At 38.5% G+C, this 71005-nt stretch overlaps 6 protein-coding genes and 2 non-coding genes across 9 annotated transcripts in view; 3 read left to right on the top strand and 5 right to left on the bottom strand.

The window, feature by feature from the left end:
- Positions 1–11284: 11284 nt before the first annotated feature.
- On the bottom strand, positions 11285–17666 carry LOC124408256 (vitellogenin-like). The gene is made up of 7 exons (XM_046885081.1): positions 17584–17666; positions 16627–17372; positions 15630–16520; positions 14457–15540; positions 12678–14366; positions 12165–12598; positions 11285–12060 (listed from the first exon to the last, which is right to left on the bottom strand). The coding sequence occupies exons 1-7, from the start codon at positions 17612–17614 to the stop codon at positions 11452–11454; spliced, it is 5484 nt and encodes a 1827-aa protein (XP_046741037.1). The 5' UTR covers positions 17615–17666; the 3' UTR covers positions 11285–11451.
- Positions 17667–19885: 2219 nt separating this feature from the next.
- Positions 19886–28209, bottom strand: LOC124408278 (alanine--glyoxylate aminotransferase 2-like). Its single transcript, XM_046885119.1, has 9 exons — positions 27890–28209; positions 27669–27759; positions 26150–26268; positions 25216–25450; positions 23648–23741; positions 23107–23315; positions 22741–22966; positions 20499–20897; positions 19886–20361 (listed from the first exon to the last, which is right to left on the bottom strand). The coding sequence occupies exons 2-9, from the start codon at positions 27728–27730 to the stop codon at positions 20251–20253; spliced, it is 1455 nt and encodes a 484-aa protein (XP_046741075.1). The 5' UTR covers positions 27731–27759; positions 27890–28209; the 3' UTR covers positions 19886–20250.
- Positions 28210–32973: 4764 nt separating this feature from the next.
- On the bottom strand, positions 32974–33055 carry Trnas-aga. Its single transcript has one exon. It is a non-coding gene; the product is annotated as a tRNA-Ser (tRNA).
- A 164-nt stretch (positions 33056–33219) lies between these two features.
- Positions 33220–33434, top strand: LOC124410762. The gene has a single exon (XR_006929618.1). It is a non-coding gene; the product is annotated as a small nucleolar RNA U3 (small nucleolar RNA).
- A 220-nt stretch (positions 33435–33654) lies between these two features.
- On the bottom strand, positions 33655–37478 carry LOC124408261 (protein disulfide-isomerase A5). Its single transcript, XM_046885096.1, has 9 exons — positions 37334–37478; positions 36598–36824; positions 36268–36472; positions 35953–36173; positions 35592–35865; positions 35157–35457; positions 34831–35033; positions 34579–34750; positions 33655–34425 (listed from the first exon to the last, which is right to left on the bottom strand). The coding sequence occupies exons 1-9, from the start codon at positions 37361–37363 to the stop codon at positions 34160–34162; spliced, it is 1899 nt and encodes a 632-aa protein (XP_046741052.1). The 5' UTR covers positions 37364–37478; the 3' UTR covers positions 33655–34159.
- Positions 37479–37491: 13 nt separating this feature from the next.
- LOC124408284 (40S ribosomal protein S14a) lies at positions 37492–38694 on the top strand. Of its 2 annotated transcripts, none has more exons than XM_046885131.1 (4): positions 37492–37644; positions 37963–38113; positions 38213–38300; positions 38413–38694. In XM_046885131.1, the coding sequence occupies exons 2-4, from the start codon at positions 37965–37967 to the stop codon at positions 38629–38631; spliced, it is 456 nt and encodes a 151-aa protein (XP_046741087.1). In that variant the 5' UTR covers positions 37492–37644; positions 37963–37964; the 3' UTR covers positions 38632–38694. The 2 variants fall into 2 exon arrangements, with proteins under 2 accessions (XP_046741087.1, XP_046741096.1); XM_046885140.1 differs by having other exon boundaries at positions 37564–37640.
- A 266-nt stretch (positions 38695–38960) lies between these two features.
- Positions 38961–41604, bottom strand: LOC124408268 (dynactin subunit 4). Its single transcript, XM_046885107.1, has 9 exons — positions 41232–41604; positions 41082–41152; positions 40808–41010; positions 40559–40701; positions 40317–40476; positions 40057–40240; positions 39788–39983; positions 39510–39700; positions 38961–39439 (listed from the first exon to the last, which is right to left on the bottom strand). The coding sequence occupies exons 1-9, from the start codon at positions 41358–41360 to the stop codon at positions 39220–39222; spliced, it is 1497 nt and encodes a 498-aa protein (XP_046741063.1). The 5' UTR covers positions 41361–41604; the 3' UTR covers positions 38961–39219.
- Positions 41605–51158: 9554 nt separating this feature from the next.
- The window catches only part of LOC124413369 (protein GDAP2 homolog), a 34897-nt gene continuing 15050 nt past the window's right edge, over positions 51159–71005 (top strand). The window contains exons 1-7 of the mRNA XM_046893941.1: positions 51159–51418; positions 63408–63596; positions 63762–63904; positions 65006–65138; positions 65242–65351; positions 65524–65763; positions 67221–67389. Of these exons, the coding sequence (XP_046749897.1) occupies positions 63412–63596; positions 63762–63904; positions 65006–65138; positions 65242–65351; positions 65524–65763; positions 67221–67389 (980 nt within the window). The 5' untranslated portion in view covers positions 51159–51418; positions 63408–63411. The remainder of the gene's footprint in view (positions 51419–63407; positions 63597–63761; positions 63905–65005; positions 65139–65241; positions 65352–65523; positions 65764–67220; positions 67390–71005) is intronic.

Here is a 71005-nt window from a genome sequence, read left to right as displayed (position 1 = left end):
TCTCGAGGATTCGAACTGATGTTACTGCGTGAGTTTCCGCGTTGACGTTGTCCTGTGTTTTCACACTGCACCGGCATCGTTGTATTTTATTCACTGCTAAAGAACGAGGGTTTTAATTACAATGACGATGAAAACTGTTTGACATTTTTTTTTTTTCTCTTCGATTAACAAATTTTCAAAATACGTTTTTCTCCCGATGCGAATCGACTATACGGCAAAAAAATTGAAAAAAAACAAAAATAATATATGTTAAAAATACAGTAAATGACCTGAGAAAATTTCTGATCATTTGATTTTTATCGTACTATAGACAAACATTTTATTGGAACAACTTGTTGTTTGTTTCTTTTTCTAGCGATTTGGAAAATTATTGGCTTTTCACTCTTACTGATAACATATTCACAATCAGATACGCAGCCGTTCCCAAGATATTGTGGGTGGAAAGTTTTGCAGCCGGTTATATATCCTAAAGTTCGCTCATAAATGTTCGAAGCACGTAGCCGTGCGGCGCGTATCCTGACGTACCGTCCGTGCATCCTGTGTTCAAATCTCACTCTCTAGATACTATTTTTTTATTTTTTTATTCTTTTTTTTCGCAATTTACTTTAAAAGCACATACAATCGACATTTCTCCCACGAATGCTGCTTTTTTATGCTGGTGTCTTCTCGTTAGATAGTGTGAAAGATGTGTCATAAATATTGCTGAAGTTGCATTTTCGTATTTTCTCTGTATGTTGAATCACGCATTCAAACTAATGTGGATAAAATAAGAAGGGTGATTTATTCACCCTTCTTCGAGTCTCATTAAACCCCTGAAAATACTGAGAGCTACTCTTTCAAAGTTATCCCCGGTAATTATGGAATGGATTTGATCCGAGTAGTATTTGGAAGGATCGACGAAGAGATTGAACCCTTGACGGAATTGAACATTGAAGAGAATTGTGAAAAGATGTTCCTCGTGCTGTGTGAATAATAAAACACGGACATTTATTCATTCTCTTTTGAAGGGCCGGAAAGCTTTCTGGTAAGCTTGAATGCTTGCGGGGAAAATGAACCGTCTTGGAGTCTTGACGATGTTTCAAAAGACTGCAGGAGAAACGAAAGCTTCAAACGAGTGAAAATGGAGCAGCATTAGATATCGTAGAATATTACACGTGAACAGGTATTCTGAGAAACGACCTTTTGACCTCGCGAATTTCTCCGCACTTATCGCATATCAGCTAGGCTCGAATACTTTCTTCGTTTCGTGGAAGCAAAAACTCCCTTTAAGAGGAGTTTTCTCCATCAAATGTATTATATCTACTGTCAGTCTTCGCTGATAAATTAATCCGTAAAACTCCCGAGACATTTATATTTTGAAGGATAAATGACAAGCAGCTGTGCTGTAATCTCGACAAATCGAGATCAGCTTGTCAATCGAAGTATATGATAAATTTTTCCCCATTCCCATCACCATATTGCTTGTACATTTTCACCTCGCACGTACGATCAGAATCAGCTGAAACCCCTGTCACGTTTTTACGTCTCGATTCTCTGACCAGTTTACACAATCTGTTTGTTTATCATGCCCGACACTCGATTGAAAGAAAATACGATGGTTAACAGCGAGGGAAAATGTATCGCGCTTGCAAAAACTCAATTATATTCTGTTACGTTTATACGATTTGAAAAAATAATCAAAACAACGAATGATAATTGAATAAATGTACAGGGGTGCAGAAAAAATACTGTTCTTGTGGCTTATTGAACGTAAATTTTATCCACACCGACGTAATTTCAATTTTACATTTGCAAGCTCAAGCTCGATCACCTTGAACGAGCCGAAAAACACCTTATCGAAGATCGAGAAGGTAAAAAAAGGAGAAAGAAATACTGCTATCAGATCCAAAAATACCCATCCCGATAGGTACTGATAGATGAAGGTGGATAACACCGGGTTTTATAGGTAGATTCAAACTAACCCCCGACGAAGAAGATGGAGTCGATATATCACAGTGATTTATTTGAAGAGCGATCAGTTCTGCCAGTAGCCCGTGAAAAATTAAACCCATCTGCATCGCCCTGGAACTAAAGGCCAGGCGGAAAATTCGATGTGCAAAAGAAGTCGCAGCGTCTTCGGATTTTTTTTCCCCTCCTTCCACCTCCTTCGAGTTTTATTCACCAAACAACCGAGCCTTCGTGATATTTTTACGATTTCTGATTTTTTTACGATTTAAAGTTCGACGATCCAGGAGAACACGAGCTTCTCAAATGAATTCTTACTTTCCTGCGGTGAGTTAGTCGGTGTAAAAGTTGGACTTTTCCTCAACCATGTTGGGCATTCTGTTCCTCAAAAGAAGTGCTTTCACCGGCTATACAAGATGCGCGTTACCGTTTTATAAAGCACTTAATGTGAGACTGTGTTATAAGGTGAGCAAGAAATAAAACGAACAAGTTCTTTAACACTTTTCTGCAAGCTTTAAGAATGCGGCGTAAGTAGTGCTTTTCCTTCCTCTCCCCTTTTACTTCGGACTTCCCTTTTTCTCACAACCCCGAGGGCAGCGAAGGCTCATTACAAATTCACAACATGTTCTTCCTTTTATTGGGATTAGACGGAAACGGCGATGGATCGACGCCGTTGGGAGTCGATGCAGCTGAAAGCTCGACTGAAAAGCTCGAGCTACGTTCACCTCGTGAGATTAGGTTTTAAATCAGACTGCAGCTCAAGTTTCAGGTGGTACGGGGGAAAAAAAAGACACCGGAGAAAGAAATTCACATTATTCAACAATTATCTCTCTCCTGTGATCACAGAATGTCCCCGAAATGGCCTCACTAAATCACCCTGCAGCAGCGTTTCGCGTGACTAGCGATACACTGTTTCTCTCTAGTATACATCATTTAGCTCGTGGTTGGTGTTTATATAGTATATAAATATATATATTTAACCTGACGGAAAAGGTAGGAATTGAATTAATTGAAAAATAATAATATTAATAATAATGATGATGATGATAATAATAATATGCGTTGAGTAAATTGAATTGATCAAGATTGTTATGTATAATTAATAACGGGGAGGATCACGTGAGCTGTACCGAAGGCGGTGGCTGCGTCATCGGGAATTTAAATTCAAATCGAAGAGTGCTCGTATATACCTATATGTATATAGAGAAAAGTCGTATAATTAAAATGCGATTGTGGTCGGAGCGCCGCGACGCTCGCGTCGTCTACACCCAGCAGCCGGCCACTTGATTATTCCCTTCGCATATTTCAAATAATTCAAATAATTCCGTATAATTTGTCCCTCGGAGTCCCGAGAGAATCTGAATATTGGCTGGTGTAGGGGAGGGTGCTCGAGGTAAACCGGAAAGCAGAAAACTTTCACGCTAGAGGTGTTTTTCCTCTTTTCCTCCTCTACTTCCTAGTCTTTCCTTCTTCCGGTTTCATCGGTTATACTACATCCTTTTTGCGCGCATTTTATACGACGAAGTCTCCGGATACCTAGACGAGGATCTCCTATCGGGTTTTCCTGCTTGTTAAGGCTACAGACGACCACCTGCTCTCAGGCTACTAGCCGAGAAGGGACGCAAGACTACGACTTCCGGAAGGCTGTTTCCGATCTGTGGGGAACCTCGCCGCAGAAAAAGGGGGAGGAAAATACAGCAGGAACGGGAAGGGACGATAAATAGATCAGGGATTTTATTGGGTTCTGGTATGTATTTCTATAGTTATTGTCCGCGGAACACCGTCAATTTTTGCAGCTGGATTACTTTTGTCACTGAGATAGTTCCGACGACGAATTACCGAGACACGAATCAGCCCGAAACGAAAACGAAATTGGAAAAAAACTGCACGGCAGTCCCGATCACGAGAGCCCTTTATAATTGCAGGATTGGCGAAACAAGGATTAGGATCGATTCGGGGATGTGTATCCTTGTAAATCTCTCCAAGTGATTGCTTTCGATCCTCCCTCCATTTTCCAGTGAAAAAGAAAAAAAGAAAACACGAATCAAAATGAAGTGGTGTATTCGAATGTTCCAATCAAATTCTTCCGTCAGTTGAAAACTCGCGCGTAATAATTGGCAAAATATTTTTTATGTTTTCACATCGTGACCTCGATTCTCGATCAATTTATATTAACGAGTAACCTGCAGTAATCGTTTGACGAAGGATCGCAAAACTCAGTGAGTCACGATGATCGTGGAAAATTTTTTCAGCATTTACATTGGCGTGACGTGTAAACAAAATGGTGTTAAAATATAGATTCACGTGCAAAATGTGAGTGACAGCGTTGAAGTTTAATCCAATTGACGTTTATCTTAAGTTTAATGAAATTTGATTACTCTAATAATTTCACAGATCAATTTCTACTATCTGTTCTCATTCTGTTACTTTTATTCATCCAACACATCCACAAAACAAACAAAAATCATCTCGCATGCACCGTTTTACCCACGAGACATAATTTTCCTCGGTTATAACAAAGCGGAAACGATTTCCGGATATCAGGCCCTTGTCAACTCCGGCGAGCTTCCGCGTCCTTTCAATTACAAACTGACCCCAAAGGTAATCGAAGCTGACCGAGGTCGGTAATCCGCCGAAAGCATGCGGTCCTCTTGATTCACCCCCGACCCTCCGGTTAAGGGACAAACTGCAGGACGCAGCCTGACGTTGCGAATTTTGGAACAGTACCTCAGGGTTAATTAATTGCTGGATCGATTCAAGCGGCTGCGGTTTTATTCGGAACGATACACAGCCGAGCATGAATCCTTGATCGGTTCTCCGACCTGATTATCCAGGACGAGGCGGTTGTTATCAGCTTACAATAATGGTGTGAAGAACGAGTGGGGGTGACGCAGCTTGGAAGTTCAATATTTCAATGACCGATACGTCGAGATTTCAAACATGCGAAAATAAAGCAACGAAAGATTTCGGGAAATCGAAATTAACATTGAAAACATTCGAAGTTTTAACCTCCACCCTAAAGAACGAGACTCTGTGACTCGCAGACGCGGAGTTTATCTTCTCGGATAAAAGGACGGCCAGTATATTCACAGCTGCATCAATCCTGAGATAAAATAGTAACGATCAGACACTAGGGACTTCCGGTCTGAGAGAATTACTGGCTCGAGGAATGAAGGGAACTATAACGAGATTCGCTCTGCAGGTGTTATCACAATTGGAAACTCGGGCATTTAACTCGCTGCGAATATTATTTATCCTCGAGTAGAAGATCCGATATTTTAATTGCCGGATATTTGTGTGCGACGGGTTTGATCGATGTGTCTTGTTGCAGGCACTTCGCAATTATGTATCTCGACGTGCGTTTTTAACCCGCACGCCATCGGATTGAGGTTAAAAACGATTCGACCACCCTCCGCGCCGTTTGACTTTTAATTAACTCCGTTTTCCGTCGCACGGTTTAAATGAAAGACAGGGTTAACAGCGCCAGACGTTTCTAATAGCTCGATTACACCCGCTAATGGCAATTAAGCCCGGAGACTCTAATGAACGGACGATAACGTTTACTTCCAATGTTCACTTCTGTACCGATTTACAGGGGATGATTTCCACGAGCAAAGCCCCCAATTAAACGCTAAACATTTTCCTAAAATAATAAAACCTTAAAGGCCAAAGTGGTCAGCCCCTTCCTCAAAGAGAAGCAGAGTCGAGGCTTATCGAGCCTCTTCAACATCCATTCCTGGAGATGCCTCCAGGTAATCGCTTATCTCGCATCAAATCCCGCCCTGCAGGAATTTCCTCTTAGGTACCTCCTTTGATGCCGATCGTAAGGATCAACGAAGGGGCCAGTAAGTCCTTCGCTGCCGGTAGCCAGGCATGATATTGCGTGCAATCGCTCGAGTAATGAACTCACCCTTGCCTGCATGGCTGCGGATGTGTCTGTCTTATACTCGGAGGTCATTACGCAGTCTCAAAAAACCTCAAAGGACCCTGAAGAGGTCCTTGATTTTTCAATAAAACTCCCGCGTTTCGTACCCCGAGTTGCTTAAGGGGGTCATCCAGTACCCCCTTAACCAAAGTTCATAGTCCACCCAACATGGCTGTCGGTACGATATGGCTAACGAATGGATCGTTAAAATTTGATGTTTCGTTGCAGGTGGTGTCGGTGAGAACGATGACCTGCACTGGCCAAGGATGACCTGCCAAGGCAACGATGGCACTTTGCATTCCTTGCAGGAAGCCGAAGGCAGCCGGTGCACGATTCGTCGTTATGACCAGCCGTGGAGGTTCGATCCAGAAACTAGGTGACCGCATGTTCTTCCTGCTGTGTTCCATGCGTGAGTAACCACAATTTAAGCAGCACGTGTGTGCATGTGTGTATGTGTACTGATATTATTTTACCCACCTCACCGCAAAACGTAATTGTGACGCTAGATCAAAGAGCTTTTTTATCAGACGATTTTTATTCTTCTATACTATATAGTTTCGAATTTCAAAATCGTTTTTTTTTTCTTCTATCGTGTAAAAAGTCACAATACAGCTCGTTTGAATCAAAGGGTTGTTTGCTCGCTGGGCATTTGCACGCTTCGCATTTGGTTTCAACTATTTTCAATTTCATTCACGCATCAGCCTCATTCAGCCTGCTTTTTTACGCCAATTACTAACCAGTGCTTTTCACGGACGGGAAAATCATTGCAGGTTCGTTTGGAATCATTTTTTATTTCCTTGTTTCCATTCGTTTCATCTGTCTTTTGATTTACTGGTTTAATGATGCTGGTTTACTGAAATATTGGAGGAAATTTTTTACCACTAGAATCGTGAAAATGTGAGAAAAATATTTAGTCAGGAGTAAAGAAATTTATCTTGGCATTGTCCCGGAGTGTCTTTTCCTCGCTGTGGAATAAAGCTATATAGGTAAGAGATACGTATACCGCAACTGACGCGAAAGCGATCAAATTGACGTGAGTGCACAGCCCGATCTAGTCGGGAAGACGATTCACTTCTACTTTGTACAAATTGAAATACAGATAGTCAGGAAGTGGCATTGGACAAACTCTGATACATCTTCAGGAGGAATTCGGAAAGATGTCTTCTCGCCGAGAGAGAGAAATTGCTGTCTTCGATTCCATTCGACGCGCTTCCGCGTGGAAACACCGCAAAAGCAAACACGGTGTGAATAATTTCCACTTCAATGCATCCGCGGATAGTGCGAGGTCCTTCTCTTATCGAACATTTCGCCTTTCGCCTTTACCGATGGGTAAGTTGTGCATTAAGGTATGTGCACAAGTCGAGATGTATTCGAAATGCTTTGATATACATATACGGATAGAAATAATAACACAACAAGAAAGAATAAAAATAAGAGACGGACGAATAGCAAAGGGTAGTAAATAAAAAAAATTTGCTACACACACTCGTGAATAATTCAGGTTGAAAATAGCCGAAGGGAAGCGAAATGAAAAACGGAGAAACTGGAGTAGGAAATTTGTGTTTGATAGGATATGTAGGTGCATGTACATAGGTACCTACGTATGTGTAACCAATATTCGATCCCAGCATACAACGAAACTGTGTGAAACAGGAATCGAGCCCGCTGTAAAAGCTCGCGGAGTTGAACTTTTGGTGAATGGAAACGAACCTGCTGTTGCCATCCATGCGATGCGAAAGAGAACCGGTACGAAGTGGGCACGACGGCTTTGGATTAAAGCGGGATTGCTTCAAGTTGACTGTTTTTTCAAGCGATTGATATACTTTCATTTTGTTTATACGTATATCCTGTGAAACTCGCGTTTTGCGAAAACTCTGGCTAATTACGTCGTCCGCCTTTCATCGAGTGCAGAGACGTCCCTGAAGCACTTTGCGGATCAAAGGCTCTAAATCAGTGAAGCCATCCATATACACACATAACCACCCTGGGTTTTCGCTGCACACACGATATTCCAGCCATCCTCAAGAATCGAGAAAGACCAAGTCCGGCCTACGGTAAGCCGCGGTCCTGACGTAAAGTGGATCCTCGAAAAAGCTGCGGCTTGTAAGCAGCTACCTCTACTTACTTGCTTGCTCTCAACCTGCAGCGTGGATACGAGACGAGCTTGCGGATCTGCCGTACTCACGCTCCAGCATCCCTGCTGCAGCAACGGTGGGAAGGAAGCCCGACTAGAAAACTCACTCACCTGTGCTACGAGCCTCTCGACTTTGGACCACCTAATCCCGGTTCAGAAGAACCGATACCATGTATTCCTCTGCCTCACTTTTACCTTGTAGGTACACTGCTTACAGTCGGCTACAGATGTTATCCACATCAATATTGTATACCTACTCATGCAAACGTCGCGTCACAACTACTTATTTTGCCTTAAAGTCTCTCTGCAGCGATGCTAAAGCGATTCTGTCTCTGCTCACTTTGCACTTGCCGTGTGTGGATTCCGTATTACTCTCGAACAACTTTCCGATTCTTTTTTAGATATACGTTCGTGTATTCGTAAAAATTTTACTCATCTCTTGAGAATTAATTTTCTGAAATTTATTTAGGGAATTGCTTTGAAATTTTTTGTCAATCAACCGATGTTTTCGGTAATAGAAGAAAATTTCAGCCAAGGTGAGTGTATTTTTTACGCCCTTTGCTTTGCCGTTTGTTTGTTTTGTTTTTCTTTTTATTTTCTTTTTTCTTTCTTTCTCTTTTTCTGAAAGCTCGGTAAATGCGAAATTAGATGAAGAAATTAGTATATTCTGTGAATCAACGATCGTTTAAAAAAAATCATGCAAAACCATAAATGAAGAACGTTTGTATAATGCATGCTGGAAAATATCTGAAGTTTGATTTTTTTTTAAATTAGCTTTAAATTACAAATGTATAAACGTAAAATCACACCAAAAAAATTCTAAAAGCTCTCCGACAACGAGGTTGATCTTACACTCGATTCATTTACGCCCCTAGAATGGCGAACAGTTTATCCAGTAATGCTTTTGCGAACGAAGCTCGTAACGTTATCGTTCTCACGGATGATTGCGCGAAAAGCTTGCAATTGTCGGTCCGGTGATTTGCAGGTATAGCGGAGGGACTCCGGGACAGTGGGAAAAAGCTGCGGATTTCTGTAACGTGCAGAACCATGACGTGCGGAAAGCTGGAACTAGTTACCGGTAAGCTCTTCGATTTGATTTTCTTTTTTTCATTTATTTCTCAATTATCTTTCGGTGCAGACACATTTCAGTATTGTTAACTCTGAAAGGATCGCGTGTACGTTGGAAAGAAGAATTCCAGCTGTTGATTTTTTTTTTTTTTCTCTTTTTGGATGCTTGATTAAATCGAGATTAAACGTCACGGAGCTTTCGAATAATCGCATAATCCGCCGCTTATGATAAATGGAAAGTTTTTTTGGGAAAGGTACAGCGAAATGAAGCATCGTGATCAGGAAATTGGTTTCCACGACGTCTCTCTAACTTCGAGGCGCAAGTGCCTCAACTCATTGCGTTCAACGTAGTTTGTACGTCGGAGAAAGAGAGGAGGGAGAAGAAGAATGAGAGGAGACTTTGTAAAAGCATGAAGAAAACAAAACTATTGACTTGCGGAACGATTGAATTGGAAGTCAGGAAGAAAGACTTGCTATGTTCCAACTTCTGAGCAGCGAAATAGACGTTATGTGCAATTGCTTCCGTTCTCGACGACCCCCGTCTGTACAGACCGATATACCTATAGATGGAATGAATTCAACCGAACATCATGCTGCGAGGAAAAGTTTTTCGCTTTTATTAATCCTGTTTTAATGAGGCGTATAGAATCAAACAGCGAGTATAAAAACGTTCGATTACGAAAGTTTTCTACAGTTATAACAACTGTCACAAGTGCATTTTTTTATCTTGAGAATAGACGAAAGCATTATAAGAATCCGAATGATTTTATACTTTCAGCGATACAACGGAGTTCTTCCAAAGTTTTTGTTCCCTTTCGATTATTTCAAATATCGTTTTGCGTCATAAAGCATCGCAAGTTTTTCACGAAAAAAAAATATATATATATATATATCTATAAATATATTTGAATTGATTGACACATTAGCCGGGAATTTTTTTACTCAACAGCGAAAGTAAAAACGTTGAAGCCCTTTGAAGCCCGGTGTTCAAGTTCCCAACATCCCACGTAGATGAGAGCGTGACGTGCATAGATTTCTTGCGACCTACAGAAGGTTTTGCCGAAGCAACTCTCACCGCGTCTAAGCCGTGCGTCTGTTTTCCCCCTTGATTACGGTGTTTGCTGCCTATCCTCGCAACCCCGGCAAAAACGGTAATGATACCTGGGTAATTAATAGCCGGAATCCATTTATTCGCGGCTGTATCGATTCCTCCTCCAGGACATCGATCGGCGATGTTGTAAACCGATCATCGTCATCGACGCGATCAGCCCACTTACAGGGTTACAGGCAACAGACCCGTGACCCTTATATTATAGTCTTTGGTTTCAGGGACGATTTCATCCTGATTCGTTTCAATTTACACCGATTTTGGAGAAACACAATTTGCTGCTTGGACACGGTATGTTGTTGTAAATTAATTTTCACCGCAAGATAGTTAAGCGCATAGATTAGACTGAAGGTATCGTGGTATTTAACGGATGGCGGGACTTTCCATTTTCCTGGTAATACACTCGTTTTAGAACTTTACACGAGGCAGTGAATTTAGATTAGTTTTAATAACCTGGAGCCCGTTCCTTATAGGCAAGGCGATCCCGACACGGAGGGCAGAAATTTATAACCGGGTTGAAAATCGGGGGAAACCGAAAGTTTGGACAATATTTTCTCCCGCCGCGGTTTGCGAGTACGAGAGATACCCACTTCGCTTTTACGCCTCAATTAATTAAAATTGAAGTGCAAAATTCTGGTGAGTTTTTGACGCGCGAAGACACCAGGAATGCAAATTACCACCCCGTGATATTACGCTTCAAGTAATTTCATGTAATTGCTGATGAATAACTACTCTAACAAAAACACCAAATGTAAATTGGCTTAATTGTAAAATTTTTTTAATACAAAGACCAAGGATCTCCACAGACGGACAGCGAAAATTATTTTCCTGCGTTAATAACTAACGGAGTTCTGTTCCTATAAACGTACTCCTGATTCATTAACTTGTGCTTCGCTTAATAATGTTGAGGTTGGCCGTTCTAGTTAGCCACTTTCCATGATAAAATAGCTCAATATCCATTCCAGTAATTTTTATCAAAAAATGTTTCTCTCCGCTTGCGCTTCATTGTTGAATATTTCTAAAAACTATAATTAAAAGCCACACCGTTGTGTGTTCGAAGATAATTTAATAACCCAGGATCAAGGCTGGAAGAAAGACGGTGCGATAAGCAAGAAAGTTGTGATTTTATTTGAAAATATCTATTGAAATCGCACTAACAGTAATAATCCAGAATTTAAATAGAAAAAATTTCAGTTAAAATCACAGTATTTCACATCTAAATAAAGACTAACATATTACTATATATCGTCATAAAATTCATGAACGATCATCCTAGGCAGAGCAGGAAATAGGGATAGACATCCTGATGGTCTTGGATACGGATTTCCTACTGAAATCGTGGCTGTGACCGTTGCGAATTTGGTCAGCCATCTTGGACGCAGCTTGGTTATTGTCAACGCAGTGCATCTGGACCTCCTTCTCCCTCTGACCCTGGGGACGACATCCGGAGGCACAAGTTGGCACTGGTCTCAAGGAGAAGCAGGTCTTTCCATTCTCATGGATCAACTCCGTCTTATGGGTGTAACAGAACGCTGAACTTTTGCCTGGCTGCCGACCGCCGGAAGATCCGTGCTGATACTGACTTTGTTTCTTGTCATTTCTGCCTCCAAATTTGCTGTTGTAAGGCTTAGGTCGTCCAGCCTCCTGCTCGCTGACCACATTGCCGAAGAGATTCATCTTGCGTGGACAATAAGCGTTCTGGGCCTTCTGAGAGTTCTGCAATGCAGGACCGTTGCACTGTTGACCTGTCAGCGCGTAGCTGGCAGAGAATTCCTCGGGGTTCTTGAGGACGCAGTTTTGCGGCGTTGTGAAGTCGTCGGAACTTTCGCCATTGAAGTTACCGCACAGACCGCGAACGGATCCGCGGTACTTCTGACCAGCCTGGAAATAATTAGCGTGAGTTTGGCACAAGTTGGTTCCCACGTGTTTGCGTTGGGTACTGTACCTAGTGGAGTCCGATCAAGGACTCGAGGGGTGAAACTTACCGAAATCTTGACGCGGGATCCATCGTAGACTGCGTCGATACCGAACTCGTAAGAACTGAGCTTGGCGGAACCGTCGGGAAGTGCGAAGATTTCCCAGACGACTTCGTCTTCTTCATCATTCTTCTCGGCGTAGGAATCATCCTCGGAGATTTTGATCTGTTTTCCGTTTACCTGAACCTCGGCTCCTGATTTCGACGGGGAGAAAGTGATTTCGTCATCACCCAAGGTAATCTTGATCTCCTTTTCATCGTTGCTGACGTCACGAGCAATCACGGATACTTGCATGTCTTCTGGGATGTCCAAATCTTTGTTGTAGTTGTCAGGATCTTCCTCAGGTACAGTGCTCATCATTACGTGCCAGCATTTGCCAAGTTCGATTGGGTAGGTTCTGTTGTCGAAGGTGTTGGCGTGGTTGTTGTCCAAAACACAGACAGCTGCGAAACAGTGGAAAACATTTTCATAAGCTCCTAAGTTTCCCTGAAAATTCAATTCACATCCAGGTATAATACTCACGATTGTACTGTCCATACATAGCCCTTCTTCCCAATCGCTGGGCAGCGGATTGAACAGGGTGAACAGCAAACAGAGGTTGAGCCCAAGAGCTGATCTCAATATCGGTGAAGTTGGCGTCCATGGCGGGAGCGTTGATGGAGACGTTCATGAAGTCGAAGTCCTCGGAAAATTCAAGGTCGATGTCGATTCTACCCTTTTCCTGATCCTTCGGGTCAACCGTGTTCTCATAGGCGTTTTCATAGGCCATGAACTGGGCGGCCCTGTAGACACTGATAGTCGCGTTCTGCGCCGATCGAGGAACATTCTTGTACTCGATGGTGAAGTGAGCTTCGTCCATATGGTTGGCACGGGTTGTCATGTTGCGACATGCAGGCAGAGCGTAGTCGCCCTTTTCTATCTGCCCGGCGCACTGCTTAGCCAATGGATGCTGGCGGAGATAATTCCTCAGTTCGGCGCTCTGCTCCCACTTTCCTTTAACCTGAACACTGCCGCCAGACTGGCACTGTTCTCCAAAATTGACGGCAAGCTCGACCTTGCTTTTTGGGTCGGCCCTCAGGGCTTTTGTGAAGTCGAGTTCGGGCACATTCGGCATCTCAGACTCGGCGCGCAGACAAACTTCGTACCTTTTTTGATCGGCTGACTTCTTGTAGTAGTAGAAGAGGAAGCGAGAGTTGTCGTCGGTGTTGCTGCTCGCCACTGCGGCTGTCATTGCGTATTGTGCGTCGGTCTGGCCTTGGAAGTGCACTCCAACGTCGATGGAGGCGACGTCGGCGTCGTTGATACCCGAAGCTACCTGGCCCTGCAATTCGTCTTGGCGTTCTTGGCTGTCGGGCTTCTTGCTGGATGGCTGAGGGATGTCGGGTGATGAGTTTTTGGAATTGCTGCTTTCGTCGGATCTCTGGCTGTCCCAGGAAGCCGTTACGACAACAGACTTTGAACTGCTACTGCTGGAGTCCCAAATCAAATCGTATCTCGTTTGTTCGATGGTTTGCTGGGCGAATGGGAAAACGAAACCTGACAAGGCATCGTGAGGTGCCATTTGCTCCTGAAGCCAGGCGCACATTGGCTGCCGAGAACTTCGCTCCGATGATGCCTTTAGACGGAAAGCCATTCCGGTACTCTTCTTACCGAACTCGTACTCGTTCTGGATTCGTTCTCCGGTGCCGATGGGCTGCGTATTATCTTGGAGGACGACAGGGGCAATGTCACGAATATCATTCTTAGAGGTGTAAGGCTTGGTGCTGTAGTGGAACAAGTTGTAGTCACGGTCTTTCTGAATAGGCTGAAGTTCCACCCGGACATGCTGATTCTCCGCGTCAAGATCTGCGCGAATGCGAAGAGGAATGTTGACTTGGAAATTCTTGGTAATACCAGTTTCGTACGAATGATAATCAAACGGCGTGATGAATTGAATTCGGGAGTGGATGTGTGTGGAATAAACGAAATGGATGTCTGAGGTAACGTTGGCGGTCGATGGGATCTGCAGTTCGTCTGATGAACCATGAGCCAAGTCGGGATTACTGCGCGCCTGAACTTCACCACCGATTTTGAAGAGGGTTGGTCTCCTCAGGGAGTATACGAAGGGGAATCCCGTCGCAGTGGGGGTTGTCACGAATATTTCGTTGTCCGAGAATTGTGTCCTGTTGAAACTCTTGCCCTCTTTCGCGGCCTGAGCTGCATTCCTAATCACTGTGCAGAATTGAATGATGAAAAAATGATTAGATATTGTCATCTTTCGTATGCAAGAAAATGATGCAAACGTGATCTAGCGTGACTTACTTCTGGGGATTTGCTCGATGGTGTGATTATCGAAAGCAAAGTGGCTCTGCGATCCCAAGATGTTGAGCCAAAGCCGACCCTCCAGCTGTTCCGCATCGTCTGACTCAATGTTTAATATGTTGGCAATGTTTTCCGGACTCCATCTACCCTCTCCACGCGATTGTTTTTGATTACGACTCCTACTATCGTCACCGAATGAAAATTGCTGACTTATGAAGTTGCTCAGGTCGTTAACGCTCGAGACCATGGCTCCCATTTCAAGTGGAGAATTGTTGTAACCACCCCGGTTAGTCTTCAGATTCATGAAGATTGCCTGTGGCAAGACGCTGTCTTCGCTGCCGATGAAATTGGCGAACAATTTGTAGGCAAGATTCATTTCCTCAACAACATGGTCTCTCAAGTAGCCCTGGCTGTAGTGGATTCCGTAAATTTTCGGATTAAGCAAATCTTTGGCCGCGCGAGCGTTGGATGCAAGTTCCAAATTCTGTTCGTCGTCAAGTTCTGCTGCACTCTCAATGGCAGTCTTAACCGCGGAGTTCACTTGCTTGTTTACATCCCAGTTTGTGAACTGCGCCATCCTTTGAAGCATGCTTGCAGGTGGATTGGTCTTCATCAACTGGAACACGGCGGCGCAGCGCACTTCGTGAGCTTCGCCAGTGTTCTGGTAGATCTTGAAGAGCACAGAGCGGGCAACCTTGGGATGCATAAATGCCAGCTTGTCCATGGCACCAACCATTGACAAACGCTGGAAGTCTGAAGCGTCTCTTTTACCTTCCAAGTAAGGTTCGAACGTGGCGAGTATCTGAGGGTGACCCAAATTGCCCAAAGCTCTGATGTACGTTAAAATCTTTGGACTGTCTGCTCTGCTGATGGCGGATTGCAGCTTCTGGGACAAGTAAGGAAGATACTTGCGGGTGACAGGTGATTGATCCTTCGATGAAAGGCTGGCAAGATTGTAAACTGGGTAGCGGTAGTGAGCTGAGCTGTTGCTGGCCTGAGTTAAACGGACCAGTTCAGTGAAAGCGAGGATGGCAGAAGTGTTCAGGTAGAGCTGATCGACCACTTGCTGATCCGTGGCCAATGACTGTAATACAAAAACACAGAAATTAGGGATCATTCACGTCCAAAATCGAGACCTGATTCAGATGATACTGGAAATCGTGAATGACTTACGAAAAAGGCGTCAATGTAGGCAGGAGTTGGGTAGTGAACTGCTTTCGGCAGGGCAGCCACGGCTGCTGCAGCCTCGTAATCGCTCATTTTTCGCTGTTTGATCCACTGCTTCAAGTTCAAAAGAGCTGGTCCAGTTCCAGCCTCTACTACAGCATCGCGGAACGCCACCCAGGCGTTTCTGCGTACACTTTCACTCTGGCTGTTGGAGTCGGTTTTCTCGTAGGGTTGATAGAGATTCTGATGCATTTGGTTGATCTCCTTCGCGCTCAGGAAACGAACCATTTTAACAAGGTTGTCAAATTTATCGAGGGTTTGTTCCTTGGGGATATTGCTGGGACGCTGAAGCTCCTCTGCTATCTGCTTGGCAAGCTTAGGGAGTTCCTTCCTCACCACGCTGGCCAGCACCGATTGTATGTCGCCATCATTACTGCTCTGAGGGCTCTTTTCAAGATCATCCTCCTGGCTGTCGTCGTTATCGTAGCCTCTGTGAGCGCTGCGTGGTTTGCGTTTTTTGTACTGTTCCTCGTCACTGGAGCTGCTTGAACTCGAGTCAGAATCCGAATCGAAACTTGAACTGGAGTCAGAATCAGAACTGGAGCTGGAGCTGGAGCTGCTAGAGTCGTCTTCTTCGTCGTTCTCGTTGCCACTTTGAGAAGCACTCGAGGCATAACGGTAGACCAGATTTCCGGTAGACTTGAGGTTAGAAGGTGATGAAATGCTGCTTGACGCTGAGCCAACCTCGACCAGAGTGATGTTCAGTCTGCTTATTACCATGCCCTTTTGCTCATTGTGAAGTTCTGGGCTCAAGACAATTTTGTTCGTCGTGACAGAGGATTGAATTGTATGGCGACCGAGACTTCCGGAAAGAATGATGCGACTCATTGAAGATTTCTGAAAAAACGTATCCAGAATATATAACATTGGTCCTTGTCTAATTTTTACGTTCACCTTACTCTGATACAGTGAAATTAATCATATGGAAAATTATCGAGCTTACCGAGAAGAAACGTCCGTTGACAGTGCCGGGTTCCCAGTCGTTCATCCACTCCAAACCGTAGCTGCGAGTCGGATTCTGATGACAGTGACTAAAGTTCTTGCTCTTGACAACATCGATCATTTGTCCGTCACCGCGGAGCTGAGGCAGCGGAGCTAATTCAGGTTTGCTCTGAAGAATGTAGTCGGGAAGAGGCGAAATGTCGTAGAACACCTCGCACTTTCCAGTCACCGAATCCTCCATCACCTTGAACGTTGCGTAGGCCTTGTCTCCTTCAGGTTCCTGGTTGTACTTCGAATTCATTTGGTTTTCACCTTGAACGTCGACTTGAAACTGACTGACGATACTTTTCAATACGTTCACCTCCCACTTGGGGAGACTGCGGTCTACCATCAGGTCATCGATCGCTCCGTTCTTCAGCTTGATCTCGAAGGGCTTTCCGCTCAGAGGAAGCTGCTTGAAGCTGAGCTTTTCCCCCGGTATATCGGCATCCCAACCACCCGGTAGTTCCGCATGGACCTGGGCGTACTGAGGCCTAGAGATTTGAGCCCACAGAGTACCGTCGGATTTCGGTTGGACAACAAGTTGAGCTTTCATGAAAATACCACTGTACTGATCGGCGACCTGGTGAAGCGCCGCCAGGGTGCGACCGTGCACCTGGTACTTGTACTCGCTTCCACTCTTCCACGCATTGTATTGCTTTTCTCCTTGTTGTTGCTGGTGATGATCGGCCAAGACTGCCCCTCCGACTGTGAATAAAAGGAAATATCAGACCGTGCGTGGAAATCCAAGTGCAGAATTCAAGGAGAGATTTGAAAGCAGTGAAATTTCTCCCAAATGTTTCGTATGGGCTCTAGGAAATTTTACGTAAAAAAATCGACAGTATGAATTCATCAGTCAAACTTTTTTGTAATTCAAATTCAAATATGGAAAGGCAATAAATCCATGATCGTTACTTACGGAGGACGCAGAGAAACAGCGGAGACCACATGGTGACTGAGAATCAGATGACCGATGTGGAGTGGACGCAGATATCAACGGAACATCTTATATACTGGCAGTTTCTGTTCAATCAGCTTGCCCTTGTCACCTCTTCACTCGATTCTCTGGACTCCATTCAGAATATGCATGATTACGGGATAAAAATATCAATCGGCAACATTCTGCACAGATGTAACCCCGGTTTTGTTTTTCTAACTCGCTTTATCTGCCATCGATGTCAGCAGTCAACGTGGGGAGAAATTCACACGTGTAAACGTGTTTACACTTGCGTTTAGCGCAAACAACCGTTTCCGTTCGTGTTTCAACAGGATATTTCGCAATTTTAAAAGAATTTTTTCGACCTCATCCGCGGATGCAAGTCTCTCATAGCACGTGCCTGTAATTATTTTGAGTATTCTGATTTCGTCTCGCGTAGAGCCTTTTTATATTTCCAAAGAATGACCATTTATTTGTTTAATTTTTTTTTAAACTATGTTTGGAGATAACAAAATAAACTATTGAAAAATATTCGATGAATCCAAAAGAGTACCAGTAAATTCATTCAGATTTTTCGAAACACAGAAAAAAAAAATCACTTTGAAACAAATATTATAGATCCACCTTGCTCGCGTGGTCAGTAAAAATCCACTTTGCCGACGGAGGATTAAACTACTTGTCTCTCACACGCTCTGTTAATTATATTACTAAAGCTCTTGGCGTTGGACGCATTAAATTCACCTCTGCAATTCTACAATGAAAGTAAAATGTTACTTCATCTTACAGAGGATTAAATTATTCATGAATTAGCTCAACAAAGAGCAGGCTTCTGGAACAAAACAACAACAAAAATGTCGAATATTTTTTCATGTTTGAAAAAACCCTTTCATTATACTTTCCGTCGAGGTTCTACGGTAGAATACAAATCAATAAAGTGTACAAATGATTTCTGCAGATCGTTCGTAATCAATTCGATACGGCATTAGGTGAAAAATCTATAAACTGTATTCCACTTGCTTTGAAAGTACGTTAGCAACACGAGCCTCGCGTATCTTTCATACTGCTTACTCAGCTTCTGCCGGGTTTCAGTGATCGCTGCAGTTCACCTCAAAAATCAGCACGCGATCCGAGATAGCGTGAATCAATTCGCTTTATATACGGTATGTTGCAAAACTAGTTCATGAAGCTGACCACCATCTACTATCCGGCCACGTCGAGAGAAATTTCTAGTTGTGATTTCTGTTTGGTTCTTAACCATTTTTACTTATTATCGTAACTGAAAATTATAGTTCTGGGCACAGAATGACAATTACTTTCGTATAGCTGTAGCATGAAAAACTAATTTGTGTTACTATTTTTCTTGATTATTGTCACTCGTACTATATGTATTGTCTTGGAACTATCGCGATAATTTGAAATTAGTGCAATGATAAAGTGATGTTAAAGCCTTATAATTGAGAAGACAAAATTTAGAAAAAGAAACACACAGTTTCAATGGTACAATTACCGAAAAATTTAGTATCGGTAACTGAAATTATAATAAATAGTTACCGATACCATATTTTGCTGCATTTTCTTCGTAAGTATAATGATTGACGAAATTTCCTTCGGCAGAATACTCAAGATTTCCAGTAAATGCGATACGTACGGTAAATTTGCTGCCCGGAGTTTTCTTTCCATCGTATAACTGAAAATTTATCAATTTCTGAACATATTCCACCTATCGAGTGAAACCGAGCTGAGGAGACTTTGATAGCGTATTGGGAACACGTTATGCGTATCAAACGAGAAAATTCGGCTGGCTTTCATTTATTCTGTACACCGTGAGCAACTTGCAAATGTAATGAGTTCCACAAGTTTTGGTGCTGAAATTTTTTCAGAAAACTTTCGGCGAAGAAATATACCTACTTAGAGTCATTCCATCTTTAAGGGAGACGCAGGCAGTGAGAATCCTTGATTTATCTCTATATGTGTACCTAGTTTGAAACTCGTGTCTCAAGATTGGACTTTGGAGGGAACATCTTGTACAAAGTTTTATATCAATGTCAGTTTATGGTAAAATTGCTGACGCAGGGTCACGGACAACGGATACACGCGAACTTTCGAACGTAACGTTCCGCCATTACTCATCGAGTGAAGAAACACCGTGGCAGATAAGAAATCGATCAGCGTTTTCTCATTCATTTCTTCCCCTTTTTCTTGCTCCAGAAATAGGAATAGCTATTTCGGATTTGCACGAATTTATGTTTTTTCAGTAAAATTTAAGAATTAACAATGAATTGTAGACGTTCCGTCCTTTTTTATGTAAAAAAATTTTAATAAACTAAACAAACAGAACTTAAGCTGCAATTACCGGAAAATGTTGTATTGATAACTTCAAGCACACTAAATATCACATTTTTACACAGTACCAACAATATTTAAACCATTCTCGTTTAATGATAACCATTTTACTAAAATTTTCCAGTGGCTGTACCAACTGAAACGTTTCTCAGTGCAGTATTGGAATAAAACAATAAATCAACAACAGTCTTAAAAATATCTTAGATTCTAGTTCAACGATTAAATAATTATGCATATCTATACGTATTAAATTATTCGATTAGCCTCTATAATTGAGTATTATTTACAATGAATATCAGTCATTAATTAATTAGCTTTGATCAGCACGGATTTCGCTTCACCAGGCCCAGCGTTGACCCTTTCCATTATAGATACTGCTGCTTTCGGCGGTGTGGCGATGGGTTTGGGCAGCTGAATTGAAAATCAAAAATTATTGAGCAATCAGCGTAAATCGGTATGAATAGAGTCTATCCCCAGACTGGTTATTACGATCAACTTGAATTTTAAAGCTGATATTACTTTATAAAATTCAAAAATTATCCTCGTTATAATACCTCGTCAACGTCGATTTCAACTTCGTCGAGAACATCGTCGAGAACAGCGATAAAGTGATTGGCGTTATCGACGTTGAACACCATGGGAGGTTTGAGTTTGAGGACGTTGTTGTGCGGCCCGTCACTGCTGACCAATATTTTCTCCTCCTTCATCCTGGAGACGACGTGACTCGCTTCTTCCGTCGCCGGAATCCTCCTCGAACGATCTCGGACGAGCTCGATGCCGACGAACAAACCGGCGCCTCGGACATCGCCGATTATCGGATGACGCTGAGCCAATTTCTCCAACTCTGTGACCAGGTGCTTGCCCACCTTCAGGGCGTGCTCCTGAAGACCCTCTCGTTCCACAACCTCCATGACTGCGTTGGCTATTGCACAGGATACCGGATTCCCACCGTACTGAAAATTGGAGAAACGTCGTCAGACTTCTTTAAAGGCATTCGCTGTAATTCGTGACTGGCGTCGTTCAGTCGCTAAAATTCAGTGAAAAATTGAACAAGCAATTTGAAAAAAGACAAGATGCATATGAAACCCGCCGCGGTGCAGAGGCGAGATGCATCCGGGACTTTTATGCCGCACAGGGAGGTAGCATAAAAGCCAACAACCATCCAACGGGATGAGGAGGATGTCGGAAACCGCGGCTGGAGCCTCGCGTCGTAATCTGAAATCGTTAAAACGACGCTACGAGGGTATAAAGGCAGAGCAGCCGTGCTGCATCGAAAACGAGCCACTTTCTTGCACGAAGTGAAGTGCAGAAATATTTACGTTTCTTCTTTGCAGGTGCGCGCAATAATGCGAGATGGACTAGCTTCAGCAAACCGTCGACTGCAAAGAGTCCATCAAGGTAAAGATTTCGATTGGCACGGTAAAACCCAACGAACCGCATTCTTTCATGGCTCGTTTCTTCTTCTTTCTTACGCACCTGCTGCAGTGCAAATTTTTCGCAATTTATTGCTCAGAGTTGTTCCGAGCGCGTTAGCAGATTTTGATCCGGAATTAAACGTTGATTTGAATAAATATCTCGAGCTCCCGTTAACGACCTGAAAGCAAACGGCTTCTCCGACGTGGCCATTAGGTAAATTACCCTCTTGAAATCGGCGCGTAGCTTCAGCTGGTATCTGCCCGATGGTTGCAGCGTGCAAACGACGCAGCTGCAAGCATCGAAACGGACGTTGAGGATTTCCCGTTTGTACCGGGCAGAACGGTGTATAACAAACGACCGGCGTATGCTAGGGGTGAAAAATTGCACGGAGGCGGAACAATTTGCAAAATACTTCGACGCGACGAGATACGGATATGGAAAACTCCCCCCGATTCCTGGCTGCGTTTGCGTTTGTGTTTGTATGAAACTGAACCAGTGACACGGTGCATCCGATAAATGCGTCCCGGCATCGAGCCGATGTCAGTTAAACAGCGATAAATGTGCACTGATCGAATACTCGCCTCGTAAATAAACCTGCAGGGTGCATGCGTGCATAGTTCATTTGTCAAATCATGAAATACATATTCTGGTTAGTCTCTGTTGTAAAATAAAGAATAAAAAAATGCGCTGTGGACTTCTACAGACTATTTTTCAGTGCAAAACTAACACTATTTGATGTCAATCTAACACTAAGGCAAGTGTACCAGTTATTGACACGATTAGACCCAATTATTGACCCTTTCATTTTCCAATATTATAAATTGGTGGCGGAAATTGCAAATTTGTCAATGACTAAAACCAATTGCTAGATGGTTAGACACTGCCAATTTGTTTTTTGGTAATTTTAGAACAAAAGATCAAACGATAGGCTCAATAACTGGTACCATTACCTTACCTGTCGTCAATCTAACACTATGACTGTCGTTCAAGTTCTGACTTGACGACAAAAGTTGTTCTATAGTCATCCACAGCGAGTATTATTGGTCAATTTTAACACCGCAATTTTTTTACAAACGATAAGAAAATGAATCGGAAATTGCGATCAGAATCGTGCCAATATTAGAAGCGACGTGGAATCGAAAAAAATGTATCATCCACTTCATCACGAAGAGAAGCTTTCCGCGTGTGATATTCAAAGAATGGAGTCATCCCCTTTAAACGCATCGTTGGTTCGTCTGAAACTCGCCGAAAATCAATACAATTTTTCGTCGATATTTCAGCAGCTTCGAAAGCTAATTTAAGAAAATCTGACAAAAGGCAGATAAATGTAAAAAAATTTATGTGATCTTCCGCATTAAAACGTTTCGGAGATGCACTAACCGTGTTGAAATATTCTATTCCCGTGTTCTTGAAACTTGTCGCAATTTCTCGAGTGGTTACAACCGCGGCCACTGGATGTCCGTTCCCAATGGGTTTCCCGAGGGTGACAATGTCCGGAATGACGTCACTTCCGTAGCGTTGGAAAGCCCACATGTGGCTTCCGACTCGGCCGAAACCAACCTGAACTTCATCGGCTATGCAGACACCTCCGGCTTCTCTCACGTGCCTGTAATATATTGATATTATTATTATTATTTATTTATTGTTAATCGCGTATTTATATTTATCACTTATCAAGTCATCCAATTGGATTTATCCTAAGAAATACGATCGAACGACGGTGGGACCAATATTTGGACAGCTTACTTGTAGACGTTTCTGAAGTAATTTTGCGGTGGCAAAATTTGACCCCCGCACGAAATTAGACTCTCGGCTATGAAGGCCTGCACCCCTTTGCCCCTCGCCTTTATGTCCCCGCATATTCTCCTCACATCGTCGGCGTACTTCACCCCCAAATCTTCACCCGGATAATCCACGTCCCGGTACTTCCCTCTGTACACGTCAGGGCAAGGAGACTGAAAAGAAGACGTTTTTAAACGATACTTGCGGTGCAATAATTTTCAATTAGTCATTGAAAAATTACACAAATTGAGAGGAGTTGATCCCCATTGAAATCTGGTGCGTACCAATCGTGAAATTTTGTTAAAGCTCGTGAAATCCCCGACATTTTCTTGTCTTGTGGAAATATCTGACATCATTTTTTAATATTCAGAATATTTTACATCACAAATCTTGTATTCCGTGAAATTTCATAAAATCATTTGGATTTTTTGACATCTTTGAAATCATGTGAAATCTTTTGCCATTGTCCATTTGTGTTGATTCTTTATTGCAAATTCGTACTCACCACGTGGACGAAGTCTTTTTTTCCTGTTCCATTCGGTAGGTTGAATTTGTAGGGGGAAATGTCGATCATCGAGGTCAGATGTCCGTGATAAGCGCTACGCAGATCAATACGATTTATCGTGTTAATTATTTCCATTCAATTAGGTGTCGTAAATTTCCTACTTCCTACATAGCTTAATTTCTAACATGTCGGGTGTGAAATTGAAAACGTCCAACTGTAAGAATCTTTATTATAATATATGATGCATCTATGTTTGTATTATACGTTATACAGAGCCTGAAATATTGGACTGCATAATGCGGAAATGCCGGGTGAGAAGAGCTAGGCTCGCACCTCAGTGTCACCGCGACTTTTGGACTCACATCTGAAATACGTATTATATGTATGTAAATAACATTTTCCTGCTCCACGCGTGAATAAATCTATGTTGAAGAAAGATTATTCTTCTCTTTGCCCTAATTTCGTCTCTTCCTATCGAGAAATGACGTTGAAATATTTTTCTTTTCCTTTTCTAATTCACTTGGCAACGTGGTTACTTCGAAGCTTTGAAAAAAATCGGTATTATTCCTTTCGAATAACTTTATTTTCGTTCGAAATTCTTCTCAGAAATTCTCGCATCAAAATCAATTACTTCGATTAATTTTTACATATCACTTTTCCATTAAGAAAGAAGCACTGTAATGTCTAAAATTGTATTTTCTTTTCTTTTGTTTCATGTCGAAAGTCGAACTTATGTTGAAATGTTTCTCAAGTCTTATTTCTGATCTCTCATGTTTCTTGATTTCGCACTCGAAGACGTTCAAGGCAGTAATACCGATTTTTGGCTAAGCATGTCTGAATAAAATAATGAACGATAAGTGGATTAGAATGACAGACGTCGCGTTACGTCAGGAGCCATCCAGAGGACCGACTGAAGTTTGCTATAAGATCACATCATGCGTGCTGAAATAATATATTGTTCTTCAGATGAATAGCATACGTGAACATACGTCGCTTGTTGTGCCACCTAAAATGACAACAAAGTTATGGTGTGTCTCGGGGTTCTCTTCTCACAAGTTCTGAAGAAGGGTATAAGGAGCTTCCATAGCGAGCTACTCTACCCCAACGCAACGTGCGTAATTCTTCTAGACATCTACAGAGATTGCTGTAAACAAGCAAAAAACAAGCCCACTCAATTAGATTCGTGCTATTAGATGTAAATTCCTGCGTCAATATTGTATGTATGTATCATCAATATCAATAAGATCGTTGGCACTTAGAATAATTATACCTTGCCATATATATCATCATCATCTCCTCGCCGCGCGTCCTCGTATAGTTTTGTTTTTCTCCTGCACAATTAACGCCTCGACGATTCTCTTGGTGATTAAAGAAGTGAAGAATGAAAAGGATCACTCATGAAACATTAATCGCTTTCAGCGAGCGTTTGTTAATTATTAAGACAATCAGGTAATTCTTCGTTACTATTTCAACATCGTTGTTACACAGCCAGTTACACGGTCACTCCGGGCTGCGGGAGGCTCGTTAATTTATATCCTTCGACGTATAGAGTGCAGTGCATCACTTACTGGTCCACGATTATCACTTCCGTATTGCGGGTGTGTGCCTGGGCCAATCGCAGCGCCAAATCGTTCGCTTCACTTCCGGAATTTACCAGGAAACAGACCGACAGTGGATCCGGAAGAAGTGACGTCAGTCGACGGGCGCAGACCACCAGGTTATCGTGGAGAAAACGATTGTTCGTGCAGAGTAGCGCCATTTGTTCCTGACCAGCGCGCACCACGTCCGGATGACAATGTCCAACTGCGTGAAAATTTTTTCGATACTTCAATCTATTATCTTCAATTATTTTTCCCTCCGTTATCGTTTCCGTTTCAGTTTCGATACGCTTATAAAGTAAATAAAATCTTGCAAAGAAGGTTCGATCGATCTCAGTACAGGGGTGAGCAATTTTTTTCAGGCAGATTAATTATTTCGAACTGATCAACGAAATCAGTTCATTAAAAGTGAAAAAAATTTCTCACAGTACTTTGTTATCCTTTCAATTATTTGTATCTCTTGAACAAAGGGAAAGGAATTCAAATTGTTGAACAGACGTCTGCACGTCCGATCAGTGATTATCAATTTATCCAGATAGGTGACTAGAGAATTAAGTGGACTCATGGAGCACGATTTTCTTGTACGATTTAAAGTCTGACCCGTTTGCAATCATTTTCAACCTTGCTACGGAAAATTTACGCGATCTATTTGTAGCGATAATAAATCGAGGATGATTGTGTCAACTTTAACTGATTAAAAAATTTATATAAAACTACCAAGAATCTCTGTGTTGTATAATATAAATTATGAAATGTCGATCAAAGCAGTTTTGATAAGTACAAAAATAATCACGTATTAACGGTTTTTTTAAGTTCAAGTACAGGCGTGTGGTGCGTTAAATTGATCTGGCAATGTTGAACCGTTAGGTCATTGCTTCTTCGTTACGTATTTGCGGTTAATTACCATGTGCAACGTTGTTGATACAGTCCAAGTACTGTTCACCTCTTTCATCGTACATGTACTGACCCTTGCCTCTGACAATTTTTAGCGGACTTGACCGGTAGAAGAGCTTGCACGATTGTCTGTAATGAGAAAAGAGAGAAGATCAGTTGATCAAATTCAAAGCATCAAATAAATTATCGGTTAGGTGGGGAATGTATATTTTTGTTCTGTAAATATTAACTGTTATATCTTTGCCTTTTGTATCATTTTATCTCGTTTAAAGAAAAAGATTATAAATATTCACAATCAGTCGTAAATGTGGTTTAATTGGTTTCTGAAACCACCCGAGATAAAAATATCAACGATAGCGATGGGGAAAAATTTCGTGGAAATTCATCGTCAGACGGAAATAGCTGCTCTTGCATCATCGAACATCGATCGTTATTGTTAATTTATTGAAAAAAATTTTTTTTTTATCTTCGTCAAAACGAATAATAGCAAATAACATCATAAAATAACTGCACGAGTTATCTGCAAGTGATCAACGCTAAGACTTAAATGCAATGGTATTTATAGAATTGAGACTTATTTGCCGAACGCGTTGGACAGAATTAATCAGCGTAATTAGTGTCTCAGGAATTTTTAATAGTTACAACTTCGTAACTCCTTGCTATGAATGAACTATACGGTATCAAATTGCGATAAGCTTACATGATCTTTTATTTACACTTATATTTTACCCAGATACGCACGCACTTTTAGATATATTATACTTATCATCGCTTAAGTACATCTGCAAACTGATATCGTAATTAAATTCCTCGGGTTAAAGCGGGCAAATATATCTTACAAGGCACACGTCACGTACAGAATATCAATTTTTTTTTTTTTTTTTTTGCATGCTTTAAAAGTCGTTCGATTTCTTCTCTCAAGTGTTTCTTTTTCAACTAAAATTGAGATGAAATTTTTACGAATGTCATTCGATCGTATCAAAGGTCGCGATCGCTTACCGGAGTTCAAATTTATCATTCATTTAGGGTACCTATCGCCAATTTTTTATCCACTCGGTAGTGTTCGTAATCGTTAAAACGTTAAACCTCTACTTTACAACACTGTTTGGCATCTAAACAAGCCAACATTTGCCAACTCTATCAATAGATTTAAAATATATATATACACACATATATATATACATATATAGATATGATGAACAGTAGTTTTATGCGAAGTCTATAATAAAGTAGACCAGCTTCTACTGAGCTTGACGAAACGCCGTCGTTTGACCTTAAGTACTTTTTTTTTCTTATCAATTTCGTTTATCTCGTATCTTTGACCTTGATTGGGTTCATCAAAAACGACGTTGCCTGATCGATTGCCGATCACATTTTCGTTGATAGGTAAATTGGACCCTTGTGCTTGACAGAAATTAACGCCTGTTAAAATTTATTTCGGATCACACTGATTGCGAATCTCTAACGGCTCGCAGTTTTGGATCAGCCAGCATGCGAAGGTGAGAAATTTTCCGCCGACTCTGACTTACCCGATGTGACGTTCGCGAAGCTTGATGGTATCTGACTTTGGCATTTGCTCGAGCGGATCCATCGTGCACGGGACGAGATACCTCCAGATATCTGAAAATAAATTGATGTACAGTTTATTATATTACGAAACGGATATGCATGGCTCGATACGAGAGGAACGAAAGCTCTGTTTTACTTATTTTTGATCGCAATAGAAAATAAACTTGACTCCGGGTATTACCTGCACGCGGTGATTGCGAAAGTGGATTCGAAATTTCTCCCACTTTTTACTCTACTTCTCTATACTTCTTCGCCGCGAGCGAATATCTCTGATTGCGAATCGCTAAGTTTCCACGCGATATAGCCACTCGCAGCTTCCGAATTAACACAATGCTGACAGCTGAGTGTTGCGGTACACTCCGCTGACGTCACATATATAGCTTGCCGTTGAGCACGCTTATGAAAAAAGCGGGAGAGGTGCGCGCGCAATTTATCTAATAGCGCCATTAATACACCCTCCTTCCCTATCGTGGGTATTTGGAAAAAGCTGCAATCGCGATAACGATTAATTATAAGATAACGACTCAAATATTGGCTAGGCTTTCGCGCCAAGCGAAACGTACACCCAAATCATGGTCGACAGTGATTATGAGCGACCAATACGCGAGGCTAAAGCGAGCTTCGCAAGCTCTTATGCCCGCTTTTCGAAAGACGGGAATTTAGCGAAAAATTAAAAATTTTACAACTCGTTACTTACGCATCAGAAAACTAAACGTTTCCTGCGTTCGAAATCATTCGACTAGTTATAATGTATCGATGGTATTTTTTCAAGGGGTGGGGGTAAAAAGCTGGAAGAGTCAATATTTCGGATGGCCGATACGTCGAAATTTCAAGCACATGCGAAAATAAAATATTCAAAGATGAATGTTTCGAAAATCAAGATTTCGAACTATTCACATTTCGTTATTTTATTTTCGTAGTTCTTTTTAGTAGTTCTTTTAATCAGTGACAATTTCGAAAATCAACTTTTGACCCCCACCCTTTTCAATATTCTCAAGACAAATACAACGGCAAATGTTTGCAAAATCAAGCTATATATATATATATATATATATATATATATATATATATATAACGTAACGATAATTTTTACGGTGTTTTACATTGAAAATTCGAAGAAAACGCGAATGATCAGATTATATCTTTTATTACTCAACTAAAAATGTAAAAAAAAAAAATTTGCAGGAAACCCACTCACTCGGGATATCCAACCATTTTCTGAATGGATGGTAAATTAACGGCGATTAGTCGCACTCGAACATTAGGCGGCTCGGGATCACGTGATTGAAAGTGTGTCCAATATCATCGACGAGCTTTAGCGACGAGCCCTCCGCTTCTCCAGCTGATAACCAATACAGCACTCCGTGAGCACGCGGCGGGTTTCTGTGCCTTTGTAAACCGATTTCGATATGCGTTGATATGCTTTTTTTTAATTTGACCTTATTTTTTTTTTCTTATCCATTATTTTTCATTTTTCTTTTCCGCCTTGCGACGTTTTCAGAGAAAAGGAGAACGAGAAGTGAACAAAGACATCTGCTGCACGTCTCGATTGTAATATTGCTTCGTGTAATATTTATAACTAATTCTGCTGTTGATGGAACGTCGCCGATTATTTGTATATATGTATACACGTTTGCGTGGCCAAAAAAACGAATATTTTTTTTCGATCTCGCATAAGAGTATGTTAGTTTAATGTGTTCTAAAATTGCTCACGAAAAATGAGCTCGATTAAAAAATTTCAAGAGGTCACTCGAGATTTTTGAAAATTTCCAAAATGGTTAAAGTTTGAATTGTACTTTTTTCAGTTTTTTATTCATGTTGTTATTTTTTACACTCGAAATTGTAAATATTCTGAAAATTTCAACTCGATCTATCAATTTACAGACACCGCTCAAGATTTTTTTTCAATTTTTAAAATAATGTAGTTTTGTAGTGACGTTTTAGAGTGCTTAATAAACTGTTTATTTATTGTTTCTTTTAACTTGACATTAAAAAAAATAGAAATGAAGCACGAGACACGAAGAAAAACCAGAAAGACAATATTTATTACTGCACTTTAATTAATGAATATTGATCATTTCAAATTTTTTCTAAATTTATTTAATTCGTGTCTTGTGCTTCATTAATTATTATTTATACTCGAAAAACAAAATTCAATTTCTAACTATTTTGGAAGTTTTTTAATACATTTAATAGTTACATTATTCAAGAATCATTATGTTAGATACGATGTTACATTATATTGTACATTTAATTGCGACGCAGTGGGAAAAAATTATGCTAACTGGAATAAGAGCATATATATGTCGTTGATTACTGCGACTTGTGATGACTCCGCTAATCGAATCGCACCTTGCGGTGACATCTGCATACACTTGTGCAGAAAAAATGTAGCTATTCAATCAACCGGGTGTTACAAAATGATGATCGATGCGTCGCGAGCGCCCTTCCGATTCGCTCCTGACTTCAATTCGATCAATTGAAAAGTGACGTAATCTGCACAATGCATCACGCAGAAACATAACGGGCTAAGTGCAGTCTTAAATCAGAACATGAGTAGTAGTAAAGTGTGCTGTGATATTGCAGTTGAGAAGGAATGCGAATGTTATATTTCATTGCTCGAGTTCTGTAAGAATATTCGCTCAGAAGACATCTTTGAAGGTCCCAAACTCCAGGCAATTTTAAGACTCTTTGAAACCTCAGTTCAGGAAGTCTATTGAGAGATTTGTGTACGATTGCACTTCAAGTCGTAAAAAGCACTTGAAAAGATGAGCTTTGTTTCTTGGAAACCTTATAGTGTTGGCTGGCAGGACTGACACGAGTATTCAAGCTCATATATTTGTTAGAACTGAATTGATAAAAGCCGACTCACCGAGTGCTAAAAGTCTGACTGAAAGAATAATCTAAACCCATTTTACGATTAGAAAGAAGAATGCTCGTTGTTCTGGACTAAAGCTTAAGCGGCATCGATCAACAGCGTGTTCGTACATACATAGAGTGTTCTAGATTCGCCCAATGTTGCGTGGCAGTTTGACCAGCTCGTAATGTCCAAGACAAGTGTAGGTACATGGTACACAACCATGTGTGTACCTATTTCTCATGGTTAACAAGTTTATTTATTATACCCACAGAGTATATACACGTTTGTATTACGCGTACGTGAGGATTGAAAACAAGTACGGTAACCACGTGCTCCGCACGCTATCACGAGACGCAAACGTGATTTGACCGTCAGCTCGATTGCCGTTTATAGTCAAACACAGAGGCTCTCCTTCGTTTTACGTATTTGTGACCGATAACGATGTGCCCAGACAGCCGACCAGGCCTCCTGCTCCTCGCTTCTAATCAGTAATCGCTGCCCGCAAAGCCTAAGACAAAGACGATGCCATTTTAGGTACCATATGACCCAGAAATCTGCGAAGATTTTACTTGACGTTCACTATCTACCATCTTTAACAATCTTCGTTTGCAGAGCGAGCCTAAACCCGAGGAAACTTCCACGCCTCGAGATGCATGGGGATCAATTTCGAACGTGCAAGAGACTCCGATTAACGAAGCAAATTTATTCGCATTAGGCGGGAATTCGTACGTTTGAATCGACGCCCTCAGCATCTATATTTGCGCAATCTTATGTCGTAACCCCGAGGCTGACAATAATGTGTAAATCTGTCGCTGACTGTGCAATGTTATATATCCCCTTGAAAGCCTGAGGCGTGTGGCAAACTTTATTACATATCCAGTAGGTACATTGGTGGTATCAGTGCACAGATTATCGCTCCGAGAAACATATCTGGCGATTAATAGCACGAGTGTAATTGGGACGTAGAGGGAGTGAGATACGATTATCCGATCGATTTACATTTTGTCGTTCAGCATGAGATTATTTTTTGCAATTCTTTTATTAGTTATAATTAACGTATCGTTAATGAATAAATTGAGAACTCTGTGATACTAGGAAAATGCAGAACGAATTGTTATATTGCGCGATACACCGTTGTAATAATGGCATATTTGTCGCAGATCAACGTCGCCACATATACTTGGTGCAAAATCTACGGAGGCATACAGAACTGCATGGCGATGTGTGTTCTGATAAAATTGATAACAGAAATTGTTGTTTTCCATGTAGGAATATTCCCGTATGTTTTTATTGTTCGTCGCGCGCCAATTTATCAATGTAATAATACGTACATGAGAAGTGATGCGATGAGGCTCGAGCCCCTCTCGACTTCATTATATAATAATCATAGTTTATTCTTAATAATAAACGCTGACAGAAAGGTTTTACTTAAATGGTGAAAAATTACATTTTTATAATTCAAAAAAATTAATTGCTCTCTGATCAGACTTTCAGTCTCGTTTTTAATCTACTAGTGAAATGGATTTGACCTAAAAAAATATTTGTCTTCAACAAAAAGGTGTCAGTTTCCCCAACACGAAGCTTTTCTCTGCGTTCATATTTACTTTTAGATCATTATTTCAATAAGAATTGTCATCATTTATTTGCGTTATAATTTTGTGGGACATGACGATACGAATAAGTTATATACATGCTCTAAATGCCAATACTAAGACTCCTGTTCATCATGGAGTTGTTACATAATGTATAAATCATGCTAAAACTGAGTTGAACAGAAATAACATGAATTCCTGATAGCCTCAGCTGCGTGAATTATCTTCAATATGGGGAGTATATATAGTATGAGGTATTCCACGCCAACTCGAAAAATGATTTTTGCTCACCATTTCTGATTTCGTTCATAATTTTTCATACGATTGTCCTAACTCTAAATAAATCTCCTGAATTATTTTAGATTTGCTTTGATCAAAGAGGTTCATTTTAGGCCAAGTCCCAAAGAAGAATCTACTTTTTTAATAATATACATTTGACAAAATAAAAAAATAAAAATGACCTAAATTAGCATAATTTGGGGTCGTCATTATTCTTTCCAATCCTGGATTTAACTTAAAACGATCATCTTTGATCAGTGAATTTTTTCGAAAGATGTTTTTCGAAAATTTGGAAAATGTCTTTTTGTTCTATTTAGGGTTAGGACTATCGTATAAAAAATTATAAAGAGAATGATAAATGGTGAAAAAAAATCATTTGTCGAGTTGGCGTGGAATGCCTCATATAGAACAAATTTTGTTTATCTATGACGTCAAAGCGAATAAAAGTTCAAGTACTTTTATGCTCTCTCACGTAATGATTGTCTGAAACTGATAGAAAAAATTTGCAAATTGTAAATACAAAAAAATCTACCACGCAGTCGGTAGGACTCGAACCTACGCTCCCAGAGGGAATCTGATTTCTAGTCAGACGCCTTAACCACTCGGCCACGACTGCTGTTGGTACCTGGAGCGCGCGCAATGTTCAAGTCAAAAGTGTTGCACACATATTGCGTCGATGCTTTCGCAGCCGTTCACCAGGAGGCCAACTGACCTTGGTATGCCCGCAACAAAATTTGTACGAGGAAATGTATAGGTCATACGTTTAAACGTGGATCAAGTAAGATCATACTTCACAGGATCATTTCTGTAGTATATCTTCACAATCTCTCTACTCACCAGTGGAGTTGATGCAGCCACGATGAAGAGGTAAAACTCTTTCTTCTGAGCGTGAGGACGACTCGAAGTTTTGACTTGTTTCAAAACTTCAGTCATCGATGATCGTTCACCTCGAACACTCTGTGTTCAAGGCATGGAGGAAGAGTATTCTGAGTGGTTACTATTATCAATTGAAAACATAAAAAGATTCAGATCAGATATACTGCATCGTCGTTGGGAGCTTCGTAAGTTCAACTTTGCTAGACAGGCTTCGTCGATTGGTGGCTAATGATTTGGATTATAGCACGTGAATAAGAACCTGTTGCGATAGTTTGGAACATTCTCAATTTACGTATCAATGGTAAAAGTGCAGAAAATGGCATCATAATTCATCAGAAATACCATGGCATTAATCATTTTTATTGATACTGAGTTGTGAACAAGTTCAAACACTTTGTTAACTACAACTTAGGGGTGCGATGTTGTTCAACACTGGGGTTATTTCGATAGTAAAAGATGTTCGACGAATCTGAACAATCTGGTACAAATGTTTCGCGAGACTTGGGTAATTGTGATTAAATCATTTTATAAAAATATCTTCAATGTTTCTCAGCAGCACTTTCATTCAACAGTTAAATATTGGTTACGTTACTGCTGCGAAATGTTTCTTGCACTCTCATAGATCGGTTTGTGGGTGAAAAAGTGGTCTAGATGATATATCAATTAAAAATAATTAATAACGATGTATCATATGCTCATGAGATAATTGAGATACTGTAAGTAAATACTCGAAAATATATAAAAATCAACTTATAAATCAAATATATTGTAATACAAAAAGGAATTCTTAAGTTAACGTAAATATGGAGTAAAAAAAATATATCTATTATAAAAGTATGCAACATTAAAGCTCAGTTTGAACTGGCTTCTTTGAGCCTTTGATAATATAATCTAAGAAGTCTTGTACACTTATTTTTCCACCATAATCACTCTCGTATTTGCCTTTATTGAAAAACTTGAACGTCGGGTGTGTTTTTACTTTGTACGCTAATTCCACAACGGGACTATACGTAGAATCTGAAGCTCCAATCCGAACGTCAGATCCTCTTGCCTTCAAATCGGCTGCTAGTTCAGCCAACTTGGGTTGTGCTGACTTACAAGATTCGCAATCTGTAGATAAAAAAATTCGAGAACGATAAGTTTATTATTGAATTATCGAATGCGTCGCGTTTGATCATGCGGTAATTTTTTTCGAAGATGTTGCACACTTTTCAATGGGATCGAAAATCTTAGTTTCGTATATTAATACGTGAAAACACTTACTTGGTTCATAAAACATGACGAACAACGGTTTACCGCTGTCCAATTGATCGTCGAAATTACTGTCAGTTAAATGGACGATGTGCTCAGCACCTTGATGGATATCCCAGTCAGCCTTTTGCTGAGATGACAAAGATTCGTCTTGGGCTATAATGTAATTTGCGAAATCTTCTGCCTGAAAATTTTTTGACAGTCAAAAATCAGTCGAATCACTTATTATCGATGGTATATCTAATGCAAGTGTTCGATACACACCGTTCTGTCTCCGACGTAGTTTTTCATGGCTTTGTCAAAGTAATTGAAATACTTGATTGACGGATATCCCTGAATTTCGTAAGCATTACACGTGGCCGTATTTACGGTACAGTCGACGGCGGCTAACTCGACTTTTGATACATCTTTAAATCTTTCGGCAGCTGCTGTGAACTCTGGTTTGACTTTCTTGCAATGGCCGCACCCTTTAACAAAATGTAACGACTGATGATTAGATGATGATTTATTAAGTTTACAATAATTAATTTATTTCGGAAATACGCAATAAATATTAGTATTGATTAAATTTTTCCAAAATCAGTACTTACAGGGAGCGTAAAACATAACCAGGACGTGTTTTTTCTTTTTTAAAAACTGTTTGTAATCGCTGTCGGTCAGGTGAACAACCGCAGATTGCTGCTTTGACCATGGAGCTTCAGGAGGAGGGGGAGGAGGAGGTTCTTTAGGATCCTTCATGAACTCCACCAAGGCATTTGTGTCCCTCAATGTGACATCATACTTGTGTTCTCCATACACAAAGTACTTGAGTGTTGGGTATCCTTTAACGTTATACAACATTGCCAGACCGCTTTCCTTGGTCGCATCCAGAGCCGCCAGCATTCCCTTGACCTAACGATTTGGTGAAACGACCAGGTTTATAACAACATTTTTTTATTAGCTAATATTAGGAAGATGCGTTTAGTTGAAATGCATCGCAAATTGCAGGCTTTTCGAATTACATCTTTCATCGAATCATCACTTACGTTCAACTGTTTGAGCTTTGCTGCGGCGGCTTCATATTCTGGTTTCATTTTCTTACAATATCCGCACCATGGCGCATAAAACATGACAAGAACGGATGCTGCTTCTTTAATGACTAGATTAAAGTTGAGATTCGTTAAATGCACAACGTCGCTGTCAGTGTCGGACCACTCTTCTTCTTTCGGCTTGACAGGTGCAGAACCTGGGTTTTTCATAAAGCTCACTAGGCCATCCTTCTTGTTATCTCCATCATAGGTATATTTCTGAACGCCGTTGCTAAAGAAGACGACAAAAGCATAGAATGAGTGATATTTTTATCCATAAACATTCATCCCTCTGATCTATGACGAGATAAGTACTTACTGGAAGTACAGCATTGTTGGGAAACCAGTTATATTGTACTTTTTGCGCACACCAGAATTTTCTGGTCGATTAACATCTATTGCAGCCATAACTGCGTGGCCCTTCAACTCGGTCGCTGCTGCAGCATATTCCGGTTTAAGTTGCTTGCAGTAGCTACACCATGGTGCGTAGAACATTACTAAAATTGGCAGCGTCTCTTTCTTCAACACTTTCGTTAGTGCCTGAAAAATTAACGTCCAACGTTTCCAACATTTCAACAACCAACTGAGCATTTGAAAATCAAATCTAGGATACTGGATTGGAATTTTTACACACATTGTTGTCCGGAATGTGGAGAATATCAAGTGCGGTCGAATCTTCATCCCATGGAAGATCTCCAGATGGATCTCTCATGAAATTTACCATGGAAGAGACCGTCTCTCTCCTGTTATAGTCTTTGTTCCAATCACCATCTAAATAATGTTTGAGTATGTATGGTTCAGGGGATACTTTCAACTTTTTGCACATCTTTTTTCCACTCCTGTGAACAGACATGTTGTATGATGAAGCGTATCCCTTTGTGCTCGCTGATATTCATAGATCAAAATAAACTGATGAATTATGATTTGTATTAAATTCGTTTGAATAATGGCCACAAATATTTACCCAGCACAATCCACGAGAACCATTGTTCCAGAACCTTTGATAACATCAGCAGCTTCCTCAAATACTTTCAATACTTCTGAAGACTGTTTTTGAGACGTGACAAAGCAAACCAAAACATTGTTCTTGGTTCGCAGCAACTTTTTAAAATCCTTGATGTCGACTATGTCATCGATTACAGTCTTCTGGTTCTTTTGTTTGGCAAAAAAGTCGGGAATCTGGCAAAGTATCTGTGGAGTAAAATACACAAAACTAGATGAGCTTGAAATGTTTGGGTTATTTCAACAGAAATTTTGTATAAAAAACTTGAATTCAAACAGGTCACAGTTTCACGGTTGAATAAAAAAAATCGTTTCCTGCAGAGCTTCCAAACATAATCTTTTGTTTATTTTCGAATTAGAGAACATTGTTACCGAGAACTACTATTATTGTTTGTGGTTTTGTGTTATCAACCTGATGTTGATGTCAGTAATGGTGATAAAGCCAATGTTTCCTTTTTAATTTTCGCCGCAATTACATGCTTTTCACCGGTTCTAGTGAAACTCGATAAAGGAGAATAATAAGAAAACGAATATTTTTTTGATAGTAACCTAAACAAAGGCGAAAAATACGAAAGAGAAACAAGAGAAATAGCGCTGAAAATTACGAGTAAAAAAATGTGAAGGTCAGTGACACGCGGCGACCTCGCAAACCGGTGTTTCGTACCTTTTAAATTCTAGAATGAAAGAAGCGTACTTACCAGTAACCCCAAGATAATGCTCCGATTCATGCTTGCTGTAAGGTGAAACGATTGGTTATTTCCTCGAAAAATTCGCCTGACAATTCCCAACGACAATAATCGAGGCCCGCGGATTATAACCAAAAATGAAGGTGGGATTGCAGTTCAGTTCAGTGTTCACGCCGCGAAGTGCGCGAAACTTCGAGCCGTGACGCGGTAAGAATCGATTCTATCGAATCTCGGAGCGTCGATATAAGCCCACCGTCGTCTCGGGCTCTGCTTTCCTTTTCCATTTCCTGTTTCGGAATCCCTGTTTCGAGGTTAAGTAGTAGGTATGTTTTGCGACTAATAACTGAAAAACAATAGAATATTTAGCTCGAATATTAATCCGTTTACCTACGTTAAGCATTCCGTAAGACTTGCGAGCAATGTGAAAGTAAATATACCGTGCATATATCGAGATGCGAACGGATGAAAAGTGCACGGTGTTCAGAACGGTTGCATGTTGATCGCTGTCAACGATAAATATATCTTGTCAACTTAACCAATTGTGTTTTCAATCGCCTGTTGGGGTGTTTTACAAAGTTTCGCCCACCGACACCGACACTTGTATCAAACTGATTTTTACCTTTATCGTTTCTTCCGAACAGAAATGGCTCCTAAAAGAGGGAAGGTTCAGAAAGAGGAGGTCCAGGTATCCCTCGGTCCCCAAGTTCGAGAGGGAGAAATCGTCTTCGGGGTTGCACACATCTTCGCCAGCTTCAACGACACTTTTGTCCATGTCACAGACTTGTCCGGCAGGTAAGATAACCCATTATCAATCCATCACATTACAATGCTACATAACCTACGAGTCGTCATATCAGTTTGAGGTTATCTAACCTGTTATCATTTTCACAGGGAAACCATTGCTCGCGTCACCGGTGGAATGAAGGTAAAGGCTGATCGTGACGAGGCTTCTCCCTACGCCGCTATGTTGGCTGCTCAGGTACGGATTATACAAATTTTTTTCCCTTGCTGCAACCGGCCCATATCTGATGGTGTTGAACTGCAGAAAATACTTGTTCAACGGTGTTTCACTACATTTTAATGCACTCCAGGATGTCGCTGAGAAGTGCAAATCACTTGGAATCACAGCGCTTCACATCAAATTGAGGGCTACCGGAGGCAACAAGACAAAAACCCCGGGACCAGGAGCTCAGTCTGCTCTCCGAGCTCTTGCTCGTTCGTCGATGAAGATCGGCCGCATTGAAGACGTGACCCCTATCCCTTCGGATTCAACCCGCAGGAAGGGTGGTCGCCGTGGACGCAGGCTGTAATTTATTATTACTGTGGTACTGTACATGGTTCACTACCTAATTCTAATAAAAAATTAAACTCAACATCACTTCTCACCTTCAGTTACCTTCTGCTGCGAGAACTTGCTTATGTACATGAAACATCCAGAGTGAAGTGGGAAGTTTGGAGATGTTATAGAGTGCTTATCATATGAATATTCATGGAAATAACAGTTTTGGGAAGTCGAGTTTCACAGTCTGGTGGAATATTTAGAGCAATCATAGTTGTAAGTGATTTTTATTATCAATTGATGTTTTTTTATTACATTTGTAGGATGTAAGTTTATTAAATACACGAGATCTGTTTCTCGCTGTAAAGTATGGTGAGTACGTATGAAATTGTAATACATTATTTTTTTTATATGATTCAAATTTGTTGAATTAAATTGATAAGTTAAGCAAGTTATTAAATACAATGAGCGGACCGAGTGCGGGAGATTATATTTAGCGGCTGTAGGTAAAGTTATCTACACAATTTGCTGAAATAATTTTCAGCAGATTGGTTATGTGAAGGCAATAGTGTTTTTATAAAGCGACTCTCCTTCAAAGGAGAATAATTTTTAGGTTCAGTTAAGTAGAGCCAACTAGTTTTCCAATGCTTAGAAATAGTTTTATCTTCAAATCAAGTTTTTGCGGTTCTTTGTGTTCCAGAGTTGCGATAGTATTGACATATCCGTATTGCATAACGAATCCTACTGTTATTTCCTTTCCTTCCTCAATTGGCTCATCCTCATTGGGTTTAACGTGAAGCCTGATTACTGCCTTGTTCCCTTTTCTCCACACTACCAGTCTGTTGAAAAAAAATTTGATAATATAGGCCATTCACAGAATATCCAGTATTAAGCATCTTTGACACTTACTTAGGATCATCTTGGAAATTGTGTGTATCTCCAGTATCGTCGTACTCTGCAGCATCATCTCTGGGTGGAAGTATCAGCATACTTTCGGGTAGAATAATTTCCGCCTGTGGGCTTATTTTCAGCGGTTTTGGGTCTTCAGTCACCGCTATTTGACGAACCAAAGACGGCAGAAGATTTGGAGATTCGCAACCCTAAGAAGAAGCAAATCAATATCTGATCAATTAACATCACAGTTTATCTGACAATGAACCAACTTGAAATATGTATACAATTCTTACCAACTGCATATTTTCACGATCAACCTCCTTTACACCCGTAGCAGTAACGGTGGTTGGCGTAGTCGAGGTCGAAAGTGGAAATAACATAATTTGGGTCTGATGTTGAGTTGGGTTGCAAAGTTTCAACAGTAATTCGCTTGTTTGGCCAATACGCAATGGTTCGCAAGTTACAATGCGTACCTCAGGAATATGATAGCTGAAATCAAAATTCAAATTAACTGTGGTAGATTTACGATTGTTAACTAACTGTCCACCGAATCTATACTCACAAAGCAGCAAGCTGAATCTTAAATTTGATTGACTGTGGACTGAACTCCGGTTTGCAAACGTTATGTTCGCAGACTCTGCAGCGCTGCGAACGTTTCATCAAGAACTGCTTGTGCTGCGGTCTCAGCTGATTTATTTCCTCAGCCTGTACATCAGGATGTTTCACACGTTGCTCCAGAGTTGTTACTGCATCAAATATACCATTTTTTTTTATCAAAGGTTGAAAAAATTTACTTTTTTTTACTAGAAAACTACAACTTACTCTTGGTAATATCAAGCGGCTGGGTGAAAATGTCTGGCGAAAGTTCTTCAACCTCTTCCGAAGCGACAGCTGGTTGCGGATAGTCACTTTGCTGAGACTGTGGCAGTGGGCATAGACCTGCACGTTTTCGGACCATGACGGATGACATTCCGAATTTTTCCTAATGTTGAAAGATTAACAATGAACAAAAGTGCAATGCAGGCTATGAGAACTACTTCACAAATACCATTGGGGGAACCCACAAATTGCATATAAGTACGCTTTGGATGAAACTTCTTCCGTTCGCTTTGCTGCCGTTCTCTTGATGCCAGAATCTTGTGATATTCTAGGAGTGCTCCGATGCGTGCTGAATGTGGATTCTCTTGCTCTGGCCATCCTCCGGTTGCTGCGATGAAAACGATGTCCAAAGATAAGGTAAGGGAACGCTATTCTTTTCGCATTCAACAACATAAATAATTTGAGCAATCGACTAACAATGATTTCAGACTTACCTACAAACTGATCAGGAATTCCAGCGTCTCTGGATGTCCACCGACAGAATGAACAGGACAAATAATAAACTTTTTTCGGAGCAGGTTTGGCAAGGGATTTGGTATCGTCAGCACTCTGGTTTCCACCTGCCCTCACAGGTGCAGGAGCAGCCCGTGTGGACAATGTTTGAAAGCAGCAAGGACACTCGAAGCAGTTAGAGCACCTGCGACAGGGTAATAATCAATACAAGCAAGTACATAGCTCGTCATTGAATCGATCCTGCTGTCAACATACTTGTTTTTCTTGAGCCGAACCTCAGGAGACGGTAGATTTTCCATGCAGTTTGAACAGTAGTGCGAGTCGACCTAATCGTCATGGAAAAAAAAGAGGAGTTGCATGTAGTTTCAGCGGTTGAAATAACGTAAATAAATTCCTGATAATTACCTCGTGACAAACGCAGTAGCCGCAACGTACTTTCAGACAGTGACGGCAGAAGTATATTTTCGATACTGGTTTTACTGAACCGCATGAGCACACGTAGCGCACGTAATCCGGTTGAAATAAATACGCCATTGCTGGTTAGTGCAAATTGGGTTAGAGTTGCGGTTTACAGAATAATGTAGTACTTCAATTTTTACCACGACGCTCAGTGGTCTGGGTTACCATTGTTCGCCGACGGAATATTAACAATGTGACAATGATTGTAAGGCTAACGGGTTAGCCTTATAGGCTAGTCTCCTTATCAGGTAGTCTTTTCTCCTGCAGTCAACTGTCAGCTGTCAAGTTACACCACGGATCAGTGATCAGTATCATCAGTATGCTGCATTCATCCCTCTCCTTCTAGCTCCGCCGACAGCGCCTGTTTAGCTTCAAAAATCCGCAACTGCGTTACCGACTGAAATTTAGAGGTTAACCGTTATTCTTCAGTGGTATTTTCTTTCGCTGGACTTTTTCCACCGGAATATCGTGGAAAAAGTATCTGAACAAATTTATCAGTCGATCATGATTCATGTTACGACAAAAATTCGTTCCAAAAACCTATTTCATGTCTAAGATTGCCAAGAAATCGGTGATACGAGAACGCGTTCGTGAGCTCACTTCAGGCTGGATTTTCACGAGTCGCATTGATGGCATAAAAAAATGTTCATGAAAATGGGTACCGACCTTAGACCATGACCAACGCAATGCCAAATGGCGAAACCGACGTGGATAAGTCGGTGAATCCCAATTACATTTTTATTCGAAGAATTGGAAAATGTGGAAATTTTTTAATTAGAAGTGTGAAAAAATGGAGAAAACGAAGATGCGAGATGAAGTAGCTGATGGCGTATTCGGACTGCGCGCAATCGAATTTTGTTGCAAAATTACGTCGATTTAGTGCATCAAAGAATTGATTCAAGTGTCTTCCAAAATCGACCAAACTTTGACTGAAAAAATCCAAAGAGGGTAATCTTATTTTGTTTGCGATTTTCTTAGCTCGGGAACTTTCGTCTCAGAATCATTTTTGCAGGACTTTTTTTCCACTAATTAGACCCTCAGAAATAACTGAATACATCTTCGGTTAACGTATTTATTGGGCTGGAAGTCGCTAGGAAATTTTAATCGACGCCTGGCATCGCGTGCGATGCGAATTTTTCGAAAATCTGACCGCGTTGTGCGCAGTTCGCATGGCGTGTCCGACCGGTCGAGAATCGCTTCCCAGCGCCGCGCGGCGTCAGTCGCTTCCGAGCAGCCGTACTGGAGCTACGCAAGTCGTAAGTTGAGATTTCAAATCTGCATGTGCAGGCTTTGGCTATTCGGGAAATGGCCAAGCATCGATGCCTTACGGTTAAAAAAAGGCTGTGTATCGTGATTCGATCAGTGTATAGTGCCAACGAAACTCATTGTGAATAATATGCAAACGGCATGCAGCGTATGACCCATAAAAGAGCCGAGTTAGTGAAACAAAAACAGCCGAGGACATCGAAGGTGAGTTACCGTGTCTCAAATGTTTTTTCTTTTGTGCAACTTCAGCTTGTAGCGATTTCGATTCTCGACTCTCTGCGTCGCGTATCATTTGTTATTGTTTGTGCGGTCGGTTCTCGGTAAGTGCGTAGATGCATTGTTCGCAAGTTTAACTCATTGTTAGTCTGTTTTGGTAGATAACTACAACGCAAAAAGTATAAATAGGCTTTGAATCGAGTGTACTTATTACGCTGCATAGTCACAAGCGTTTTGTGAATGTAAATGCTCTGATAATCGTACGTTGTTGGTTGCTGTTTGAGATTTTGAATAATCGGGCACTGCGGAAGGTGACCTTCGTGCGAGTCGTGTCTCGGATTTTGGTTCGCGGATCGCGTCTTACACGTGAACACATTTCTGTGAAATGAATATTTGATTGTATTATATTCTCATTGCAGTGTGAAAAGTGTGAAAAGTGTGTGACCACCGTACAACCTGGGAAGCCACGAGGACTACTACATATACATGTAAAGTGTGGAGCAACCCGGAGGAGGTAAGAAAACTTATTTCAATTATTGTTTTATGATTCAACGTGCTGCATTTGAAGCCTAATTTTTTTCATTGCGTAACACGCGGTGAACAAATATGGAAGTAGACAACAGTGATATTGGAAAATCCACTGTGCTAAATTAATTCGAGCTTCCTCTTTCGTTTTTTCAGAATTAAGCAGAGACATCCGAGTAACTTCTCCATTACTCGGCAACGTTGGTGAGTTTGCACGTATTTAGGTTACGGGTATTAATTCCCTGGGACTCCTTTGCCACGTGGCGTGGCGGTAAAAATTGTTACACAAATCTTCGATTTCTTAGCTGCATGGATAGGCTCATTCGCGATCTCAACGGTGCTTGACTTTCAGTCGATGCATTTTCTTCTTTTCCTTTCTCATCAGAGTTGACCTATTTTACCACAGTCACTCAAAGTTAGAAATTTTGCACGTTGCTGAAAGTGGAATGAGCATCGCGACAGGTTACCATCGCTTACTCGACATTCGCGAAAAAAAATTGTGTTTAGCTACAGATATAATTACCTACCTATGTTTGAATATTTCTATGATGTCGTTTAAGTGGTGGATAAACCTGAGGTTCAAATATATTCCAACGATTCTTTAATAGATAACGTTTCAAAGTCTGGCATAACGTAACGTAATCAGCTTGCATGATATATCTTGAATCATTTTCAATTTTTTAATGCCCAGCAACTATCGAACAACTACAGGCTTAGCTCGCTTAGAAAAATGCTGATAAGCATGCAGGATGTTTTTAATCCATCTTACAAAAGGTTGATGTACCGATAGTCCGCCAGCAATCACTAAAACAATACTCTCGCTGACTATGGTACAAAAACGTTTTGCTCCCCACAGGTAAACAATGAAAAAGTAAGTCACAGTGACCACGGCGCAAATGAGGAAGAATGATGTGTGTTGGAAAGAATGGAGAATCGTTTAGAGCGAATATAGGTAATCGGGTAGGTAGGTGGTCGTTGTGGGATCCGTCGCGGCGTTTGATGTGGATGTGCGTGTGAATGTCTTTCCAACGTTTCCGTTGGGTGGTTCCGTTGGGAATCAGGCGAGGGTAGGAAGGTCGCGATGCACCGCGATGTTATTAATTTTGTAATTCACAGCGTCAAACGATCACAGTGATTTTCATTCAGAAACACGCGACAGACTGAATATAAGAGTCTCCAAACTATTCATTAGTAAGCTTTCAAATTTCAACGAGGTTCAGTTTCCCATTTTTTGTTACTTTGCTATCATTTTCCAGTCGTTATTGAATTCATTTGTTTAATCATTGTCTATCATTATTACATTCAATTGATCTCTGTGATCGTCTGAATGGGCAAAACGCATCTCTGGACCATCTATCGCGTTCCGTGGTACGCTAGATGGGGAGAGATGCTGCGCTCGAAGACTTCGCGTCGAAGAGGACCGCCGACCGTCACGCCACACAATAATGCATGCCCTCCAACCTCCCTCCCGGACTTGACTCGCATCTCGGAACAACAATTCGCATCGCAATGTGTCGGATTCAAAAAGACGCAGATGCGGATTGGTTTTCTACAGAATTTTGCGACAAGTCCTAGACGTTTAAGATTTTTTGACTGATTAATCAGCCGCGCCTTTTTGCGCGTAGATTAATCACGGGAATCAGACGCGCCATTTGCGCGACGATTGATAATCAGGGTGGCGACTGACCGGGATAGTCGGGAGCAGTTGGGGAATTTTTTCTACCGCGAAAAGTTAGGGAATTATGATGGAACATGGGAAAAAATTGGCTTTTTGATAAATATTTTTTAATCTTCATCTATACTTCGTTAAGTCAGTTAAGCTAACTTTGGGAAATGGAATCGTTCAATTTCTAATTATTCGTGCGAAATGAAGCAATACTACGTGTTTCTTAGATCCAAATTTATATATTGAAGCTGCACAAGTTCTGAAGCCTTTGATCATAAAAACTGCCCAACATTGCCTAATTTTCATGGGAAAACGTCAGGGACTTGTAATTTTTTTACGGGAAGATTCGGGAATTTTATTTGAGTAAAATTGACGCCATCCTGCACCTGATCGAGTGGTCGAGTGATCCAGTGATCGAGTGATCGAGTGCTCGAGTGATCCAGTGATCGGGAGATCGAGTGATCCAGGGATCCTGTGACCGAGAGTTCGAGGGGTCGATGGGTCGAGTGATTTAGTCCGGGAGGTAACGACATATTTCATTACACCATTTCCGTAGGCTTCATTTTTTTGTACTAGTTATCCGTGTATCACAAAACAGTAATATACACGCCTTAAAAACGCACCCCCACGACGGGGGGTTGCAGGAGGGTTACGATTTACAGCAGGAAATTGACTAAATAATGTATAGCCGCATACGCGAAACTTATCGAAGGGATTAATTGAAATATAAGAAGCCTAGAAAATATCGTCTTCTGCCTAAATTCCACGACGAAATTCGATTTCTGCCGACATAAGTAAGCGTAAAAAAATATTTTTAAAATTCATGCCTGCGGGGATAAAATTGATTAGAATTCTATTTTTCATAGTGAGAAACACAAAAATAATAGTCTTCCACCTGGAGGATACATTTCATGGGATGGTTCAAAAAAAGGCCTTTCTTTTTGTTTTCGGTATTCTCCGAGATTCTTGCACTTTTTTACCAAAAAATAGATAAGATAGATAGATAGATAGATAGATAGATAGATAGATAGATTTCTATTCATTTATTTTTTGTCACCTGTGTACTACACTGTCGCGCTGTAAGGGGGTTTTCCCAAAGCGCTTAATAAAAAGCATTTAATAGCAAGATAATGCTTTTTATTAAGCGCTTTGGGAAAACCCCCTTACAGCGCGACAGTGTAGTACACAGGTGACAAAAAATAAATGAATAGAAATTATAGGTAGTGTTTGGAAAACGTAGTACCGAGCTCCTTTAGAGTTAGACTTAAAATAAAATAAAATAAAATGGGATGAAATAAAAAAAATAAAATGACTAGAGTAAAATAAGATAGAGAAAGAAGTAAAATAAAAATAGGATGAAATAAAAATAAAATGACTAGAGTAAAATAAGATAGAAAAAGAAGTAAAATGAAAATAGGATGAAATAAAGTAAAATAATTAAAATGAAATAGAGTAAGATGAAGTGAGGTATGATTAAATAAAATGAGACGAGTGCATGTGTCGTGGAGATATAATATGTGGGTTGACTGATGACATTGAGAAAGATATAGATATAGATAGATAACGCTAAATGGCTGAGATGAAATTTCTTTTTTTACTTCCGTCTCAACGACGATGGAATTTCGAAAAAAGACTATTTTCGGGAACTTCAAAATTGAGATATTCCTTGAATCCTTTGGTGGATATGTTTTGTGTGACGAAACAGAAGTTTTTACGAGTCCTGAGAGGCGTGCGATTTTTTTGAGTACTGAAACATCTATCTTGAAATTCTTAGATGAAGAACTTTTTTAACTTCTAAACATTGCAATGAACTTCGATGCAGATTTTTCGGCACTATAAAAAATCGCACGCATGCCAGGTCTTGCAGTAACTTTTGTTTCGTCATACAAATTCAACATAGCCGCTGAAGGATTCAAGGATATCTGAATTTTGAAATTCCCCAAGATAGCGTTTTTTCGAAATTTTAATGTGGTTGAGGCGGTAGTAAAAAATTTTTATCAGCCCAACCTATTTACGTGAGCTATTCTTTGGTGAAAAGTACAAAAATTTTAGTGAAGAGCGAAATCTTAAATAATTCCCTATTTGAACCGCTCTAAGATTCAACGAAGGTCGTCTTCGAAGCCTATATAAAGCTGCATCTTTACGTCCTGCCTGAAAGACGATCGTTGTTGTCCGAAATAGTCGAATGACTATCATGAAATTTTTTTCTTTTTTTTTTATGTTACATGTTTGTTTAGTATATTAATTTATACTTTGGTGGATAGTTGTACTAAATCTTCTGTCGTTAAAATCGAGACTCAAATATATCGATGAAATTCGATAAAATGATTTACGATAAGAAAAACAATCTTTTACAATGACATTAAGGATTAATTCCGAGAAAATCCACACTAATATTCGGAAATCTCAAAACCGAGGTGATATTATAACGTCTTTTCACAAAATTTCAGTCTATTCTTCTATTGAATAGTCGTAAGTTAAGGTAAAAAAATTACTTATTGATTTTCACTTTGAAGAATTCTATATTCAAAATGTGCATGCTGTATAACGTGTGCTCATCTTGCTTGACAAAGGTAATTCTATGAACATTCATCCATTATTACATTGAAATCTTCAATATCAGAATTATTGATTTCAGCATTGTCGTCTTTGTCTTGTTCTGTATTTATTTCTTCATCTGTAAATATATAAATATAAAAATTTAGTAATGATTAAATAATTATCTATGTATAATTTTTGATGTTTTATTTATAATACCTAGATTTCTTTCTGACTTGATTGCTATGTCATCGGTGGATTCAATTGAGAAACAAATTTATTATCTGACTTTTCCCAACCACAGGCAGCGGGAGAAAATTTTGTTTAAATCAAAATTTACAAAATCTTTGGAGGCATGCTTGTCTCCTGCAACCGAAGGAATTTTATCCTACTGACTATGGTTGGGATGAATCAGATAATAAACTTGTTCAATTAAATCCATCGATGACATAACAATTAATTCAGCAGAAAGTCTACGTATTGTAAATGAAGAAAAAAACTTAAAAAGTTATATAAAAATTATTATCTAGGCATTAACAAAGTATTATATTCACATATTTACAAGTAAAAAAACAAGTACAGAGCAAGACCAAGATCAATCAGACGAAGAAGACGGTGGTGAAATCAATAATTCTGATATTGAAGATCAATGTCATACTAAAACATTGTTGTTTTAATTTGAAGCATTTTATAGAATTTCATTAATATATCTAACTCTCGATTTTTATGGCAAAAGATCTAGTATAACTATCCGCCAAAGTTCAAATTGATTCACTGAACAAATGTACAACATAAAAAAAAAACTTCATGACAATCGTTCAACATGTAGAACAGCAACGATCGTCTTTCAGGCAGCTCGTAAAGATGCAGCATCGTAGCCGCGTGCCTGCAGCAGCTTCATGGACTTGGAAGACTACTTTCGATGTATAGTATAGGTGGTTGACTATTATTTTTGTGTTCCTTACTATAAAAAGAAGCATTGTCATCAATTTCATCCTTGAAGGAATGAGCTTTTTAAATATTTTATCGCACTTACTTATGTGGGTGGAAGACAAGTTTTGTCGTGGAATTTAGACGGCAGACGATACCTTGTAGGCTTCTTATGTTTCAATTAATGCGTACAATAAGTTTCGCGTGAGCGACTGTACACTTTTTTGTCAATTTTTTGCTGCAATTGTAACCCTCCTGTAGCCCCCCCGTCGTGGGGGTGGGTTGGAAGGCGTTTACTACTATTATATGATACACGAATAACTAGTAGAAAAACAATGAAGATTGTGGATGTGGGCCGGAAATTACTGACGTTCCCTTGCGGACTGATCGAGGGATCGGACGTATCGAGGGTTCCAGTGGCTCAGAGATCGTGTGATCCAGTGATAGTAACCCCGTATCCGAGTGATCCAGTGACCCAGTGGTCGAGTGGTCGAGAGGTCGAGTGATCCAGTGATCGAGTCAGGATGGCGACGGAGCGGGAAAACCGGGAGTTCACTATTTCGGGAAAAGTCAGGAAAACGTCAGAGGATATGATTGGGCATAGAGAAGAAAATCGTGCTGTTTTTAAAGAATCGTTTTCAAATTTCAGCTAACCTTCGTAAATTCAGTTAAGCTAACTTACGGAAATGGGATCGTTCAATTTCCAATTATTCTTGTAAAACGAATACAATACTATGTGTTTTGAAACCCAAATTTATATATTCAAGGTGCACAACTTGTGGAGCTTTTAGTCGTGAAAACTGCCCAGCATTACCTTACTTAAGTGTCGTGGAAAAATGTCGGAGAATTCTGAATGTTTTGACGGGAAAAGTCAGGGAAACAGTCAAGGAATTATATTTGAGCATATTTGTCGCCACCCTGATAATGCAAATCGATCTATCGCCCTTTTTGCTTGAGGATTTCGTAAACGGTATATGAAAAAGTAATTCACGCTCTATGTGTTAAGCCTTCAGCTTTTCAAGGAATCTTGTTACGCGGAACAACTGAGTTTTTAAGTTCATATTGACCGTGCATAACACGCGTTGACTTGATACCTTTTGGTTCTGAGAGAAAGCGCGGCATTTGCAAGTCGGCGATCAACTCACGGGGATAAAAATCGCGCAGTGTACAGTGATGGTGAAGAATCTTATCGTAAGTATTTATAGAACCTATCTGAGGTGTATAAAAGTTTATTTTTAGTAACTGTATTTTCTCTTGTTTCAGGGCAACGAACTAGTTTTTTTAAGTATAGCGTGGAATGTTTAGTCTTTACTCGAAAGACATTGTTCTGGTCGATGCACGCACTTTTGTCATTGTGCTAATCGTATTTTCGTCTGTTTCAGCTAATCAAATTGTTTTTCCGTTTCAGCTAATGAAACCTTTTGTCTGTTTCAGTTAATCAAACTTTTTAACTGTTTCAGTTAATCATGCCTTTCATCTGTTTCAGCTAATGATATTTTTTGTCTGTTTCAGCTAATGACATTTTTTGTCTGTTTCAGTTAATGAAACCTTTTGTCGGTTTTCGCTAGTTAAACTTTTTGACTGTTTTAGCTAACCCATCCTTTTGCCTATTTCAACTAATCGAATCCTTTACTGTTCTAGGAACCTTCTGTCAGTTTCATGTACTCAAATCTATTGTCTGTTCCAGCTAATCATTTTTTTTTTTTTTTTTCCTGGAAATTTTTTCACTAACATCTGGAGCGATTTCTGCTACGATTTCCAGATCGTCAATGAAGCCTTGATAAATCCGGTTTAAATGGAATTGAGATGTGTGAAATTGCTGATCGGAGATATACCCCAACTCAGGTGGCTTGGCAGAGCATCTTTTTCAAGGTAAAATATTCCCTTCTAGTAGAAATTGGTTTTGAAGTCGGTAACAATAACAAAAGTTACGTAGGAAATACTTTAGTTCATATTTTCGTTGCTTCCCAAGTATTTTCGACGTAATTTCTGTTACCAACAATAGTTTAGGTGTTTTGAGTATTATTGTGCGAGAACGATGGGATTGGTTTATTTATCACATATGGAGAAGTGCTTGTACGATAATAACGAATGAAAATTTTGCAGTCAATTTTGTTCTCAATTGTCCTTGCTGCAACCTCACTTGTTAATATATTTGTGATTTATTTCATCACGACCACTAATGTGGCACTTTGCTATGGTAATCCCGTTCCCCATTATCGACTGAGCTACAGTTAGGCCGACAATTAGTTTTAAAACGCTAATGAAAATGGGTACCAACATATCGGAAAATGCAGCTTGTCAAAACTACGAAGTTGCGTTTTTATCGTAACAATTAACAAAACCTAGCATTGTCAGTTGATTTCGGGTCGACAGTCCTTATTCACTTACATTCGTATATACATTCATAGTCCTCTTACATCAATGAGTGACTCGTTGACGAGAGAATTTAAAGACAGTCACCATTGAGCTAATTTTCATGACCAATGCTCGGTGGGTAAGTGGTTCTGAGGCCATAAGGAGCCACCCTATTGATCCGGCAGCTTCTTTATCGGCGGAAGCCCAAACAACTGACAGTCAGAATGACTCGCGCATGACACTCGAATCGTAATCAGTCGGAACCGTCGGAACGCAGCGCCGCGCTGCAACGACGCGGCCAAGCTGTCAAACACTGGATAATAAGTCTATGCCCTCCCCTCTCCCCACCCTTGGCAGCGGTCAACAAGACGTTGGCTCGGGTCGCGCGTTCTCGGCCTGTCATGAAGCTGCGATGCGAGGTGCAGCGTGAGCGCGGCTATACGACACGACGGTTTACAGTGTGTGATATCATCTGACGTGACAAGTAACCTCCTTCTATCCGCGAAACGGCGACACTTGACATCGGAAAATTGTGCGACAAGCAAAACACGCCGGATCATCGTCTAGGATCTATCTATTCATTCATCTAAATACAATAGTATCCATCGTGCCAAAGACCACCGTCTACGTATTCGTAAGTCCTCATTCAATTGCCTTTCTCCGCCCCCCCCCCCCCCCCCCCCATGCTGTGCTCTTTTTTTTTTTATCGAGGAAAGATGGGATCCGCTTTGACAATTGACGGTCGGAAACCGCGTGCGTGACCTTGATTATATTACAAGCATTTTAATGGCGGGCTTACACAATTCTGATCGTAATAAATTTTTGTAAAAATTACTTGTAAATACACACTTAGCGAGTCACTCGAGAGGCACGATGTAACACCAACGACTTATTGTTGAATTTTACATCTCGCTTCCGGTTCATCTCTTTCAATATTTATCTTCTTTACTTTCTGCTTGTTGGTGATTCTCTTTGTGATAAATGTTTCATAATGTCTGTAATCTCTTGTACTTACCTATCTCTTATTCTCTCTTTGTCTGAACAAACACTCGTGTCTGTCATAAAGTCTATGTCTATAATATATAGAGCAACTTGAAATAATGCTTGTTCCGTGGAACAGTTGAGATAAGCCTCGTTGCTTTGCAATGAGATGGAATTGCGAAAGAACGTTAATCGAGACTGATTTGAGGGATTTTATTCGTTGGATACTGACGACGATACCATCTTCTGGGGATGGTTATACAAAATGAACCGGAACGAAGAAACTAAAAATCGCGTTTAATTTTCCGATGATGTAAACTATTAAGTTTCTTTCTTTATTTTGTATGCTTTATTGATACATACGTGCGATGTACATACATACATACATACATACATATATACATACATCGTCGACGAAGCGTGTCACTCCGAGTAGTTTCTATATTTAGAAAATCCAATTACGCCGTTAACGTAACGGTATTTGTACCTAAATTCGTACACGTATTCATGCATGCATGATGTACGTACGTACCTACGTACACAGAAATTTACGGAAATTTTTTTATCCGTGAAACAAAGAGACACGAAATAAAAACCCGCGTCGTTACATGTCCATTTATACAATACGTAGTCATACTTATATGCGCGTTATTTCTCCATCGACGTTTGACCTCGAACCAAGAGTTGTTGAACCACGAACAACACGATGGAGGCTAACAAACGAATATAACAAAAACACCGTCTAGTCGGGAAAGACACGCCCTGCGGGAACATTTCTCTGACATATTTTTTCCTTACCGTGGTATTTTTGGAAACTAATCACAAAAGCTACGCTTTAATTAAGACAACATTGTAGTGAAAATAGAAATGATGAAAAATTTAATGTAGATTTTACATCAATTTTTGGTAGATCTATCTAAGCACGTTTGTAACTCTTAATATTGGTTTTGGGTTTTGTTACTCTTACCATCGGATTTTTAAATCTTTCAACAATTGCCGTAGATTTAACTCGAAAAATTTGTTGTCCATATATTCATCACATGGGATGTAAAATCTATGAATATTTTTCCTTACGTGCGTGTATATATGCACGTATCCAATTCCAACACCCTCATCTATCTTATTGTTATAAACATGTGCAGCGTATAACTTTATTCACACTTATTCGTATAATATACTACGTACGATATCCGGTTCAGATAATAAAAATGAAATGTGTTTGCCCGGTTTAGATAAGATGTGAGAAAATCCCTCGTATAAAAAGATTTGTGCCTATACGAGATCTACCGGCTGCGATTTGTACGACATAAGTTGTCGGCGGTGTTGTACCCCGTTGCTGTACTTCGTTATATTGTTCTTGCGATAAGAAATATATAGGTTAAACTATCGTGGTAAAAAAAGAAAAAAAAAAAGAAAACAGATAGATAGATAAAAGGATGATTTATATGATCGATCAGATTTGGCTTTCGTTTGCGGATCTCGTGAGTTCAGCCAAAGGGGGGAAGATAAGTACATTGTTTGATCGATTTCTGCAATTCAGTGTTCAGATCTCATGCACTATTACTAATGTACTCTTATCACAGATATTGTTAGGTTTGTTTATTAATAACTATACCAGTTATTCTCCAGGCACTCGCGAAATCTCGTTTCTCATTGGCGTTACATACTTCATGTCTGCTAATTGTAAAATAAACTCGATGTGTACTTTCATCATTTTCATACTGCAGCCGGTTTACAGTTTCTTTAAGTGCATGTGTGTGTGTGTATATATATATATTATGTACACACACCGTGTACGTCGATTCTGTTTGTTCATTGCAATCGATAGATTAGATGAACCGGTATTGAATATATGATAAAAAAAATTCAGTTTGAATTGTTCATTGATCTTGTCTTTTTTTTTTTATCGAATCTAAAAATATACAGAAACATTTCTTGAAGAAACCGAGATAGAGTGGAAAATATGAAAATAAACCGAAAAAAGTTCTAATCTCTGTATAATATGAATGACAGTGTGTAAGATTCCTAACCTTATAATAATTATTAATAGTCGATAATCGTTTTAGCTGCTAGCTTACAGCACTTATACAGCATCGTTTTTAGAATAACCTTCTCAGCTGATATATTTCAGGTTCTTTTATAACGCCAGACTCGCTAAAAAAAGAAAATCCCTCTCCGTCCTCTTTTCTTATATCGGATAACACCGGTCAACGCGAATCTTGAGTCTAGGTTCTAGATGTCAAATTTTGATTTTTTACATGTATAACTAATGAGAGAAAAAATTGTTTTCATAGATAAAGTTTGATTTTGTAGAAACTAGAAAGATATAGTCAAACATTTGTTGTAAGTAACAATTAAACAAACTTTAGTTTCGCATTTAAATCACTTTTATTGAAAAAAAAAATATTATTAATAATAAACTAGAAATACTTAAAACTTGATAAACGAAGTTAAAAAATTAATGTTTTTCCTACTTCTTCTATGCTCGTTTGGACTTTCTCGAAACGATCCTCAAACGTAACCTCTCATGATGCTTTCATTCTATGTATACAGCACCTGATAACGTCGTTTAAAGTCCATCACATCTCGGTGAAAAAGTTTTTCTTGTTCTCCTGAATATGCATGCATATTACATCTATCAACCAAACACTTAAGGACTTATTCATCAACGTAAATAGACAAAAGCAAACTTCATAAGTCATAAACCAAGATTTTTGTTATTTCTCTATGTTTAGAATAAAAATTTATTTATTTTAATATATAAACTCAAAATAAGAAGTTCTATTTTTTTTTTTTTTTTTTCGTTGACGTGTCTTATTTATCGAATTAGAGGTGTAATCTAATAAAATCGTGGCTCACATCACTCAGTAATTAAAATCTGCGACTAGCATGTTCTTATCTGATTTCTTTAATACCCTCGTCTTTGCGTTTTTACGACACGACGCGACGGTGCGCGGATTATCAGACGGATGTCAATCTACAAATTTCATATATATATAATTGCCCCTTAATTGTTTTACGCAGAGTTGCGCTGTTTGTTAGTAATCGGATTTCAGATTAGACCGATGATTAATATCTATACCTCCTTATATCTTTGGGGTACGGTATATTGTTGCGAATATGTCAACTGTAACAATCAGGGTCGCGTATAATCTGGGATATTGGTATTAAGCTTAATAAATTCAGGCCAAATCACCGCACGGTATTATATATATGTATATAATATGCAATAGAATCTATTGAAACTGCAATATCATAATCATATATGCACATTATGCACATATATTGTTATATTGTATAATAGATTTGTGGCTCTTGTTTCAAATACAAGTGACAAAATATTTTTATTCCGACTGCAATAAAGTATACTCGTATAATTCATTAATTATTATGTTACTTATAGTATTCTTGTATATATATATATATATATATATATATATATATATATATATATATATATATATATATATATATAATACTTGGTAAACGGGAAAATTAAATTTTTGAAAAAAATTGATCATAAATAAACAATAAACGAGGCCGAATGTTTGTAACGAACTTAATTTTTGCGTCTTTAATAACGCGAGCGTCATTGAGATGAAAGTAAAGCTGCGGAGGAGTCACGATATATGTGTTTATCGACGCAGATGACTAATCACGAGAAGTAATACGTATGATGATAAAAACGCGTCATTCCTTCATTCAGAATTCATTCGCACGCCGAAGTCAATGGGAGTAGCGACTTATACGCGTATTCGCAGTTTTGCGAAAGAACAAATTTTCTAGCACTTTTATATTCTAATTGATTATTATTTATACATTTATTATACGCGCAGCTGTACGTATCCTACTATTCAAATACATACTGTTTTAAAAATCAGGTACTAGTAGGTATATGTATACTATATGTATATGTATATGTATATATTGGATATGCATATAATAACGTAGCGTGTAACATCGCTTCGTCGGCAAATTCTCGGTGGCACAGATTCATCGGCTGGAAACCTTAGGGGGCGACGTTACGATGCTATGCAATGCAATACTGTACCTGTATACTTGCTTGACCGGCAGAGGCTTCTTCCTCCTCCTCCTCCTAGAGATTTATTCGCCTAGCTCTGTTGAAAGTATCGCGAAGTCCCTGTGTGCAATTCACACTTTCGACATTGCTTAATAGGCTGTAATAGCGAACGCGAGCTGCATATGTATATGTAATTACGTGTATACATATATGTATATTCGAATTTTGATCGCTTGATTGCTCAGTTTATCTCATTTCTTATTTTTATATTCGTTTATTTAGTTTTTCTTCGTGAGTTGAAGTTGAAATTTCAAATTCATATTTCAACGGCAATATTTATAACGTTCAACTTAGAGATATATTTAACTTGATACTGCGGTATTAATTGGATCGTAATTATTATCGGATTTGGGTTTTTTTTTTCACATTTTCCGTGAGAATTAACATAGTAACGGCAGCGTGTAAAATTGATGTGTCTTTGGAAAATTTTTGCAATTTTCGTTATGTAACGCCGCAGAAACTGTTTTTCATCCTCGCGTGCGATCGAGACTGTAATTGAAAATATCTCCCCGACATTTATGTAAGCATATATATGTTCGACTCTTCTCTTCTTTTGTCGATAATAATCGATTTTCTGTCACTATAATATGTATTCGTCGTTTAACGATTAATTCGAAAACTGTAACGAGGATGATGATTATCGCTTCACTCGGTCACCTGACAAACGGACAAATAAACTGCTCCTACCGTGTTTACGCAAGTTTACATTTTTCTGTACCGCGTTCCTACATACCTATAATATACAGTACATATATACGTATACAGCCAGGTGAATATATATATATATATATATATAAAACAATGTATATGTATTTATATATGTATGTATGTATGTATATTTGTATAAAATGTATAACTCTATACGAGGCTGACGTAATTACGTTACGTACGAAGAGGGCTTGCCGCTTTTGTCGTATACAGTCAACTAAATTGGCATAAGAAACGGCACAACCAATATTAGACCTAGACTTTACGTCAGGGAATTCGATTATCCTGTCCATCGTTGTATATCAAAAATGGAAAATAAATGTAACGTAAAAACAAAACTACACATGCACATCCTCTTCATTCGACAGAGAAAATCAGGAAACCGGGATAAATCAGGGAATTTCTTAGAGAATATCGATGATAAGATTGGAACTTTGAGTCTGGCGGAGAAATGAACTGGTTCTTATACAAAGTACTATCGATGTTAAGAAGAAATAAAAAAAAAATAAATAAATAATTGCAACTAAAATTTTTGGAACTAGAAAAATCCTAGTTTTTATACTGGAATACCGGGAGAAAAATCGGGGAATTTGAGATTTCAAAAAGCGTACGAAGCGTGGTTGTTTCCAGTCGTTACCCGAAGTCTGTTATTGTAAAAGATTTTTCGTTTCTTCACGTAATTGAATTATTTATTTATTTTTTTTTTTATTAATTCTTGTTTCCTTTAACACGTCAAAATATAAGGTATAAAGTACAGTCCTCTTTTCCTTATAAGCTAAATCGTCACCCTCGTACGTCATCGTTACGTCACAATGTATAGATTATACTCGCGCGTTTTGTCAGTGTAATAATAGTTGCGGTGTGACGTTATTACCGCACTTGGTAGTACGATATACGTATAATTAATATTATTCGATAACACCTAGTTTATTTGTTCGACGTTTATAATAGTATTAAATGTAATTATTTTTGTCATTTTTATTACTCTTTTTCTTATGTTGACTCCTTCTCCGTTATCCATAATAACGTATATTAAGTATATGTATATATGTATACATAGTATATATATCGTGAAACAATAACAAAATAAATGGATGAATTGCTGCAGTGGAATCCTTGCGAAGTGACCTGAATAAAGATTGCGGAAACTGTGAATACGAAACGTCAAAACGATAAAGCGGTAAACCGATAAACGTCGATGGTGTAGAATCGTGTATATATAGGTATAATATAGGTATATACGTAGATACTCAAGGGGGTATATGACTGCGGTTAGCATCCGGAAAAATTTAGGTATACACGATTACATGCCAATAATGTAATACTTGGCATCAGGGTATATAATATAAAGAGCCTATAATTCTACTGAACTTTGCCATTGGCATATATGTACATACAAAAGTATATGTGACTGGCAAACAATTACTTATTGATCGATTGGTCCTTTACATAATTGATTACGCACCGCCGGATGTGTGCAACGGTATTTCTTTCATTTGCCGGATCGAAAAATCAATTAGCCATATTTTTAGACGATTTATTCTTTTCCTGTTTCTTTTTTTCCGAGATGGTTTTTTTTTTTTAAATCTATTTTTTTTTTTTTTTTCTTTCAGTTTTATATACACATCAATTTTTCTCACATGAATTTTTTTGCAAAGCTTAAAGATTTAAAATATTGTTGTTTTTTTAGGTTTTCTGACCGCGAGAAGAATAATTGAGCAAATATAATTTTTGTATTATATATATATATATATATATATATATATTGATGAGACCAAAAAAAAAAAAAAAAGAAAAAAGAAGGAAATCTTTTGCGAATTTGCAAACGTCGCGTAGGCATAAGCTCAAGTTGATTTCTCCAAGTAGGTTAGAAAATTAAGCGAGAAGCTTTACTCTCGAGTATATGTATATGTATACCTAAATAACTATGCATGGTATACCTATATATATGCAGGGTGTCTGTCTGCCTATCCAATTAGCATACAGGTGTGTAGCATTATACTTTGGAACAACCGTCTCGCACGCTATTCTAGGCTGTGCATTATGGGTATACATGCATGTTATTCCCAACTAAATACATTTTGCAGCATTATCATATGAAAAACGCATTCATCGACACGTCGTTTTATTATTTTAAATATACTTTTTATTCGGACGACGATGTGATATTACCGAGACCTTCGTTTTTTCTCGTGAAATATTTTTTCAACGACGACATTACGAAGCGTATTAGCGATGACGTGTTCTTGATACACGTGTATATACAATTAATCTTACGGGCACATACGTCATACATACATACATACGTACGTACGTACGTACGTGCGTAGAATATCCGTAAAATAATGCTGTTTCACCGTTTGATTTTCAAACCCGATCGTGTTATAAGTCGTAAAGCGTTTTCTGATTTACGTTTTATATTTGGTGTATTTTATATATATATATATATACGTATTATTAGATTCTCAGACCAAATTATGCGAAATTATTATTATTATACGATTTGATGTAAACTGATCGCGATATCGCGACTTGTCCTCCTTCGCCAATCGCCAATTTCTCTTATATTATACATACATATATATTTATTGTATATATATATATATATATATATATTGTTCCTGATACCGCGACGTATTTTATAATACACAAAGACTATAAGTATTCAGGTATAGACGCGGTGGTAAATTTATTATTTTACATATTCGTGTATACCTACGCGTGTATGTATACATTATATATATATATATATATATATATATATATATATATATATATATGTATATCGTATACACAGCGAGTCAATATTTGTCTCGGATTTCAGCAGTCGATCCGAGCGGTTGGATTAAAAATTTCCGGGGCAAATTAAGGCAGGGAAACGGTAGAGGATTTTTTTTTTTTTTTTTTCTTTCTTTCTTTTTTCAATTCTTCAAAATTTACATAGTCAGGTATTTTATGTATAATATACACGCGTGTGGAACATGCATTTATATGCATATATGTACAGAAGGTAGATAGATATATATATATATATATAATGTATAGAATATGGAAAACGTGGAGCAGCAAACCGCCTCCTCCTCTCCTTACCTTTGATTATAAATAGAAAGTGAAAGACTGGTACGATGTCGCATAATTCTCATGGTCGTTAGTCTTTGCCTATCGATATAGGTTTTTATGTATATGTATATGCAATACACTGGGTTATTCCTGACTCGTATATTCCCAATATTCTCCTATTCGTTGCTTCTTATATATGTATATACATATGGCTGTGCATATTTTCGTATAATATGTGTGGGTACGTGAATTTATTTTAGCCAAGCTGTTTTCACGGAAATTTTTACCAAACGGCCAACACGACTTTATCGTATCGCGTCATGTTTCACGTAATGACGTATAATTTGCGTCATTCCTTTGCTTTTAATACATACTATCGAGGTAACGTTACGCTATCGTTTCACAGTTTTCGGTATTCGTAGGTACGTACAATGTATAATCGTTTTCGAACGGATCTTATAATTTATAACTTATAGGCAAGACGACTTTTTTTTTCTTTTCTTTTCTTTTCTTTTTTTTTTACGCAAGGTGAGCAATAATATTGTGAAAAAATTCTATCGACAAACCGTTTGATGTTATATATAGAAGTCAGTTGTAGAGTTATACTAATATTTGTGTTCAATCTAATTATTATCCTCTTTTCTATTATATTTACACAAAATTTGCGCTATCAAATCATCGAATTTATTTCGTTTATTCAATTGATGCGTTCATTTGTTGAATCGGTTATAATGTCGATGATTTTATTGTTTCAAACAATTTATAGTAGCACGAATATTATATGATTGGAGTTTTCTAAGGCATCGGTGTCATTGCTCGCGAAAATTGAGTTAAATTTGTCTGATATGTGTTACACGTTATATTATATTATTATGTTCAATAAGTGACCAAAATCTTCTTACGAATCTATAGTACATCAAAGCATGTAAATAATTAGAGTGTGTTATATTCCTATTTTAAATCTCTTGACTTCCGGTTTTAACTTCCAAGCGTTAAAATCGATTCTATGCGAGTTAACATTTACTCGCTAGGGTTCACTTGTGTCTACCCTATATGTATGAGTACACATTATAATGTGTACACAGTATGCATGTTTCTACAGTGCAATAAGCGTATCGGCACATGTTACATTGTGTAGATGATTTGCGTATGTTTGTATGTACAACAGTTTGTGTGCATGGTCACGTGTCGTTATCGTTAAAGTGTTAAAACAGGTGTTCTTTTCTCTCGACGAGACGATAAATAACGGTTTATAAATTCGAGCTACGGGTGGCGATTATATTTACGTAATAATAAATGGTTCGAAGTAAAGATTGAATTTCAGATTTTTAGATTTCGATTAGGAATCCTTTTTTTTTTTTTTTTTTTTTTTTATTTTTCTTCTTTCTTGTTTATTTAAAATTCATACACCAACGTGCTGGTAAAGAGGAGAAAATTGTAGCCTAAAAATTTCATGCTTACAGTAAAAAGTTTCTTCTATGTAATCTGTGATTGAAAAAAGAAAGTATTTATTTGTATGTAGAACAATCCAATTAATCGTACATTAGACACTGTCTAGGCTTCCGGTTATTTAGAGTTCTTTATGCTTTACTCGAAATACAATTGGTGTATAGTATCTAACTATAATACTTCTTGCTATACTATATCCAGGAAAATATCAAGTTTGGTTGTCGACCAGACGGCGCCGTGCTTTGGCTCCTTGGCTCATTCGGAACATAAAGTACGAACGTATATACACATAGGGTTGGATATATAGACATCTTATGTACCGACATACGACTCTAACTCACATGCGGAAGTAGAAAGAAGGGGAAGCAGAAGAATTTCCGTACATGCTTGATAGGGACGAGGACCGACGCCTCCGTTTCACGTTTTTGGAATGTATATATTTGTAATTGCAATTTTTCTACGATAGTACTATTTCATTTTTCTGGTGAAGAGGGAGGGGCATTGATAGTGAGAATTTCAAAGAAATTCTACCGTTGCTTTGGCTGCCATCTTGTATTTATGGAGGAATTCGTTTTCGTCTTTTTCAAATTGATCAACTAAATCAATTACTTGCGGGAAATTTAATTCTCCAGACAATTTTTTTCCTGCGATCAATATTTTCGACTTACAATTAAACGATGGATTCAAAATAGCGGTCGAAACTACTCTGAAATGTGTGGTTGAAATTCTGAACTTGCCCCCCCCCCCCCAAGACCAGAAAAATGAAATAGTGGCATCAAAAAATTGCAATTTTAAGCGTTCTGTTTTCTTGTATAAAAATTCTGAAAAGGGAATCTAAGTGCGGGATTAGCCTGAACATTCAAATATAGTAAAATTTTTGATCTACATAATGTAATAGCAACGAGACGTCGGTTCAATTTGAGTGATGATGAACGCGAATTGATCGTCGGGTTCCGGTTACAGCGTCCTATCATACCGACTGCGTTAAGTATCACATTCCGACTGATTCCGTAATTTGGCATTATTCTCAAAAGCTTTTCAACCCCAATCTCCGAAAAGAGGATCTCTAGAGAGAGGCTGAGTGAGGGAGAGCTAGAGTGAGAGGGCGAGATAATCAAAAAATCAGGCGCCCGACTTGTATGGTATTGATTTCCTGCCCTCTCTTCTCTCTCTCTCTCTCTCTCTCTCTCTCTCGAGTGTACGAGAGTAGCTAGCCTCCCTCCTCCTCCTTCTCTTTCTCCTCTTCATCCTCTTCATCCTCCTTCTCATGCCGCCAACCGCAGCGAGATGAGAAGTTGCGGCGCCATTGCGGATCAACAGCTGCCTGCGTGACAGTTGAAAGTGAGGTTAGGTTCACCCTCGGGCAAGTTAGGGTTTCGATAGAGTTTAGGAAACACTCTGTCAACACGTTTAACTATAATTCTCGACCGATAATAGATATCTTAATATTCTCAATGAATATTTAGCCGGTGTATTTGACTCGTTTATCGATCATTCACATGTCATTCAAGATTCTCTGAACTGTTTGTTAAATGATTTGGTGAATGAGCTAACAGATCAATGAATTCATCAATTAATGCCTTTGACAAATTTAAAATGCCTTGGGCATGGATAATTTGTGGTTATAGTTCAAAGCTTATTCATATCGATAAACAATCAAATGCTGGATATATTTTGAACGTGGGACGGTCTTTGGTTGGTTTTGATAATAAAGACTGTACGAAAATAATAAATTGCCACCGGCTTAGTAATGAGAATGGAATTCAAACTCGATCAATGGTTCGAGCTCAGAAAGCCAAAGTCATTCGTCGGGAAACTAGAACTAAATTATTCTGGCTTTGACGTACTATATTTTATTTTATTGTATTTTAAAAATGGATCGTCAAGATCGAAGTTCGTCACGTTAACGTGTCAAGGAATTTTCATTTAATAGAAATCATTATTTCACAACCTCAGAATAGCACGTAGTGTAGCAAACGTTAAACTACGGTTCAATCAAAGCAAAAAATGAACATTTTGTAGCTACTACAAGACCTTTGAAAATTTCTACAGCAGCAAAATAGTCATTTATTTTGTTACAATAGCGCTGCGAAATTCGTTCGTTAGGTTTCGATAAAAAATGTTGTGTAGTTGGACAAGAACTAAAATTTACTGGTAGAAAAAAAATTTTCATAGTTTCTTTATCGATGATTAAGATTTAATATACAATGTCAATTCTTTGCTCTGTTGAATGAGAAAAGTTTCCAATTACCGCAGGAAATTCTCTATAGTGTTAAATTGTTGTATACCTTCAGTTTGAATTTATTTAACCATCCTGATTATTTCCATGCCTTTCTTCTTTCAGCTGAATGAGGCTGATGGAACCATTGGGTGTGGCTCCGGAGGTTGTGGAGCTTGGGACATTGAAACGATGGTCAGACTATCCTGTCCAGCACCGATTCACTGATTATTCAAACACTCAAGGGGAGCCTGCTCACCATCCGGCAAGTCCGTTTCCGTGCCAGCCACTGCTCAACAATAAAATTGCATTATGGTAAATGGAGGATTTTCACAATTCTTTCCTTGCGATATTTCTGTACGATATTTTTTTTTGCCATACTGCATAACTGTGTCTCACATGATTGTTGAAAGTATTGCGTAAAGCGGTAATGGACTGTAACTATTCTTCATTCGTGGTAAAAATTGCTTATTATTACAGGACCGGAGACATTTCCATACTTCAGGTGGATTCCATTGTCAATTCTACAAATGAGACTATGGATGATTACAGTCCTGCATGCCAATCAATATTTGCTCGAGCAGGATCTGCTTTGAAAGAAGAAATTTACGACGAGGTTAAAGGTACTGATATCAAAATATTGAAACTACAGATATTTTTTTACTATGGGATATTTTGTGTACAATGAAAATTGATTTCAATTGTCGTGTTTTCTTATAAGTTTTGAACATTAGAACTTTTACATTCCGGGATCACTGAAAATTTTTTTTTTCTCATGAAACCTACCGATCTATACGTGACCTAATTTTATTTTCAACCCCATTCCAAAGAATGCCGACATTTATTTGTTCTTGTTTCACGTCGCGTGGATCTGGGACAACCGATCTTAGAGAGGTTTGACAAATGGGCAAGATTTATGAACAGTTGGACATTGGTTTCTAAGATTCTTGTTGTTCAAGTAGTTTTACAAATAGGTACTTTACAAAAAATGTTTGATCATTTTTTTTCACTGGCAGTAAACTCGATCATAACTAATCTGAGCCTGATTCTTATTCATGGAACAATCAGCAGTCTACTCGAATTTTGTACGATAGTGTAACCGATGTAATATTCTCAGGGCGGGATCGTAATCCTTGAAAGCCAATGTCCAAGTTTAGCGCAGTTACATAACTACTCATTATTGCTAATGTACAAATCACTTGACTTGATGGAGTGAGTAGATTCCAATTTATTCGCAAAAAAAAAAAAACCTGTTTCACGACCTTTTTAATAATCATCCACACATGCTGATAAAAATTCATTAATTCTATAGTCATATTCGTAGTGAATTGGTATTCAAGTTTCGTTGCTTTTTTTCTGTAAGTTATTTAGTGATCGAACTGCAAAACTCTTTGGTTAAACAGCGGGAAGAATCGTTCGAAAACACTAAAAATTATTTCTCCGAAATTACTTGAAACATGATTTTCAAAAATTTGCTTATCGGAATCGTTGAATAGCTTAAGTTTTTTAACTGGTAATCCCAAGATTGAGGGTTGATTTTTATTTCCATTGTGTTCAATCTTTTGTTAACTTAACAATGAATTACCTGATACTTGAGATGGAGTCCCATAACACATAGTTTTGCTTTTGATGCTCACTCAGTTCACTCCGGTAGAATGACATGACGGCATATTCCTATGTTTGACTTTTAAATTCTTGAATTTTACTGTTTCTTTTTTGTGCAGAGTGCAAGACGGGAGAGGTGCGAACTACACAGGGTCACAAACTGCCGTCTCGGTACATTATACACACGGTTGGTCCGATCTACAACATCAAATATCAAACTGCCGCTCAAAATACGTTACATTGTTGTTACAGGTGGGTTTTTCTTTTACACATCCATAATTACGATGAATAATGTACATTTTCTATCTCATAATTAATAATTCTTTTTTTATTCACGTCTTTTTGTTTGTTTCAGAAACGTTTTACACAAAGCCAGGGAGCTCGGCTTACATAGTATAGCTTTGCCAGTGATTAATTCCGTGAGACGAAATTATCCGCCTGATGCTGGAGCACATATTGCGCTTAGTAAGTCTTTGCTACGACTTTGTCCCAAATTATTCGGTTAATGCTTCTTATAGATTTTTTTTTGTTCGAGAAAATGAACCAGCTTATGGTTTTTCAACGAAGTCTATTTGAAACAAAGTGAATTTAATGCAAATTCAATTTATTACATGCTTACAAATTTTTCACTCAACAGGAACAGTGAGAAGATTTTTGGAGCAATACAGCGACACGATAGCCTGCATAGTTTTTGTATTAGAGGCCTGTGATCTAGGAATTTACGAGGTACTCTTACCGCATTATTTTCCGAGAACACCTGCGGAACAGGAAAACGCTCGTTGGCAACTTCCAAGTGATATCGGCGGAATGGACGGCGAACCTCTGCTACCGGATCGGCAGATCCGAATTATTGACAATCCACAACACGCATTACATGGTAATTGATCTGCAAACAATGCATTAATCTTATACGATTACTGAAACAGCAAAGACTTACTTAATAGTTCAATTTCTACGTATTTTTGAGATGCTTTGCATCTAGGAGTAGTGCAAAAATAAAAACAGAATCCAGTAATGTCGTGTTGATCGAACAAACAAATCTTGTTCGAGGAATAGACGAAATTTGATCAATGTTAAGTATTTTTTTCAAATTTTTTTCCCCCGAAGTTTTTCTACGAATAACAGACTAGGATGTCTATTCATATTGACGTTATCAATCAGGTTGGCTGACGCATTGATAAGATAATAAATTTATTTATATAAGGAGCTTCGTAGTGACAAATCGTTAATACTTGGTGAAATCACACCTCAGCAACGTTTTCAGTGAAATTTATCAATTTCTTTGTGTCAAAATGTCGGTAGAAAGTGAAGCAAGTGTGTCTAAATGCGTCGTCATTTCAGAGGAAAATTTTTGTGACAATAGTGTTGACGTTCTCAGTGTTACCAAAAATGTTAGCAATATGGTTGGAATAGAATCATTTACACCACCTGGCGTGTCCGAGAACGTTAATCTTTCAAACGAAATCTCAGAAAATAAGTTCAATGATGTGAAATACGTTGATACTTTACCTGAAGTTCACAAGGAACCACTCGATTCGTCCAAAGAAATGAATATCCCAACCGCGAAATTTCGCGATATTGTCGATGCTAGTAAAGACGTGAAAGTTTTGCCTGAAAATATCAAAATATCAAGTAACGGAAAAAAAGTTCAATTTTTATCAGGTAGATTTTTATACTAACTTTTTATAGTATTTATTTTATATTGTGACTATGTTCAAATTCAAGTATATTAATTGAGTCTGCTACGTAAATTGAATTTTTCTGCTCAAACATCGAGGTTTCTCTTATCACTTTGAATCCTTATCATTTTAGAGATGATGAAATAATCTATAAAAAAAAAATATTTGACAACTTGTCAATAATGTATCATAGACAAATTCGAAAAGAGCGTCAGTAATCTTTATATTTTCTTTTCAAAACACTGTCTCTCAACTTTCGAGTTTTTTCAAACATTGCTCTGCATCGAATATATACTTTGTTATTTGTTTTAAGTGTAATGTTTTGAAACAATGCAGGAGAACCATAATAAAGGAGTTACAAAATACTGTATATTTATCAGGAAATCCGTTCTTACTCAAAATTTTTGTAATTGAATTTGCACTTGCAAAAAATGATACGTTTTTTACTGTAATTGGAATGCGATAAGGAGATCGATGAATCTGACAAACTCTATCCTCGAATCCAGATTCAATGAATATTGTGATCAGAAAATTTCCCCTCCCCACTGATGATATTATATATAAAAAAAAAAACAAATCAATTTCTTATTCATAATTAGAATTAGAATTTTTATTGTCATACCTTAAAGACGAAGCTTTTTTCACATTTTTCTAGGCGATGAAACTGTAGAGATATCTAGCCAACTAGAGACTTCGGTCAGCCTGGGTGAACATGCATTTACGCAGATGCAAGGTGACTTGGACAGGCAGCGACTCCTTGGTGAAAGGCCGCTTGCAGATCCGCTAGCCGACATCATGCTGAAGCAAATGCAGGAGAAAGAGCGGTGAGTCTGTTCTCCGGTTACGTATCACGTTTCGTGTACAACAATCGTTTCCGCCAGAGTTGAAAGCATCTAGGCAAAAAAAGAAGAAAACAATTTTATGAAGACACAGTTCTGCGATGAATGAGAAAAACTTGTGTCAAAGTGTTTTGAAAGTTTTGCAACGCAGGAAAATCGTTAATTATAATTGTCGATCATTTAATAAATTGATTTTGCGAAAAGTTGGACGAGGAATAAAATTTTTAGCGTATATATATATGGATATATACCATTTTTCAAAACATGAAAGCTTATTCGTGGATTGAATTAAACTTGTAATTATAAAAACAAAATGTTGATCCAATTTATCTCGGAGTCTGTCGTCGTTTTCATCAAGTCATTAGATTACGAATGAAATTGTATATGTCGTCAAAAAAAAAAAAAAAAAAAAAAAAAATTACCTCGAAATGGGAAATTGTTTTTTTGATAATTGTTTAACAATTTAAACACTTGATACAAACACATAGACACAAATTGCCCGGATTTTGCAATCTGCGCTAAATATAAACGATTTTTTCGTGCCATCGTTCCAATTTCAAAGTTCCTCCACGCGCGGATGCGGAAACATTAATGAGAAAACTACGTGTATCCATGAGCATGGATTTAAGTGTGCAATAAAAATTTCTCAACATTCTGAGTGAATGAAAATTTTCAGAGAAACGAAAATCTGGTTTTGTGGAAAAATTCTGACGTAAATAGACTAACGATTATATATATAATTTTTTTTTTTTTCTCTTTGAAAACCTTCTTACCGATCGACCACCACGTCAGACGTTAACCGAAACTTATAAATAAACCATATTATAAACGGTAAAAATTATATAACGTACGTTTGATTTTTCCGTGAGTCTGAAATTCTGTCGTGGTAAAAATATTTTTTTACTTAGCGCGTTTATTTCACGATTTTTTTACGGTGAGAAAATTTTTTTGATAGAAAGATTTTGACGGTATTCAACAGTCCGCGAAACTTTGTCGTATACTTGATCATAGTCAGTCGAAAACTGGAATACTTTTGAATGTACTAGGGAATAATTAATCGCCAGCTCTTGTTTTACATCAGCGAATAAATTATACCAATATTATAAAACACCTGTAATTCTGTAGATATCTTTTCTTGACGTCAAACGAAGATAACAATCACACGGCAGGTTCCTCTGACGCAAATTAACAAAGATTAGGCGAAGATAATTTAAAATTGTATCATCTGTTTCAACACGTTTTTACAAGCAATTTAATTCCCATTGTCAAACTCTGGAGCGTATAACAAATTTACATACCTAGTTCAAATATATGGAGAGGCTTATGAACTCCTCTTTAATGTATAGTAAGTTTCATTCGTTGAGGTAATTTATTAAAAGGTTCAATTTAATGAGTAATAAATATACGAAACGAATAATTTATATACATTAATAGGAGTTTTGATTTCCTTGTTTAATAATAGATGAAAATATTATGCTGAATTTATTTTTTTTATCGTAATTTATTTATAATAATAGAAATGAAGCTGCGGACAAATTTTAATATTTATATATATATATATTATAAGATATCAACAATCCGAGGAAAAGTTTTACTTGATCAAGACGCTCAAAATTATTCAACTCCGGAGTTTTCTTTATCCGATTTGATATTCTTGGTTTGTTTTACTCGCAGACCATATATTCCTAGATATTGTTTAATTGTGAAAATTATAAAAAAAAAAAATTTGTACATATTGAACAAAAATATACTTTCATTCACTCTTGACGTAACTGTTTGTTTTAAATTCTAACTGATCTCAAGGAATCATTAAAACCATTCGAACTGGTTTTCCTCTTTTCGGAACGTTTAATTCCGACTCATCCTTGAGGCGCATAAATATTGATCCGACGTATTTATGTATCACGAAAAATTTAACACCTTCTCCAAAAATACATCATTCGTTGTTCAAAAATATCAGCGCGTGGGGTTCTGGTATCTAGGCCTATATAAGTATAACAAATCGGTATATGGGACGAAAAACATTGAGGGATTGGGAGTAAGGCGTGACTAAGAAGGAGGACATCTAAACATCTTTCGGGGCTAAACTCGCAAATCACAAACATTAGCCTGAAGCGACGTTAATTGCGCGTATAATGTTCGTCCATCATTAAACGCGCATCGTGCATGCCGCTATAGATTAGTGTGTGCGATTGTTTACTTGATCCAAAATCCTCTGAGATACGCTTCTAGCCGATTTATGAGGCTGAAGTTAGTAACTTTAGCGTGTATCGAAACATTGGCAGAGTGTTCAGTATTCATGGGAATTATGGAATCAGGGAATTTCATGGCGGATTTGGAATATATTGATTCTCATCTTAGGTTCATAAAAAATGAGCGACTTGGTGAGAAAAACAAATTTTTCTTTCAAATTTCAGGCAATGGTCATGAACGAAGCCCTGATTTTTTAAAAATTCCTCACAATGAGCTGTGCTGTGTTCTTCTGTGAACCAGAATAAGAATCGGCTATACGTATAAATAAATAAACTTTCAGACTTTCCGAAACTTGTTGTTCTAGCTAGCTTATCGGCTATCAACAATTAGAGATGTGTTGTATTATCATTTTTTGGATATATCATTTATTTAACTGCCTTCTTAAAATATTACAAGGTTATTAATTTAAATTATTGCATTAATTAATTTTTTTTTTCTTTCTTTATTTGTAATCGATTTTCTTTTATTGAGGTCAATTTCTTCCATTCAACTCAATTCATGAATTTCAATTATTTTCTCAAGAATTCTCGATAATTCGTTCTAATTCAAGTGAGTTACAATAAAAATTCAATTCATTCTTTTGTGTTTTCTGTTAATTCGAATTAATTTTTGTTTTCTCTGTAAATGAATAATTCTCGCACGAATACAAGCTAATTCAAATCAACTTTAATCAATCTTCCATAATTCAATTATTTCTCAATTAATCCTCATTATTTCAGTTTATTTTTCATAATTTAGTTGATAATTATTAATTCAGGTGAATTATAATTAATTCACAAACCTACTGCATGATAATTCAATGAATTATTTCTCCTTTCGCGAAACCGAAAAATTTCGATGAATTCAATTTCTTGACACCGCAGCGGTTGAACTTTTGACAAAAAACTTGAAAAAAAAAATGCAATTTTTTCGACTCTCTTCAATTTTTCAGTTGATAGTTACAACGATTCAATCACACGACTTTGTGCAAAATACTCTTCTGCGAAAGGGTTCTTTTCTTCGTTCAAAAAACTTATAAAAATCTTTTATAATATGCTTTTGCAATGATTTGAATATCGTTAAGATATTGAGAAATGCGACAACTTATAGCCTTACGATAAATTTTAAACTTTAATTCATCCACGTTCCCAAATTTCTTTCAACGATTTTTAGTAATAAAAAATAAAACGAAAGGGAAAGAAATAATCGTAAAATAACCGAGAACGCACACGCAGAACGCGTAAACCTAGATTTGACGAATATGTAAACCATTATACGACGTAACACCGGCGATTTGTATGAAAGCTTTTACGTACACATCAATAAAATAAAAGTAAATTCCATGCGAATAGTAAATCACGACGAGAGT

This window comes from Diprion similis, chromosome 1 (genome assembly GCF_021155765.1).
Source record: "Diprion similis isolate iyDipSimi1 chromosome 1, iyDipSimi1.1, whole genome shotgun sequence".
Lineage (NCBI taxonomy): Eukaryota > Metazoa > Arthropoda > Insecta > Hymenoptera > Diprionidae > Diprion > Diprion similis.
The sequence above is the reverse complement of the archived record's forward strand: the minus strand, read 5'-3'. Positions and strand labels throughout refer to the sequence as shown.

Excerpts from the sequence above, each read along its gene's own strand:
- LOC124408278 (XM_046885119.1), bottom strand. The coding sequence starts at position 27,730 with ATGGATCCGCTCGAGCAAATGCCAAAGTCAGATACCATCAAGCTTCGC. Across the intron at positions 25,451-26,149 it reads TATCAACAACGTTGCACATG|TTGGACATTGTCATCCGGAC; the intron begins GTAATTAACCGC and ends ATTTTCACGCAG. Across the intron at positions 23,742-25,215 it reads GAAGTGATAATCGTGGACCA|CGCTTATCACGGACATCTGA; the intron begins GTAAGTGATGCA and ends TGATCTGCGTAG.
- LOC124408284 (XM_046885131.1), top strand. The coding sequence starts at position 37,965 with ATGGCTCCTAAAAGAGGGAAGGTTCAGAAAGAGGAGGTCCAGGTATCC. Across the intron at positions 38,114-38,212 it reads GTCACAGACTTGTCCGGCAG|GGAAACCATTGCTCGCGTCA; the intron begins GTAAGATAACCC and ends TCATTTTCACAG. Across the intron at positions 38,301-38,412 it reads CCGCTATGTTGGCTGCTCAG|GATGTCGCTGAGAAGTGCAA; the intron begins GTACGGATTATA and ends AATGCACTCCAG.
- LOC124408261 (XM_046885096.1), bottom strand. The coding sequence starts at position 37,363 with ATGAATCGGAGCATTATCTTGGGGTTACTG. Across the intron at positions 35,866-35,952 it reads CCAACAATGCTGTACTTCCA|CAACGGCGTTCAGAAATATA; the intron begins GTAAGTACTTAT and ends CGTCTTCTTTAG. Across the intron at positions 34,426-34,578 it reads CGTCATGTTTTATGAACCAA|ATTGCGAATCTTGTAAGTCA; the intron begins GTAAGTGTTTTC and ends TTTTATCTACAG.
- LOC124408256 (XM_046885081.1), bottom strand. The coding sequence starts at position 17,614 with ATGTGGTCTCCGCTGTTTCTCTGCGTCCTCC. Across the intron at positions 17,373-17,583 it reads GCTGTTTCTCTGCGTCCTCC|TCGGAGGGGCAGTCTTGGCC; the intron begins GTAAGTAACGAT and ends TTTTATTCACAG. Across the intron at positions 12,599-12,677 it reads TATGTATGGACAGTACAATC|CTGTCTGTGTTTTGGACAAC; the intron begins GTGAGTATTATA and ends ACTGTTTCGCAG.
- LOC124408268 (XM_046885107.1), bottom strand. The coding sequence starts at position 41,360 with ATGGCGTATTTATTTCAACCGGATTACGTGCGCTACGTGTGCTCATGC. Across the intron at positions 41,153-41,231 it reads GCTACTGCGTTTGTCACGAG|GTCGACTCGCACTACTGTTC; the intron begins GTAATTATCAGG and ends CATGACGATTAG. Across the intron at positions 40,241-40,316 it reads GCCGCTTGATATTACCAAGA|TAACAACTCTGGAGCAACGT; the intron begins GTAAGTTGTAGT and ends TATTTGATGCAG.